At 40.2% G+C, this 52,884-nt stretch overlaps 3 protein-coding genes across 4 annotated transcripts in view; all 3 read left to right on the top strand.

The window, feature by feature from the left end:
• Window positions 1–7,184: 7,184 nt before the first annotated feature.
• Window positions 7,185–16,371, top strand: LOC103048205 (hepatic lectin-like). Its single transcript, XM_025171836.2, has 6 exons — window positions 7,185–7,282; window positions 12,134–12,235; window positions 13,570–13,644; window positions 13,925–14,076; window positions 14,352–14,464; window positions 15,085–16,371. Exons 1-6 carry the CDS (start codon window positions 7,240–7,242, stop codon window positions 15,248–15,250), a joined length of 651 nt encoding a protein of 216 aa, XP_025027604.1. The 5' UTR covers window positions 7,185–7,239; the 3' UTR covers window positions 15,251–16,371.
• A 6,196-nt stretch (window positions 16,372–22,567) lies between these two features.
• Window positions 22,568–37,768, top strand: LOC103048437 (hepatic lectin-like). Of its 2 annotated transcripts, XM_025171846.2 has the most exons (6): window positions 22,568–22,742; window positions 23,594–23,701; window positions 27,803–27,877; window positions 30,095–30,246; window positions 33,515–33,627; window positions 35,794–37,768. In XM_025171846.2, exons 1-6 carry the CDS (start codon window positions 22,700–22,702, stop codon window positions 35,933–35,935), a joined length of 633 nt encoding a protein of 210 aa, XP_025027614.1. In that variant the 5' UTR covers window positions 22,568–22,699; the 3' UTR covers window positions 35,936–37,768. The 2 variants fall into 2 exon arrangements, with proteins under 2 accessions (XP_025027614.1, XP_025027616.1); XM_025171848.2 differs by lacking the exon at window positions 23,594–23,701.
• Window positions 37,769–47,838: 10,070 nt separating this feature from the next.
• Window positions 47,839–52,884, top strand: part of LOC103048663 (hepatic lectin-like) — a 13,210-nt gene continuing 8,164 nt past the window's right edge. The window contains exons 1-2 of the mRNA XM_007421422.4: window positions 47,839–47,942; window positions 52,697–52,804. Of these exons, the coding sequence (XP_007421484.3) occupies window positions 47,855–47,942; window positions 52,697–52,804 (196 nt within the window). The 5' untranslated portion in view covers window positions 47,839–47,854. The remainder of the gene's footprint in view (window positions 47,943–52,696; window positions 52,805–52,884) is intronic.

The following is a 52,884-nucleotide window of genomic DNA, read 5'->3' as shown; positions in this document are numbered from 1 at the left end:
ACACATCCTATTTTAACCTTCCATGTTTGACTGATGAAGCTAGAACATAATTGTCCCCATTACAGAATTTCAGCTGGCAATAATTCTCTCTTCTTTAAGAAATAGTCATGTCCCTGGACCAGATACTGTAATAATAGAATTTGATGAATGGTTCTTCATTCCCCAGTACTAGGAAACAAACAAAAATTATTATAATTCCAAAATCTTATAAAAATTTGCAACCAGTGTTGTCCAATAGGCCTGTTTCCTTTTTAAATGTAGATTTTAAAATGTTTAAACCCTAACCCAAAGTCATGCAGCCAGCTTATGTACCTAAGAGAAGACTAGAACCTGGGTCTCCCCACTTATAGTGTGGCACCTTGACCACTAGCCCACACTGGCTTTCTCTTGGACATATATACTTTTAAATATGTGTGTGTGTATGTGTGTGTGTGTTTTTATGGATTTCATAAATATAAATATAGCTATATATTTATTACATATGATTTTTATAATTAAAATTATATAAATATAATATATATTATATAAAGTTAAAGCATCAAACTGTCATACATGCAGGAACAAGTGGCTAAAAGAAAAATTCTAACCTCTTTTAAACTACCTTTACCATGAGTTCTGTAATAGCATAGTGACTATAACCCTTTCCTTGAAACAGAATCTTGCTGGTTCAAAACCTGGAAAAAAAAAATTAATTACATTTTTTTTCCCCCCTCAACTTCCTATGTTTCCCTGTGCTTTTTACAAAATAAATCTAACAGTTCACTGTTTCATCATTTTCCTAGTCACTCATGAGAGATAGGTTTCATCCTCAGTTCCCAAATTACAAAACTAGGGTGAACCCTTCTATCTCAGGTGACTGAAAAAAATAGTGAAATGGTACACCACTGGACTTTCTAAAAAGCCCAAGTAAAAGTAGTAATCTCAAGGAAAGAAAAATAGCAATTAAAAAGAAAAAAACACATTTTTGCTGGGTTTCAAACCATCCACCTTCTATTTACAAGGAAAGAGTAATAGTTATTAGAGCATTCATGGTCAAGGTGGCTCTAAAATGTAGTAGAGACCATAGTCATCATTGACTCAGTTGAAGGGATGTTCCAAACTCTCCGAAGTGGTCAATGAACTGCCGGGCCAGGTTAGCCTGAAACATGCTATCAGAAGTGAGCAGAAGCACTAAAAGGCAACATAACACAAAAAAGTATATATCAGAAGTGAAGCATAAAAGCACACTATGAGGTTGCTTAGATAAGTGGGGGATTAATAGAGGGCAATGTCATCTGCTTTTGCTCTGCAGAAATGGTTGCCTGCCCATTTTGGTGACGGGGCACCAGGCAGTGCAGATAACAACAGTAAGAGAAGATGAGATGTTCCAAATATGAAATTATATCTTCTGGCATTTCAACTTAAGCATACAATGTCTTTAATAATGGAAGACCCAAATAGAGACTGGGTAAAATTAGAAAATATTAATGTAGGTTGTGTACCTTTAAGTAAAGCAGTATTTTTAATAAAATATTTGCAGTCTAAAACTGATTATTAATAGATTTACTCAACATATGTTTAAGACACGGATATACAGAAATTTTTTAAATGACTGATATAACTTCTCTCGCTCCTATACTAGTTCATCCTCTGTTTTTTAATAAAGACAGAATTAAACTGTTGGCTGAAAGAGAAAGAGGTATATCAGATCAAGAATTTTTATATAAATTCAATGTCATTATTTGAAGCTGAGATGGAAGAGAAATTATGAACTAATTAAATTGGTTGTGATAGGGACAAATTGAGTTTGTTTTTTTAAAAAAGGGACATTTTTACCCAAGGCAATAGACCATTTACAGAATTTGAGCACATGCTTAATACATACTCTATTGGTACAAAACAACATTCTTCAAATATATTTTGGTAAAAATATATTTTACCAATACCATCAGAGAGCAGAATTAAGAAGTCTTTGAAGGAGGCAAGGGAATTAGACTTTGAGAAAGAATGGAAATGGCAAACAAAAATAGAAAAACCCATTCCTAAGTGTCCCCTCAACAATTTTGCAGCAAGTGCATTAAGATTTTACACTGTTGGCATCTTAACCCAGTTAAAATTTCAGACACAATAAAAACAAGTACAAATAAATGTTGAAGGGGATGCCAGGGCAAAGGTACCTTTTTACGATGTGGTGGTCATATCCAAAAGTTACTAAATTTTGGAATATAGTGCTTCATGAAATTGTATTAATTACTATTTAAAGAGTGGAAGACATTCAAATGCCATGATGTGTCTATACATAAGAATATGAGAATAGTGCAAGCAATAGTATTCCATGTGACACTCTATGGAAGTGAAAGTATTGATGGTCTTGAACTTTGGTGTTGGAGAAGATTCCTGAGAATACCATGGACAGCCAAGAAAACAAACAAATGGGTCATCAAACAAATCAACCCAGAGTTCTCGCTCAAGGCACAAATCATCGGGCTCCAATTGTCCTACTTCAGAAACATTATGCAAAGACCTCGCTCCCTGAAGGCTCTAATGCTGGGAAAGGTGAAAGAAAAGAGAATGACCAGCAGCAAGGTGGATGGACAGTTACAGTGTGTGTGTCAGGTTCAGCCCAAGAATCACACGAGAGAGTCCAGAAATCAGCTTAGCTTCTTTATTAGCTTGCACCTAATAGACAGAATCTTGCCAGACTAACTCTAATTCTCCAACAAGAGCAACTATAACCATTAAGCCCTTAGGGAGTGGCCAGTCTCTTCCTCCTTACTTTCACACAGTCTAGCTGGGGGCTAAGGAGATGCTTGGAATGTCACTCCTCCTCCCTGTAACCTTGAAGCTCCATACCAGAATCATCCCCACTCATGCCTTCCATCATAGTGTGGTGGTAAAAGGTACCCCCCACACATATGTGAGTTGCATTCACTACCAATTCTATAAGGTACCCCCCACTCCACATGTGAACTGCTTAAAGTTCCCTTGTAATAAAACATTCACAGCAAGCTAAATTGAGTGACGACAGGGGGAGGAATCAGACAGGAACCAGTGGCCCAGTAAACCACATGTTTATAATCACTGTCCATATCATAAAGATAGTACAGGTAGTCCTTACTTACCAAGCACAATTGGGACTGGCAACTCCACCGCTAAGCAGTGTGGTCATAAAGTGAAACATCACATGACTGCACCCAACTTACGATGTCAGTTCATCGGTTCTGGCTGCGATCATTAAGCGAATCATCACTGGTCATTTAAGTGTGATATCACATGACTGCGACTTGTGACTTCCTGCCGGATTCCCCACTGACTTTGCTTTTCGGAAGCCAGCTGTGAAGGTCACAAATGGCGATCACATGACCACAGGACGCTGTGGCTGCCATAAATGCGCACCAGTTGCCAAGTGCCCAAATCGTGATCACATGACCGCAGGGATGCTGCAATGACCACAACTTCAAGGACCAGTCATAAGTCTCCTTTTTCAGCACTGTCATAACTTCAGTCGCTAAACAAGTGGTCAGTAAGCAAGGACTATCTATATAGCTAGCTTGCTGACCCAGTAGGAAGGGATAAATAATAATAAGGTCACCCAGATGGGTTTATTTATTTATTTATTTGTCACATTTATATAGCAGCCCATCTCACACAAAGCGCCTCAGCAAAAACATTCCGTCCTGTTGTAAATTCCCTATGTCTGCCTTTTTCTTTGTCTTGTCTTTGTAATATAGTAGGCCAAAGGTGGTATAAGCTGTGGTTCTGCTTTTGCTCTGCTTGGCAAGCTGCCAATGCTTTGCTGGAGTTGTTTGCATGCTTAATAAACTTATGTGGTATTTTCAAAGTGATCTGGTTGATTTAAGTGAGTCAGGTTGTGGCCACAACAGTTTGGTGCCATGACTCGGATTGGAGTCAATCACTTGCATGCATTTCTGCCACTTTTCCAGTCTTGTGGTTTCTGCCTCTTCCCTTTTCCTCTTCGATTCTGAACCTGTTTTGAAGATAAAAATTCCTTGGGAGAATTTTAATCTGGCGAGCCCAGGGCAGGTGCAGAATGGATCCAGGTATACAGAAAATTCTGCATAAGTCAGTTTGAAAATAAAGTTTGAATTTCCGCCAGCTGACTCTCTGAAAGGGTGCGAGTACAGGCAATTTCTAGTCTATGTGACTATACCTATCCAATCCATTTTCTGTTTGTAAGCATTTGTCTGTGTGTATTTGTGTTTATTTTAGAACAGCTCCGTCAAGTGTGATCTGGATAGGAACAGGCAGAAGACACAGCACTTGTGGGGGGGGGGGGTAATTCCATCTTCCCCTTTTTCTTCAGCTATGCCCTTCAGTAGTAAACAGTCAGTTGGAGGGGGAGCCTCCTTTAAGTGAGCAACAAACGGTTAGCCACTGGGAGGACACTCAGTAGGAAAGACTTCTACCTACTGAAAGCAACGGCAGACTGGAAAGCACATACAGTGGTACCTCGGTTCACGAACTTAATTCGTTCCATGATTCTGGTTGCGAACCGAATTGGTCGTGAACCGAATCAAATTTTCCCATAAGGTTCAATGTAAATACGGTTAATCTGTTCTGAACCATATGTATTTTTTTTTAAACCACAAAAATATGAAACAAAGTACAGTACAGTACAGTATGAAGAGAGAGAACGCTAACTTTGCTTGAGGCGACTTCTGGCGTGGAGGACAGGAAGGTGGGTGGGGAGGCAGTTATTGTTTGGAGGGAGAGTCCCCCTCCATGCAGGAAGCCACAACCACATGTCACAGCAGGGAAAACGGCTGTGGGTCGTGTTCGTCACCCGATGCGGAGTTCGCGAACGGAAGCAAAATTTTGCAAACGGAGCTGTTCGTGAACCGAATTGTTCGTGAACAGAAGCGTTCGTGAACCAAGGTATTACTGTATTGGCAAGGGACTTCCTGAAGGCCAAACACATAAAACTCATTTTGAAGGAAAAGTTAGTGACAACACCCTGGCCCCCAGGCCACTTGATGCCAGCAAGAGCTGTACCCTTCAATGTTTGTTAGTTGTTTGCATGCTTAATAAATGTATGTTGCATCTTCAGAGTGATTTGGTTGTTTTAAGTAAGCCAGGTTTTGGGCAGAACAAGTGGCATCTGAATATCTTTTCCAAGGCCTTCATGGCTGCTCTACCAAATGCTTGTCTGTGGTATATTTCTTGACTGTTTGTTCCAATTATCTTTATATATACAAATTAACTCTGGCCTACAGTACATTAATCATTCCTTTATTTTGTAAGATGTCAAAATGTATTTATTTGAATTTATAAAATATTTTTTGTATAGCTGTTAACATAAAATAATAAAAAAGTTAAGACAACAGTTACACCAACCGGCATGCTGAGTGAACTTAGCTGGTGATGGAGAAATGAAGGTAGAAGATAGCTTCATATTCTTGGGTTCAAAAATAAAGATGGAGAATGTGCTGTAGAAATAAAAAGAAAATTAATCCACGGAAGGAAACAATGGCAAACATAGACAACAACATGAGTGATAATTCTATTATAAGAAAGATTAGAAAAGTTGAAGCAATAGATTTTCTGGTGTTAATATATGGCGGTCAAAGCTGGAGGCTGAGGAAGAGCAAGAAAAAGAAGGCAGGCATCTTCCATTTTTGGATCTGGAGATGGTTAATAAGAGTATCATGGATTGGAAGAAGTAATCAGTTGGTCCTGGACCAAATATAGATTGATGTCTCCCTTGAAGCAATAATCAACAAGCTGAAACTCATACACCTGGACATGGGACACAAGTGGTTGACAAACTAGAAGAAAACATCTCTGCTTGATAAGGCTGAGGAAAGTAGAGGAAAAGAAAGACAATGGATAAGCTCATGAATGGGATCGAAGAAAGTATAGGACTGTCCTTCGTGGAGTTATAAGGTATTACTACAGACAGATTGAGATGGCCAGCATTTGTACATGCAGTCACCAGAAGCTGAGCAACTAACTAACTAGAATCTCCCCAGATACTACTATCAGGCTGCCTGGTTTGTGGATCTCCTTTTCCCCCCTTTAAATACAGATACAAAATTTATTCTCTTCAATGGTCTGGCCCTTCATCCATTCTCCAGGATTTCTCAATGATAAATGAACATAGGTTTGGCCACACTATCAGCAAGATCCTTCAGTCCCCTAGCTTTTCATTTGGTAATTGAAAGTTATTTAAGGTAAATTAATCTTTGCTGGCTATCTTTCCATCCAGCTCAAGCCGCTAGCCTGCTCTTTCAACCTGCTCTTCATCATTGCTACCCTCTTCTTGGAGAAGGCAAAGCCTAAACAAAATCTGAATTGCTCTACCTCTTCTTTGTTCTGTTTTAGCTTTTTGACATCTCCACTAAACAGCTTTTCTTTTTCTGTTAAACATATCTGAAAGAGTTTTCTTTGTTCTAGGCTGAATCCTTTACTAATCTCAGCTGATCCTAAGTAAACAAATTGGACCTGTTTGGCCAACTGTGGCCTTTCCTGGAAAAATATGAACTGGCTACTCATAAATATCCTAGCCACCTCTAGACCATCACTGCAAAACATGCTATGCTTCTGTTCACTCTATACTACTAAGCCATAATGTGATCTATGCTTTTTTGGTTTGGGGAAGCCCAGTCAGCTATGTTCTTTTTTTCAGTAAACCATGCGTAAGCAAACCATGACTTAGTATCTATATGTGTCTGCCTTTACAAACTATTCAGAAATTACTATAAGGCAAATTATAATAATGAGCTACTTATTGCTCTTAATAACAGTGAATACATTTGTTAGTATTACATTGACATCTACTTTGTTCCCAGAGTTCTCTCTGCTACAGTTTAAGACCAGGAAATCTGTGGGATTGTTTGCTTATTTACAGATCTTTGCAATCAGTAAGGTCTTCTTCACTGGTCCTGCTCAGATGCCTCCCTATTTCTATTATGAAGTCATAATTAGGTGGATGAGAAGAAAGAATATGCCTTTAATATAATTAAGAAGAACCTGACAGCAGTAACAGGATTCTGTTATTGCTCCCATTCATTATATATGGGGACATTGTCCACAAACCGAGCTTATCTGGGTGCAATGAGTAAAAGCCACTTTGAAAAGTGGCTATATTCCAGAAAGAGGTGGGCAGAAGGGCAAAAGAGTTAAGAATCATCCTGAGCTAATATTTAACCATTATTTATTTTTTCAATTTCAGTGGAACCACAAAGTCCCCGTTTTGGGGAAGTGTTTCCACATAACACAAAAGGCACAGAGCTTTCCAAGATGGATGAAGAAAAGTTTCCAGATGATTTCCGGACATATAAAGGTAACAACCTATCTTCACATTCAGGATGTGGTGTCTTGCTAACAGTGATATAGATCTATCCTGGAGGATCCCCTCTCTTCTTATCAACCTGGCTCCTTCTCTAAGCTTTTTGAAGCTTCTTTTCTGGATGACTCAGAGGTGTGGTAAGTGGCAACCAGGGAGTAAGACTTGTCAGTGATGGTAACCAACTGAGGTTTTTCTGGTACCTGTCCAGCTACCTTTTCAGGACTGGGCAAAGATCTTCCCACTTCCAGCTTTTAAAATACTTTTACATTCAATACTTTCTTCAGGTGGTTTCATGCTTGATATGCATCTCATATTTTACGCTCATTGTTCCTTCACTAATTTGTTTTTCCACACAATCCCATGGTTTTTGTTTTTCATTTGAAGGCAACCAATTTTCAAATCAATAAATAAACAAGTTGCTCGATGTAAGATTTCCAAAGTCTCACTTGTCTAAAGTATTTGTCTATTTGTCAGAACATCACAAATGTATGCCAGGTAGGAGCATGAATGGCTTTTTGAAGAAATGTTTAGGCACAGCAATTCCAAACTGCATTAGGACTGGGGGGGGGGGGGGGGGGAGGAGAAAGTGGACTTTAACTCTTTGCTTCTCTCAGCCTCCACCCCACCCCCACCCAATATGATTTGGTCCCCAGGTATCTTCAGGACTGCCTACTTCAGTCAATATTGGCCTGATCAATTTGGAGAGGTGCAGGGGGCTGAGGTGAGGCCGTGCTGCTTTTCTGTAGCAGTGCTGACATTGTGTGTATAGAGTAAGGAAGAGGACTTGACAGAGATATGTAGGAACCATTACCTAGGCAAAAGAGACTGAAGCATTTTTTGAGTCCCAAACTACAAGATAGCATTCAGAGGTAACTCAGGGAGACACTTCCCTAATTCACTGAACTATAAGAAGGAGGAGGAGGTGCAGCACAGTTAGACATGCAAGATTCTGTTATTCTAGCCAGTCACAATAAAAATAGTTTTAGCCTGTGGAGTCTGGTTTACCTAGTGGGGCTGACACTGAGGAACAGCCTCCCCATAGAGATCAGACTGACTCCTTCTGGTGGTGTTTCAGAAGCCCTTGAAGTCCAAAGTGTTTCAGAGAGCCTTCCCCTGTTGCCATCTCTATTTTTATTTATCTCATTTGTAGCTTATATGGTACGGTTTCAACTTAACTATTGTTTTAATAGCTGTTTTATTATTACTGCGCATGTTTTGACTTATAATTGTTCTGTTAGCTGCCAAGCATCTTTTTTTATTGCGGCAGCATAGAAATATCTTTAATAAACAAATGATAAATGATGTGGCCCCGATGCAGATCAAGGGTTCTGTGCCACATATTTACATTGACCAAAAAGACTTCATTCAGGCCTACAAAGAGTTCTTCCAGTGTAGATAACAGCCAAATACGTGATCTGGTGGAGGCAGTGGAAGTAAAGGCTAAAGCCCCATGATTAACCACCATATCCCTTGAATGGGAAAAGCATGACTATTATTTGGTTTTTAAAAGGCATTCAGGCAATTGCTAATTGTTTGAAAGACTTTGCTTGTAGATTAGTCACTCCCCACCCCCCAAAAAGTTAGCTAGCTAAACATGTACTACTGTACAGTGAAGCCCATTTCTCCCACTATGTAGATTCCAGTGGGAGAGTTAAGAAGACATTTATTCATTTCCCATTAGGACAAATGGGACTGATTAAGTTGCGGCTTTACGCACATTTCCAGATCGCTGCAAGATTCAGCAGAGCTGAATGGGAAGCTGACCTTTTGGACTGTGTCCTTTATGTTTTGTCATGGAAAGATGGCCTTCATTTTAGTTTACCTTTCAGGATGGTTTGTGTATGTGTAGGTGTGCCTTTGAGCCAGTTTTCACACTTGGCGACTGCCTGGACTAGTCCCTGCAGTTTTCTTGGCAAGTGGTTTGCCCTTGCCTGCTTCCCAGGACTGAGAGAGGGTGACTGGCCCGAGGTCCCCCAGTTGGCTTCATGCCTAAGGCAGGACCAGAACTCAGGGTCTCCCAGTTTCTAGCCTGGCACTTTAACCACTGCACCAAACTGGCTTACCTTTCAGGATAGTACTGCAAAAAGAACTTGTTATAAAGTTCTGCAGAAAGTTCTTTAAACACATAAATACATGCACATACAATCTCTCTCAGACAGACACACACTGAATATCCCTTAAGCTGTTCCTATCCTGACTTGATGCCAGCGAGACTCTAAAATGGCTTAAGAAAATGATGTCTAGATTGGGATGCTTTGTCAGCAAATTGCTAGGTATGCAAACTATAGATTACCACAGTCCCCATAGACAATTCACCTGATCCTCTGTCTTCCCAACTTTCTGTGCCAGGAAAGTAATTGCCAGCCACTTTCTTTCTGTGGGCAGATCTTACCACACCCACATAATTTTATATTTGTATGTATATAACTTAAAGTTAAAGCATCAATATGCACATTATATATGAAGACATAACAATCAGTTCTAAAATACAAATTATTTTCTTGCATTATCCTACCTTTTCCCTAATAAGATTTACTACAACTTCTGTTAAAGGTCTTTCTTCCTAATATAGTGGCTATTACAGCGACCTGATATGCAGAACTTCACTGGTTTGAAATTTGGCTATTTAAAAAAAAATAAAACTATTTTTCTTTCCCTGACCTACTCACTTTACTGCTTTAAGAAAAATACAAGTCCACCATTTGGGCTATTTGGGAGCTGGGATAAAACCTTTCTACCTCAAATGATTGAAATAACAATGAAATGGTGCACTGGTGGACTCATTTTTAAAAAAAGCACAAAGAAAAGTCGGTAGCTCAGGAAAAGAAAAACAGTAACTAAAAAAATTCTGCAAGGTTTTGAACCAGGGATATTTTGCCTGTCAAGCAAGTATTATAAGCTATAACTATTACATGATGAGAAAGACCTGTAATAGAAGCTGTGGTAAGCCTTATTGAGGGAATGCTGAGCAAATCATATAATAGAACATTCCTGCCTCTGCACTACTGTCAATCAAAGTGCAAGGGTTTGCCTAGAAGAAAGTAAGTGCAGCAGATAAACCAGACCACAGCACTTGAGCTGGCACAATTCAGAAAATACTTCTTTCAATTCAGACCAGGAAAATATGGGTTGTATTCATGATGGGCTGGAGGCAAGTAGAAGATGAAATCTATTTCTGCCTCCCAGAAAGAGTTGGTGGCTGGTACTTGTGACAGCTCAGCCTAGATGTACAGATATAGTCCACAGTTCAAGTGGGTTGATTGTTTCCATTAGTCACCTCATCTCTGGCACTCTTGGAAACTGACATGTTGCTCTTCAAGATATCTTCTGCTGATTAAACTGGCAAGGTTGTCTTCCCACTTCTTAATAGCATACAGGAGAGCTTTGCCCACTAACATTAATCTAGCTATCTCATTGAACTTGGGAGCCAAAAATAAAAATAATTTCTTGTGTGACAATACTTTATTCTCTCTGTTAAAAAGAACTTAGGCAGTTTTTCTTTCTTTTTCTTCTTTTTTCTATTTATTTGTACCAGCTCAGGTGCAGAACAATGATCATTTTAAAAAATGGAAAAAGGAGAAAAAAAGAGGAAAAATGTTACACACACACACACACACACACATTTAGCCCCTTCATTATTAATGCCACTACCACCCATCTTCTAGGCGGTGCCTCACTTGGCATCTTTCCCCTAACTTCAGTCTGTGAGAGAGAAGGTTTGCAGAACCTGCTCTTCTGGCAAATAAGAAGTATGATGAAGTAATTTCTATAATGCAATGTCCTGGTCTTGTAGCCTATACAGCATATGACTAGGGATTTTAGCCCTTCCTCCTCCCCCCGCCTACCTTAGGAGATGAATCAATCTCACAGGAGGTAAACAAAATCAAACTTTATTTTAAAATCCTCAAATGATTTAATATATGAAGCATGATTTGCAAAAATATTTTTAAATTTCCCTCTATAAATTAATGATCTTGGGGGAGGGCAGCTTTAAAATTATTTTGTATTTATTTATAATAATATTATAAATCAAAATGGCTTTTTAATTATATATCAGCTCCCAAGAAATAAATAAAGAGAAAATACCTACAAGTTCATCCTCAGCCACAGAAATTCATTGGGCAATTCTGGGGCAGTCATCTCTCTCAGCCCAACCTACTCATATGCTTGTTATTGTGGGGGGGAAATGAAAAACATTGCCTTAAGCTCCTGAAGGCAAGATAGGAGGCATTCTCTTAGAACTTTCAGATTCACACAATAGCAACTAGATGCAAATCAAAAGACAAAAAAGGAAAAAGGAAGGAAGAAGGTAATTCAGACAGAAACTTTTCTTTAAAGCAGGGTTGGGTAACACAGGCTTTTCGGATCCCTCTATGATATCCTTCTTCTTCATTTTGCTGCCAAAATGTGCTGGGAAAATGCTGTTTTAATAATGGTGGCTTTTCTGGGAAGGGTTTAAGTATAACACTTATCTTGATTGATTGATGATGATTAAAAAAATAATCAAGGACATACACATATATTAACTCACACTTATTTTCCAGTTGTTTTTTCCTGCACACTGAGGTTTGGAATTCAATTCCCAGCAAACTCTTAAAAATAAGCCTCTTGACCTAAAAAGGTTGCCCACTCTAAAAACAAGTGAGAAGACCTGAATAGAATCCAGTACCCCTACAAAAAAAGGTCTATGAATCATTTATTAATGACAGCTTCATTCCCCAAATTGCTGAAAGAAATACAAGGTGACAGAGAGCACATAGTTTTTTGCTAGGGAGCATCCACAGAACTTCCTAGCCAATAATTGGATAACATTTCTACATTTTCATTCTTTCCTTTCATGTAAAGGAGGAAGAAGCCTGATCCAGAGATCATTCTTTCCAATATACGCACTACTGGGTATCTCTTATTTGCTAATTCTCATTGGCTTTGTGGTGGCCCTCTCCAAAGGTATGTTTTCCTTTTGTATTCCAGTATTTCATCTATAAAAGAGGGAGCTTCTTAAGGGAAGCTGAAAAACTCAGAGCAAATTTTTCCTTTGCTTCCAGCTCAAATGGCCAGAAGGATATTGACTCTAAAGCAAGATGGAGGATCTTAGTAGTAAATTGTGTGTAAGTGGAGCACTGGATAAATTTGCAGCATTGAGCTAGAACAGCCTTTCCCAACACAGTACCCTCCAGCTGTGTGATATTCCCTACTCCCATCACTCCTAACCAACTCAATCTAGGTATATTGGGAATTGTAGTCCAACAGATCTCAGGAAGCCTTCTTAATAAGAGCCATCCTGGCTTAATAAGCTCTATAGGTCTCTCTGATACTGAGATGGGAATGATGACATGCTTCTTGGGGAAGCTCATACATGGAATCTACTGTTTTTGGCTAAGGTTAGATCAGTCTTCCTCAATCTAGTGCCTTCCAGTTGTGTTGGAGTTTAATTCCCAGTTGCTCTAGCCAGCACAGGCAGATTAAGAAGTCAGGGTTATATGAAAAAGTTGGTACCTAGTACATATCCACAATGTAAGTACAGCTTTAATCCTGCACATTTAGGGATGATGATGATGATGATGATGATGATGATGATGATGATGATGACGATGAAAATTCAGTTTAAGTCTCAAGACTTCAGCTATCAACTCAAAATCTGCCAAAGGCTGTTTCTTGTTTAGTTTTTTGTAGAAGTTCTTTGCATAGAATTTTATAATATGAAAACTGAGTTCCGCTGGCACAATGACACTTCCTTCTCACTCTCCAATCTCAGTCCCTCTGCTCTTTGCTAGAACATTTGCATACAGCATCTATTGCAGAATGGTAATGAGCATTGTACAACACAGTGCTGGATTCTACCCTTAGTCGCTTAGCAAATCTACTCTTATTTATTATTGTGGGTAAATGCCACCTTTCAGCAAAAAATTCATATCAGAACAGCTTATAAGACACACCAATATCATTAATAAAATCATAATAAAGTAAAACTTTGGGGATTGTTCCCAAAGAACTGTTGAGACCATTGCCCCAACCGTGTTGGGCAATCCAGCTGGAGCAAACTTTGAGGAGGGCTTTGTCTACTTGCCTTCTCCTCCTGGAATACTTCAAAGGGCCATTAGTAGCAACAATTCTGTAGTGGTCAGAAGAGAACAATCCTACAAGAGCAGCCTCTGAGATGGGCTTCATCTGCCTTCCTCTTCTTATTACAGTTCTGCTCTTAAAATGTAGAGTGAAATTGCAGATCACAGAAAGATGGAAGATTCTAATATACATTTCTTTCCCTTCCTTTATAATCCTAGTCTCAACAATTTCATCTGAACTCAACAAGCTGACACTCAATTTTTCAAAGGATCCTTTTGGCCGTGACTTCCACTGTAAGTTTCTCTATTTCCCTTTGCAGGGATTGGCTTTCTGGTCTCTATTTCATGGGCCAACTCTGCTCCAAGTTCTTTTTTGGCAATTCTGCTGCAAGTCAAGAGACAGTACTACTTTAGTACATGCTGTCTGCAGGACATGTCCAGTTTTGTCCATGCAGCTTGCTTTGTCAGCCCTAATCTTCAGAACAGTCTTCAAGCAGCACTTCTTGATCTAGCATGAACTGACAAGCCAAGCTGGTATCAGCTCTTGACTCTTTTTTTCCCTCCTGTTGATCAGTGTTCCCATGTGGAGCTGACACTAGACAATGGGAATATTTTGGTGGAAAATGTTACTTCTTCTCCCTGAAGTCAATTCCCTGGTACGAAGCCAAGGCAGACTGCGAACGCAAACAGTCACAGTTGGTCATCATTGATAGTCTTGCAAAACAGGTAAGTGGGACATCTACAGCCTTGGTGGAAAGTTGCTTCCCAGGACATAGCAAGCATGAATAAAGCCCAGATATCATTTGTCTTTTATCTTGGGCAGCTTAGCTGCCCTGGTCCAGATGGCATTCACTTCTAGAGTTTGTGAGAAGTAATTCAATCCCAATGTTTCTCCTTTTTTCTGTTTTATGGTTGCAAAGGAAACACTCTCCAGCATTTTTATCCTTACATACCGCAGTCCAAATGCCCTTATTCATATTTCTTGGATTTTTCTCTTGCAGAATTTCATACAGACTCGGACCAGGAATGAACGCTTTTGGATCGGTCTCCATGACCAACATACAGAAGGAGAATGGAAATGGGTGGATGGCAGTAATTACAGAACTGGCTTTAAGTGAGTAAATATTTTTTTTATAGCAGAGTTGGGGAACTGTTGCTGAACTTCAACTCCCAGCTGCCCAGCCAGCACTGTCTAGGTTGAGGGATATATTGGGAACTATAGTTCACCAGTAACTCAATGGCTACTGCTTGCTCACCCATCATGAAGCAGAAACTTGCCTTCAGCTCCAGATTTTCCTATGCCTTTGAAATTCGGGCAGGCAGAATAAGTCAAAGGCTGGCTTCAAACATCATACCAAGCCATAATATGATTTTATGTTGGCTTAACAGGATATATGAACTCAACCAGCAACCATTCATAGCAACATAATGTCCCTCTGATGGTAATATACTTTTGACTCTTATATCCTTTAGACCTGTAATCTTATAGTCACATGACCTAGAATAAGCCACATAAAACCATCTATTTTCAAGCAAGGATATATAGGTCTACACCATTTAGTAAATCCATTTGGCTATGAACCTGATGAGGAGTTTCCACTTTCATTTAGAAAGAGATCTGTAAAATGTTTAGGAAACAATAGCTTGATGGCTCCAGAAATAAATTTACTGAATTCTAGATTATTCTTGATTATTGGAGGTAAATACATGCACTGTCTCTTGCTTCCATCTCAGGAACTGGAAGGTAGGGGAACCCAACACTTACCAGGGTCGTGAAGAGGACTGTGCCCAAGTTTGGATTAGTGGGGAATGGAACGATTTCATCTGCACATCTGACAGCTTTTACGTCTGTGAAAAGCCCTTGCCAAGCAAATCCAAAGCTGCATCAAAGAGGACCTGAATCTTGAAGCAGAACTTCTCAAAAGCAATTTGGAAGGCAAGATTGTAGCCCTTGCACCATGACTGGCCGAGCAGCATTATACTTTTGCTAGGCAAAGATCCCATTTTAAAGCTGAATCAGTACCACATTGTTAGCTCTGGATTATCTGGCAATTCTGTAGCTAAGTCAAATTAAGCATGTAAATTTCCTAAGCAATTGTTTCCTACAATCTGGAGGAACAAAATACTAATCTACCTTCCAAGGTCTGGAGAAGTGTTCCTGAAATCATAATATATGGGAGATAATTTTAATTAGTTAGTGCTATTGCTATGTCATTATATGATTCACTGAACAATATGAAAATGCTAAACCTAAAAGCTAGCAGAAAAAAAAAATCACTAGCTACATCTCATATTCGTATAGTAGTAATTACATCCAGAGGGGAGGAGGGCGATGCTGTGTTAAAATTACCTGGGTTCAAGCAGTGTGCTAAGTCATGTTTACTAAACTGGGTTATTGAGTAAGCCACAATTGACTAGGTTTGTACAACAAGCTAAGACCTAAGCCATGATTTATAAACTATAACAGCTGGGATTACATGACACCCTGACTCAAAACCCAACACAGCACATAATGGTTTAGTGAACCTGGCTGCTTGCTGTAATTATTAAAAGCTAGTTCAGTCTCCCTCTGGACTCTCACAAGACACAGCTCTTACATTTGCAGCTGTACATTTCACAACCAACATTTCATCAGAGATATGAGGATACCCCTTTGAATACAGCAATCCTGCATTTCCATTATACAAATGGAAGTGGAGGAAACACATTGCTTCTTCGGCTGCAAAAGGTCAAGGTACGTATCAAGAATGAGTTCGCCGTTACCTTAAGGAATGGAAACCATTGATGGACTACTTGCAAAATGCAGGCGGGGCGAAGCTTACACCGGGATTTGGAGATTAGATTATAAATGTAATGGGATATGTTTTGACAAAGAATTATTCCTACTTAACGCATTAAAAACTAGCACCTATGACACTCTTATTATTCTTAAGACCAGAGATAGATTGGAAGCTTATCTATTTTTCATGTCTTTCTTCTTTTTCTTTTACTTTATCTCACGTTTTCTTTTCCTTTTCTTTATAATTTGTATTTTCAATTTTCTTTTTCATTTCTAACTTTTAACTTTGTAATTTTAAAATTTCAATAAAATATTTTTAAAAAAAAAGAATGAGTTCGCTTTTAGGTCCTGAGGATTTCATGCAGTACTAGTTGGTGGCTTTGGACGACCCATGTACCTATGCACGTCAACACTCCTTCTCTGGAATGACAGCCCACCAAAAGCAGACTTTGGTGTTGTACAGGAGTACTAAGACTGGCACCTGTGACTGGTCCCATGAGAAACTCCCCAAGATTGTTTTTCCATATGATATATGCTACGGAGGGGTGGGGGAGATCCAAACCATACATGCGGGATCCCAGCAAACATATTCACCATGCATGAAATACACAAGACATTACAACACACAAGCACCAGTCCAACCCGCCATCTCCACCCACCATTATAGTCAACAGTTTGAATACTCTTTCTTTCCCGACAAGCACAGCTTTGAATCTTAGCATGGAAAAGGATTCCTGTATGGACAGTACCCTTTTAGCTCTTAGGGCAAGATGCTAAATCAGGGGCTGCACAAACTCCCTGGATCACAGGTTCAAGACCCATCTGGGGAAGGAAACTTTTTTTTTTAACCACATGGCTGAGGGGGAGACCAGGGCACCCAAGGAGGGGAGTTGACATCTCACCAAATGTACAGTATTGGATAAGGGTTTAAAAAGGAAGGGAGGGCAATCTGAGCACTTTTAGTAGAAAAGGGAAAAGCTGTTACCTTTCACACACAAAGACACATGAATCACAGAAAGGAGGGAACTTAACTGATGTTTTTTTTCAAGGCCTCCATGTCAATTTTGCTCCAGTAATTCTGGAAGCCCCAAAAGGTTTGAGGATCACACACAGCCTACAGACAGCTTCCTTCTACACCTTCAGACAGGTGTGTGGAGAAGGAATTTGCCTTTACTGAGCCACACTCTGATCCATCCGTACAGTATTGTCAATTCTAAGGCTACTCAGCTTCAGAAAGGATTGTTTGGGAGCATTTAGCTGGCCTTAGCTAATGTAGAAAAACTAAGGAAAGTATTTGGATGAGAGGCCACAGGAAATTCCAGGACTGTAGAGTCTCTTAAACACAGAGATTCATTTAACTAAGACTAGACCAGGGGAGAAATAGACACAAGAGAAGTGGATGAAAACTCTTCCCCTTACCTATCTCTCATTATTTGTCTTGGTGGCTGAAACAGCTCATAGGTACAAAGAGAGGAGAGAATCTGCAGTAATTCTCAGGGAGACCAGGAGGAGATGAGGTCACACTGAACTGAGTTCTATTGGAACTCTCTATATATGTAAGGGCTGGTTGTTTGGATCTGTGGTGTTTGGAGTGGGATCCTGCAAGGGAAAAAGGCTCATAAGTGTTTGGCTGGCAGTGGCTGGAATGATAAGGGTGCCCTTTCACAACAAAGAGCTTTCCTGCTTAAGAGAGATCAGTGCCTCTCCACATGGAACATATGCTCCTGTCACTGGAACAAGGCAGGAGGTAGAAATATAATAGAGCACACAGTTGGCCCTGAGTCATTCAACCACCTTTCATGACCAAAGGAGGACTAGAAGTCAGTGTCTCTTGGTTTCTAGCCCAGCACCTTAGCCAAAATGACCAAGGAGTTCCAGGAAGACAAGTACAACAGCAGAAGCACCCTCCTAAAATGCTTAATCTTATCTCCCATCACACCAAACATGACAAGGGAACATGGAAGTTGTAGTCCAAATAAATACAAGAGAAAAGGTTGCTGATTTCTGAGTTGATTTCTGCTGACATATTACCAGTCAGTCTAAATTTCCTCAGTCTGGATATACTGAGGAAAACTGAACTCTTCCACTGAAAACTTGTAATATTTTAGTTTTAATATATTCCCCACTTTCCTAACATTATTGGAGGCATCTTATAATTAGGAAAAAAAATAAAATCTGAGCAAAACAATGTACCAATAAAAGCAACCACAATCAATACTACAGTTCTTGGTTTCATCTGCTGCCAAGATTAGGAGGCATAATATTTATTTTTTATATAATTTTATTGAAACTTTTAGACAAGATAAAAACTAACACAAACTAATATAAAGTAAGGAAAAAAGAAAAAGAAAGAAATCAAAGAAAAAGCAAAAAGTGCAAGAAAAGAAAAAAGTTGAAGAAAAATAGAAAAAAAAGATATAAAGAAGTGGCTTATGATATTCTTCACGGCAGTTATAAGTACAAATATATGTTAACCTTTCTCTCTAAAGTTACATCATATTACTCTTCTTTCTATAATCTATCCTATCTAATCATCAAAACCATAAATCAGTTCATTTTTATGCAAAAAGTCCATAAGAGGTTTCCAGTCATCAGTAAATGTAGATAATGTCTTTTCTCTAATCAAAGAAGTCAATTTATACATTTCAGCAAAATCTGTCAACTTCACCAACCATTCCTCCATAATGGGTACTGTGCATATAGTGATCTTGCTTCAATAATCATATATTGAAATGATTTTCCATGGGTTTTTTTTCTAACTGTTTATCCATTAGTCCAGGAGACATAATATTTACAAGGTGCCTAAACCAACATGAACTATTGATTCTGACTCGGCTCACCTTCCAGTAGTGATCTTTGCCTACTGCTGGATGTCTGAAAAACAGGAAGCTCCTCCTCCTGCTATTCCAAGTAATTTAATAATAACTGTGCCTTACCCTTATACCTAAGGGTTATATCCATTCCGGGTGAGATAATTCTTGCAATGAAGTAATGAATCATTTGGGAGGAAATGCAGACTTTCCCTGTGCTCTATCACAATGGCTGGCCTTCTGAGGTTATAGTAAGCACTGCTGAAATGTTTCTGAAGCCTCAAGCTCTCCTTTTGCTTGGATCTAACTCTTTCGAGCCTTTTACTTTCCACCATTCCATACATCCCTCCTAGATTCCTAGGTTCCTAGTGGAAGGGGAAAGACATTCCCAAGGCCCTATTCCTTTCCTTAAGCCATAAAGTGTAAGTCGTCCTCAGAAGGTCTGCTGGGAAAGTCCAAAATCCCTTCCTTCCACTGGTCTGGAAACCTGTCTTAAGAACCAGATGAGAACTAAGAAGGGAAAGTGGCTCAAAGGGACAGAAGAGCTAACTCAAGGGGCAAGAAGGAAGTGAATAGGCAGCTGAGTAAGATACAAGCTTCTCACCTGTTATTAGGAGAAACAGAGCAATCAATGGGGAGAGGCGCTTTCACTCCCTGCTGTTACTAGGCAACCTTAAAATATATTTTCTTGAAAAGTATGATCAGTGGTTGTAGTAACATCTTGCTGTCCTACCTATGGAGCATTCCTTTCAGAATTACGATGAGCTCCCAAGCACAGTTTTTTAAAAAGGCAGATAAAAACCTATCTTAAACTAGCCTTGTGAGTTACTTTTTAATGGTTTTACTGTTTAGCTGATAAGGATTTTTTCAAAATGTGTTTATGGTATTAGTGTTTATATACAATTATTGTATATCACATTGGATCCTTGACAACAAGATGGTATAAAAAGTATAAATAAAGGCAAAGATGGATCTGATCTTGAAAGTATCAAAGTTTTGAAAGTATCATCTCTATTGTATGGCAGATGTTGGGTGTTCCTTCAGGGACATCTTTTGGAGACGTCAAAAAAGCATTGCAGCCTTGCCCTTTTCATGTAAAAAAGGGGAGAGTTTTGATCACACAGTTGTGGTTCCCATCTTGACTTCTTTTTTTTTTAAACACCTCACCCCCCCCCCCATAGATACCCTTGTGCTCCCTTTTCTTTGTGAGACCTAATACATAAAAGTGATGTGAGGTGGAAATAAGGTGCTTTGTTTCATTAATTATGCAGCATTATTTAAAAAGTTAAATGGACATGACTAACCTTATATTCATGTAGGCTTAACATTATCTGGCCCCATCAGACTTTGGAGCTTTTGTGGGACACTACAATGACAGATTAAAAGCGTTATCAGCCAAACATGGCAGCTTCTTCTAAGAGTGCAGGTATGGCAAAGGAGTGAACATGTGCCTGTCTGTGGTACTAAATAAGCAGTGCATAATAATAGTGTTAGAATGATGTAGTTTCATTGCCCAATGGATTAGTCCTGCAGAAAAATAGGGTATTAAGGAAAATGCTTTAAAAAGAACTGCACTCGTCACTGATAAGAGATTTCAGATTTCCATTATTCTGGGTTGTTCCATTTCTAACCCATATGCCAACTTAACTTCCAAGAACTTGACAACCCAATGAGTTAATCTGGCCTTGCCTTCAATGTCATCAAAATCCAAGTCACACTAGGGCCTTGGTCAACAACTGAGGTCAGCCAGGAAGCATGGGGGGCGGGGGGGGAGCCAGCAGTCAGGACTGAAGGGGCCATTTTGGATGCAGGAACAAGGAGCATGCTAAAAGCATCTGGATCAGCAATTGCCAACTTTTCCAGGTTTTGGATGCGAAACAATATCATTTAGATACTCCTACCATGTGAACCAGCTAAAATCTTCTATGAGATCACTGAACTTTCATAAGATTTCTGCCAATTCAACCATGCTTAATAAGTTTAATTTAACTGGGAGGGGAGTGCATAACATTTTAAATGGGATGATATACAATAACCAGACATGCAAGCATACTTCTGAGCTCAGGAAGAACTTGTTACTCCAGAAAAACTTAAATGAAACAGGAAGCCCTCTTATATTCTTTCAGTTATGATCTCCCTGTTGTCACTCGTGGTCAATTCAGCTTGCTGTGAATGTTTTATACATGTATTTTTGGGGAGGTGGGAGGGAGAGATATCATATAGGGTTGGTAGTGAATGCAGCTCATATACTGTATGTGTGTTGTGGGGGGAGGTAACTTACACCATCACGCATCAGAGAAGCATGGCCAGTCTGTGTACTGTAGTAGATCCACTTCTAAAACATTCTTCACAATGAAGGCTGACCCTTACAGTTCACCAAATAGGACAGCTGCAGGCAGATGAAACAATGATAGATATCTCTATCATCTGTCTCACACTATGAGAAACCGGAAACCTGGTTTTTCCTGGGTTTGATCAGATAGATAGGGTAGAGCTGGAGGTGATAGAAATAATTGATGCTGGAATAGAGCAACAAGACCTATTACAGTACGGGCCACTGTAGAGTTCAGTGTCATTCAGCTTCAGTTTTATGATTAAGGGTCTTTTCCCACAACTCAGCTGAAGTGCTACTCACCCATCCTTGGCAGAAAACTACACTGGCATGGCATTGCTGATCTCTATTTTGAGTCATTGCAGTCACCTGACTTCCCTCCAAGGTAATATATGGCAGCAGATTTTACACGCCTTGAGGCTGCCCTTGGATGGTGATAAAATAAGGGGGAAAACACAACTTTAATGTCAGTAGAGTTTAGGACAGCTTAAGGCAACATCAAATGGATATGCAAGACCCCATCTCTCCACCCCATCTTTGATCATGCTGGGAGAAGCAGCTGGCTCTCTCTCATTTTGGGGAGATCAGGGGGGCCTAAGCTTGGAGGCACTGTTTTTCTGTAATGGGGCCAGCCCTCTGGAATAGGCTCCCACAGAAGTTTCAATTGGCTCCAATGCTATCCATCTTACAGAAAAAGCTGAAGATGGAGATTTTCTGGAGGACGTTTGGGTGTCGATGCCAAGTACTATTTGGGATCTGTATGTAGTATATCTTTTATTGTTTGTGATTCAGCTATCATCTTTTTTTGCGAACCACCAAATGATAGTGGCAGGATATAAATTTGATAATTAAGTAAATAAATAAATTGCCAACAGGCCAGGTTTAGGCTTTGCTTAGCCCAACATGGGCAAAGAGGTGATCCTTCAAATATCATGCACCCATGCCTTTTAGAGTTTGGGCTATACATGCCAAACAACAACTTAAAAAGACACACACCCATCACTACTTAAGCTACTGGTTTCCAACTGAGACAATGAGAAGGTCTTTTTTCCTCCAATTAAAATATTGTGAAAAAAATAAAACAGGACAATTTTCAATACTGCTCCCCTGGAAAGCAGCTGCTGCATGCAAGGAAGTGAAGCCATTGATTTCTGGCCAAGAACATTTTGAACAGGGGGAAAAAATCATTAGCAAATTGCCCAAGAGCTGTCTTTGGAATACTGTAGAGTTCAATCAATCAGGTTGGAGGAGGTGGCCATATTAAAAAAAAAAGAAAAGAAAAAACTTGTGGCCAGAGGGCACCAGAGCTAGGACGTAAACTGTTCTGCCACTAGCAGTTATAGCCTGAGCTCTCAGTAGAATTGACAAGGTGACCTGCAGTGTCCTTCTTTTAGAAAATCAAAATCTGCAAAGAAAGACCTCAACCAAATGGAGGATGAAACATTTCAAGATGATCTTCAGACTTATAAAAGTAAAGTTTTTTCTTCCTTCTTAGCAATCAGTAATCAGCAGATAAAGAGTCAGTCTTCATCTGAAATTGGGATTTAAAATTTATATTTTCAATTTGTAATAATAGAGTTAGTGTAATTAAGTAGGGATTAGCAGCATAGCTATGTATCATATTTTTCGGAGGTAGACCTCTCTTTGAAAAGATCCCAGGGGAAAATCCTTCTTGCAGCTCTTCTTTCATTTTCTTTCATAATGTACAAATGGCCAAAACTAAAGATTTAGAGAATAAATCTGTTTTAGAATGTTTCTGATTATGCATGTTGAGCTCCAATGCAGCTCAACCAACTGGGTAAGGTTGTCCTAAGGGGCTTCTAAGCCATCACCGCCCTGATTTGGTTGCTCTGAAGGCACATTTTCATTTGTCGGATGTTCTGTTGATGTACCGAGTGGGTCAATGGGCATTCCTTATTTTCATTGGGCTGATGGTGAATGCCTTAGCTACTACCCCAAACTGGCTCTCCTCGCAATTCTTTGGTCATCCTATAATACCATTTACAGATAATGGCAGTCCTCACCTTACCAATCTATAAAGTTCAAGGAAATAATATGCAACCACAGTTAGTATCTCCAGAAAATGAACCATAAATATTTCATGACATCATGCAAGCTTCAAGAGGTGACGAAGTTTTTCTGTGTTACATACAATATCATATTGGCTATCTCTGTTCAGTTCATACTACGGGCATCCAGCAAGAATAAGAATCCATATGTGATTTCACAAGAAGATAACTCTCTTTCTGGATTCCCAATAGCAATGGAACAAATTTCCTGCTATTTCTTTCACCTTTATCTCTCTCTCTCTCTCTTTTAAAGAAAGAAATTGCCTTTCCTACACCCAGAGATCCAACTTCCATATCTATGTTCTGCTGGCAGTCTCTTTTCTCCTAACAGTTATTTTCTACATTGTAGTTCTTTCCAAAGGTATGTGTTTCATAATGTTGTTCTTTATTGAGTAATCCTTGACTTGGGCTCTTTCAGCTGGGTGGAGGGGTACATGTGTTATTATTTACAGAGCAATCTTAAACTTTACTGAAGCATTCCCAAGTCAAAGTCCTCAGACATGCCACAAAGCTTTGTACACTATAAGCAGCATTTGCTGCTCCTTCCCGGTATCATCGTCATCATCTTTGAGCTGATGTGGCAGAAAGCCAAAAGAGCTGAGCGTCCATTAGGGATCCTACCTATTCCCCATCATGTTCCTTTTTTGGGCTTTCCGAGAGGGAAACCCTTGGGATCCTGAAGCAAAACAGTTCCTTTGAGAAAGTAGATGAGAATAAGTCTCGATTCCCAAGTCCTGACAAAACTGCCAGATCCTGCACAAAAAGAGCTTTGTGAGGGAGGCTTCACCAAAGAAAGATGTGAGGCTGCAAAGTTCCTAGACAACCAATGTCCATGCAGGCTGAGGCTGACATTAGAGTTGGCTTGTCTGGAGGACAAGCAGATAGGAGAAGGGTGCTGTACGCTGACTGGCCAAACCACAGAACTTTGAGAAGGAGCTTCTTCCAGACATTTAGTCAGAGACCGTGCTCTGCCTCTATGGTTCCTTCCACTCAACACCATCACTGGGTAAACTGCAATTAATTTGTGAGCAGACCGAAAGCACCAGAGGAACTGAAAGCATCAGAGCTGGCATGGCTGGGTGGCATATACTGCCAAACTTTCTCTGAGACGAGTCTCTTGAGAACTTAGATGCAGTGTTTATCTTTAAATCATTCCCTCTGAGGCAAAAGCCATTTTCCTTCATTTTACTGAAGCAAAATTCTATTACAGATTAAAATAGGTAAAAATAGTACCAAAAGATTACAGAGTTAGTGTAGCATGGCCCAGCTTTCACACAATCAGGTAACAAGGACATTTCTGTATCAAGGTTTGTAAAGATTGCTTAACATCTATTTGAACCTTGCCCGACTAAGAAGAATCTGAGCTGCCTATTTCAGATAGCTTCAACATGAGTTTCCCTTTTCCTAAATGTATATTTACTGAACTGTTCATCTGACTGTTTATAAGCAGATACCTATGATAACACCATCTTCTTTCCCAAACACAGAATAAGCCTTGTGTAAAACCTCTTGATCAGTGTATATTTTTCTGAGAGATATTCGTCAGTAGAATCATGCTCCCAAATATCTGTGCAGCGTCTTCTTCGAAATAATTTTTCTGTCACTTTGCAGAGGTCTGCCTATTTTAATAAGGAATGTATGACCCTAACACCCCCTATTTTAATAGTATTTCCTGGCTCTAAGCTCCACTGATAACAGTCCCATTAGATACCAAAGTCAGAGTTAGGACATGAGATGTAAAGATCTCTTCTATCCCACGAGCTCATACTTCTTCCTCTCAGAATTATTTTTGTTTCATTGGCTCAAAAATGCTTTTTTTGGGGGGTGGGAGGGGAATTGTCTATCTTTTCATTCATTAATATTCTCATCTAAAATAAATAGTGCAGGTGATGTCACAAAGCCAAACTCAAGTTATTATGAGAGTTGCATGAGGACTAGTTCATTAGCTCCAGGGTTGCAGTGTGGAAGCCTTTTCATATATTGATACAAATGTCTCAAGGGAGTCAAAAATGAAGAAAACAGCATATCACAATATGCCATTAAATATAAATGTATTAAATGAAAAAAAATTATTGCAAAACAGCTATTTTTGAATCAGGCCCACAAAACAGCCATTTCACTTAGCTGGCAGCATTTTTCATTAAGCCAATATTTTGTTTGATTACTGAGTGGTAACTCTTGAAGTCTTATGTAAACAAGTTTATTCAAGACTTAAACTATTTCGCTTGACGCTAATGTGAGGACTGTGGCCATTTGAATGTCTTCCATTCCATGGTAGCCACCATCACACATTCACATAAGTAAGAACAGGAAAGGTTCACCAGCTACTTTAGCCTCATGTATGCAGTCTTTTTTTAAAAGACAGCAGGGAAAGGAAGTTAATATGTTCAAGAGGAAGAAGTGAAGTGAAAGTGAATGGTTAGCATGCCACAAATTTATACCCTTCTCTCTGGTGGAGTGGTGAGATAGGCAAGTCATATCCAGTGACTACTGAATTTGTGAAGTGCAGAGAAGAAAAAGAAAGAGTAGAGAGAGTGCCCAATGAATGGAAAAAAGCCAAGAGAGCAGAAGGCTACTGTGGCTGGAACCAAGTTTGGGACATGAGAACAAAGAAGCTTTGGGAAAAGAGATTGGCTGGAAGCTCAGCTAAGACAACGTGTTTCATACCTGACAGTAGAGCCATGGCAGGGCAAGGCAGTAAGGGCAATAGAAGTGGTACCAGATATTCACTCCAAATTCCATCTGATTTCTGTAGCTGCTGTGGACAGTCGTATCTTCAAGAGCAGTCATCAGAGGAAATATGATCTTGGAGAGGAAATCATGGTGGAATGACAGCTGCCATTAGAGCAGCTCATTGTGAATAAGCACCCACTAAATAAGGTCTAGCAGGCAGAGGATTGGGAAGTATCCAGCAATCTTTGTGTTAAGTCCAGAACACTTTAGGAAAGATTTCAGCCAATGTTTTGAAGCCAGACTGGAAAAACAGAAATGTATGTGGAGATGGTAGAACATAGGTTTGCTGGAACAGTGTGTGGGACAGTAGAAGTACATGATGGGGCCTTTCTCTGGGTGAGAGGCAGAGATTTACTGCAGAACAGCTTTCTCTGGATTAAGAGCCCAGGGGTTATCCCCCAGAACTTAGATGAGAGCATGATCCAGGGGAGAAGATTGGCGGATCACTGTGGGGACTGGGAGTGGTGAGTAGAGTGGAAGTGGGGTGACGGCTGAGTAGTCAGAAAATAGCCATCAAAAGGGGTATGTGTGGTGGGTTTTAATGCAGATCAAATGGAGGACTGCTAGTGAGGATCCCATTAGGTGCCTGGAAGGAGTTGGAGTCAAAGAAGGGAGAAGGAAGGATCATAGTAGTGACAGGCAGAAGAAGGTGTGGTGGGAGCTAAGGCATGAACCATCTTTGAAGGAGTAGGACTGGAAATCTAAAGCCAATGCCCACTTCTGACCCTTTGGCCTTACCTCAGAGCCAGTTTACTGCTGCTTTTGATTGCCTGCAATATCTCTTTCCTCATCCAGGCCTTGATGGTGGGTGAGAGGTCAGACCTGGTTTGTAACATAGAAAACTGGAGAGGGGAAATGGGAGTAAGTGCCTGTCTCGCAAATATGCCCATCTGGGAATCATGCCTGGCATCAGTTGTGTTCCCAGGGTAGGGAGAAGAAGGGGTGGCAATTATTGCTCAGGAGGCTCTGCAAGTTGCCAGAACCAGAGATGAAGCCTTGTTTTTGAGGCTGGGCAGTCTTATGCACTGGAGGGAAATTCTCTTGATGCCCGTCTCTGGGGTTTATTTCCCTCTGTGGATGTCTAAGAGTCTGGGCACATTCTGCTTATGTGTATTACTTTGATGCCATAATTTCTAGGATCAGTTACTTGCTGACTGACTCACCTTTGAATACCTTTCACCCCTCCAGCCGGGAAGGTTATGCCATCGATTAGATCATTGGGCCGCATCAGTCCTGGCTGCTGGCTATCTGCCTGGTTCTGAGCCCAACCAAGCAGGCCCTGCTGTTGCCAGGAGGCCCATTGCATTGGGCTGGAGTGAGCTGTCAATCTGCCACTGCCAGGCTGCTCCTTTTCCTGGAATGCTTCCCATAAGCCAGCCTGTGCATCTATGCAGAACTCAGCACGGTGGTCTTGCTGGGCAGTATCCTCAATTCTTACAAAGTTAATGGTTGAAAGCCATAGAAAATGACCCAGGGACCCTCATAAGTCCTACAGACCATCTTGGCTTGTTGAATGAGTCAGTGTGGAGTGGGTCCACTCATCATACTAAGACATGCATCATCGTTTCCAGATCCCAATAGCTGAGATCTTACACTGCATTGAACCATAACAAGCCGAACAAATGAACCCAGCTGGCAGAAGCTAATGCTTTATTATCTGTTTTAAAATGTGAAATGTTAATCTGATTCTAAAATGCTGATATTCCCTCCCTTTGTTGTATTTTTTCAGCCACAATTCTTTCATCAGAAGTGAACAAAATAAATATGGAATTTCCAGTACTAATGGCTGACCATGATAAGAAATGTAAGTCTTGATGGTAACCCTTCCTAGTTATCTTCCTAGAGTTTCCAGCTATAAAATGACAGCATGTATTCAGTAAGCTTTCAGACCTCTAAATAATCACAGCTGTAAGATTCTTTTCTCCTGCTTTCTGTATTTATTACCCCTGCTAGCTTATTAATACTATTTCACAGAAAGAAAAAGAGAATATACTGGTGAATATTGGAAGGGCCATGGCTAAATCCTAGAACTAGGTGGTGGGAATCTTCTTTCCTTACAGTTTTTCTCTCTTACAAGCAATGGTAGAAAGCTGAGAAGCAGACTGGTCTTCTGAAAGTTTAGGCCAAACCACTGAGACCTTGTCATCATAGTTACTCATCTGCATTGGGTATTTTCTCTCTCCCTACTTTATAGGAAAGGAATAGAGTTAGAGCTACAACTTTAAAAAAAGAAAACACATATTTTCCCCATTAGCCAAGGACTGCATTGGGGACAGTGATGATATAGTGATGTCTTCAGAGGAAGGGGAAACTCAAGGGAAGCATTTGTTTTTCTAGGTGTGTTAAAACTTTGATGCTTAACACATCACCTTTTCTTTTTGAAACCCACTGGAAAACTACACCTCCATTTTCCAGCCATTTGTTACTAAATTTTGGTGACACAGTCTTGCAGGGAGGGTAACTCTCTGTCCTCTTCCATTTCAATAGTTATACAGTGACTTTCTTACTGAAGTATTAATGAGCCTCTAGATATCTCATATAAATCCCCTAGTGGCTCTTTTCATGTAATGGGCATAAGAAGGTAAGAACATAAGAAGAGCCCTGTTAGAACAGGTCAAGGCCCATCTTAGTCCAGCATTCTGCTTCTCCCAATGGCCAACCGGTTGCCCCAGCTGGGATGTTCAAGAGTAGGAGGTGGTGACGTACTTCTCTCCCACCATGGTTCCCCTGCAGCTGGTATTTTGGAGGCATGCTGACTCCAATGCAGAGGTATCACAGACTTTTCAAGACAATAATCTTTTTTTTTTTTATAAATCTTTTATTTTTTTTACAACAAACACAAACAAACAATAGCATAAAAAACATAAAAACCATCTTCCATTTTTAAACCATTTTAAAATTAAAGACCAATAATCTTTAATAGACCTGTCTTCCATGAGTCTGTTGTTCATTTCTAAAAGCCACTCATTCACAGACCACCCAGTGCAGATCAACAAATGGAGAATGAGCAGCAATCTGGACTTTAATTCTTGGGAGCCAAATTGCACACCTTGATTACTATGATTTGCAGGAAAAGGCACCTTAGGCCCAGATCTAGATCCTGTGTTGTTTTCTGCCCAAATCCTGACCCACAAAGTCAATCCCTCAAGATGCCAAAATGTCAGGGACAGGGTAGATTTTCCATAGAGAAGGATTTTTCATAGGAAACTGGCGTTCAGTCCAAGATCTGAGACAAAGGCATAATCCTGGTCTGTTTTGTTTTTTGTGTTTTTCCCCCTTAGAAAAGAAATTAGTCAGATGAAGTATGTTTAAAATGTACATTTAATATGAAATGGGTTTGGCCATCAGCCACAAGGACCTTGGGTAGTCATCAGCAACTTATCATCTTTCCCATCCATTCCATACCTATAAGATTGAACCATTGGTGATAGTAATTAAAAATAAAAGAACCATTCCTGAAGGAGGATGTAAGATTTTGTGGATTACTTGTAAAGGGATTTTCTCACATTCTGTAGAAAGATTTTATGAAATTAACCAATGTTTTCTTTCAATGCGGTGCCAGTCAGCCACCTAGTGGATTAAACAAACTCGGCTCGTTTCTAATCGGTCAGCAGTTTGCGATTTCAGCTTGTGGTGTGTTAGGAATTTATTTTGCCATGACTCTCAGAAACTGGCAGCCTAATTAGAAACCTAACAAGTCTGATGTCTCCAGGTCTTTCATCGCTTGGCAAGATCCCCCAAGCTCTGCTTCCTTCATTTTTTCCTTCGTTTTATAGATATCCTGCCCTTCTGCCCCAAAAGTTTCAAACTAGTTCTGGCATTAAGTGCTTGGTTGGTTAGATCTGCCCAATGAAAACCTGGAATTCTGACTCGAAAATGGAGAGGGGAAGGATTCTGACAACAACTTTAGTTTATAGAAATTGCAGTTAATTTAACCAAAAGTCATGGGAATCATATGTTAAACAAATCAGAGAACTAACTTTCCAATTTGGGCTAACATCATCTCTTTTCATTTAACCAGTGTTCCCGTGTGGCCCTAACCACACACAGTGGGAGTACTTTAATGAGAAGTGTTATTACTTCTCTCTGAAGAAGGGTACCTGGAGATGGGCCAATGATCAATGTAGGGATAATCGTGCACAACTGGTTGTCATCAATAATATGGCTGAACAGGTAAAAAGAGGGGAGGGTGGTTGCTTTCTTAGAGAGCAGACAGGGCTCATAACTATGAGGTAGGGAGAATATGAAAGGTTGAGAAGTTTATTGTGCAAATCCAGACAATGACCCTAACCCTGGATTTGCACAATAAACTTACTAATAAGCTATGGTTTATGGCTGGACTCACATGGCAGGCTAAGCCAAACCAAATAAACCACATCCTGTCTAACACTGTACATGAATCCAATCAATGTTTTCTACAGTTCATGTCCACACCATACCATTTCCACTCCCCAGTGTCTCATTAACTGGTTTAAAATTGACATGCTGTACCTTCACTTCTCCAACTTCAAAACACAGAGAACAGGGACTGAACACCATTGGTCTCTCTCAGATTGACCAATCAGGGATACAAAAAAATATCATTCAATCCATGCCCTGTCACAAGCTACTGCACATCCTGGAGTATTAAAATCCCTTCACACCACCCCCATCCCATGCAACAAAGTAAATAAAATGTTAGCACATCTTCTTCATCCAGCTTTTTAGAATATGATGCATGCATTTCCTTGGGGAAAAAACTGAGCAGTTACTATAAGGGGTAACTGCAAAGATGCCTAGCACCGTTCCTCTGCCGTACTTAAAAGCCTCTTACTAGCTGTGATGGTGAAAAAATAAGATGCGGGCAATTTTACATTGGGGAACTTTCTCGAGTAGCTATAAACATGGCTACATGATGAAATTAGGATTAAGATCAGCATTAGCATTAGGGAAAGGGGGAATTACGTTCTAAACAATGCCTATAGGAAAGCACAAGAAAAAAGATACTTTATCGAGAGGGAGTAAAAAGAGTACTGAGGCACCAACAAGCACCTTGGCACTTTATACACCAAGATCTCCTTCTTCAGACTTCATGCAGATATGGCTGGATTCATGTGTCTTCAGGCACCCTACCACCATCTCCGCACACCCTCTCGGTAACCAGATAACAGCAGGACCCTCAAAGACTTGGTGTGGTTTATTGCAAACTGGAAGTTATAAATAGCAGCATCCACAGGAAGGGTGGGAGGGGGACAAATAACAAAAGCAGTGTTGGGCTGACATGATGCAAACTTCATCCCTTTTTTATGTGGTGTACAAAAGGGGAAGGACTTGCACTGCAATGGTACTATGTGACTTTTGTCATTGAATGAAAGTGATGGATCCTGTGGACACCTCTGGTCACATCCATACCAGAGATCAGCAACTACAGAATAAGGAATCCAGCCCCCCTCCCCATATATATGAATGTGTCAGGTACAAGATTTAAATCCTGGTTTGCTTTCTCCTACCGTTCCGTGGGATTGGTCTGTTTGCTGCTCTTTTTCCAAACTGGGATGCACCCTGTTTGGTCTGATCTGTGGCTCTTTCCTTCCTGCCTTGGCCCCTTCAGCTCTCTTCCCCTGCCTAAAAGCAGGAGGAAATAAAATGCTTGCCAAGTTCACCCCTGCTTGCTTCACCTAGAGAACAATTCCAAGGCTGGGCAAATAGTCGGTAGAGATCAATCCCAGCTGCATTTTAAAGTGGAGTTGGCAGCGTTATGCGTTCATTCATATGCAAGAGAGAGAGAGAGAGAATTTGCTGGGGAGTGAAACCCTCCAGCTATTTTTTCTCTTTAAGGCAGTGTTGTTCAACCTTGGCAACTTGAAGATGTGTGGACTTCAATTCCCAGAATTTCTGATTTCACTGCAGCTGGGTCAGAAATCAGCTTAGCTAAGAATGGTGTAAAAACAGCCCCCCCACCCCCAAATTTGATTCTGAAGTGTGCAAAAACCCTGTGTAGACGTATCCTCCGTGAGAAAAGATGATCTGTATATGTTTGTTATTAATCCCAAATCACATATGTAGGAAGTTATACATGGTATAGTATCAGCTGATTGGAGTGTATTTCAAGCCCTGTAAGTAAGTAAATAAATTATAAAATATGGATGGACTTTCTTGAAAGTCTGTCCTTTACCATTACCCATGATTCCCTTTATACAGATACCTCCTAGACTGATCTTAGAAATTACAGTCCTAAAAGCTCATCACATTTGCAACTGCCTCTTACTGCCTTTGAGCTTGATGATGAATTCATTTTAGGAAATTAATCCTAATGGCACAACATGGACTATTACAACCTAGCATCTTCTATCCAAAGCTCTGTATTCTACCCATGCTGGTCTAAGCTAGGCTCACCTATGCATTTCATGAAGTGAACTGCAGCCTTTCGTCAGAAAAGGTGCTACCAGATTCCTGATTTTTTGCCACCATAGATTGTAACACAGCTCTCCTCCTATGTCAACAAATTCCCTAGGTACTTTCAGCATGAATGTTTGCTGTAACCAATCACTGTCTTATCTGTGCTCTCAGGAGGTGATCACCTCACCTGAGTGCTAGGAACCAGAGAGACTTACAGGTAGTCCTTGTTTAACAACTGCCTCGTTTAACGACCGTTCACAGTTACAACAGTGATGAAAAAGTAACTTTACAACCAATCCTCACATTTACGACCTTCGCAGGTCTGTAAAGCAAAGGAAAGCTGAAGTAAGATCATAAGCATAGCCACAGTTTCATTTAGCGACCACTTCGCTTAATGACTGAGTTGCCAGTCCCAATTGTGGTCGCTAAACAAGGACTAGCTGTACTCTATACTCCACCTTTTCACCTGCAGATTCCCACTCTGGCTCCCTTTGCTTTATCTGTTCTCATCAAAGCAGCAGCTTATGCAGCAGCCAAGGTAGTCAGACAATGTTTAAGCAAGAGTGGGGAATTTGTGGTCAACCCATTGTTGCCGAACTATGATTCCCACCATCTCTGACTATTGACAACCTGCCTGGGACTGTTCAGCAATGCAAATCAAGCCAGTTTCCCTAGCCCTATTTTGTTCTATGAAGTGCTGCATCCTCTCCCAGGATGCACCATTCCATTCTCCTTCTCCCCATCCTCCACCAGTCAGCTTGTATTCCTAGGCCTCTAAGGTTATTTACTTTTCATTGGGCTACTTTGGAAATTCTTGTTCTCCAGGCCCCCATTTTCCCCTTCTCAAATTCTGTGTACATGTGTGTACTTGCGCAAAATGTGGATTCCCCCAAAGACTGCTGATACCTAACTCATGTCTGTGGACAGGGCCATTTTGATTACAAACAAATTCATGTTCAAGCATCCCTGATAACAAAATAGTAGTGGCCCAAGACACAGGTTCCACATTACCTCAACCTTCACACGTTTTGCTCTATTTCTCTGCCCTTTTTTTTTTTTGCAGAATTTCCTTCAGACACGAGCCAGGAATGAACGTCATTGGATAGGGCTTACAGACATAGATGTAGAAGGAGAATGGAAATGGGTGGATGGTAGCAATTACAGAAATGGATTCAGGTAAGCACTGAACTATGCTGAATTTCATTCTGCCTATCTTCAGATCCTAACTGGCAATCAGAATGTTTTCCCTAATATCATCTCTCAAAAGCTTCTTCTAAAGCAGGAATATACCTTTTCCATGTCAAAAGCCACACATTGCTTTGAATGGCCTGTTAGTAGATTGGGTTAGGTAAGACAGGCTTCTCATTCTGATAATGTGACTAGTAACCATTACAGAAACAAACCCCAGGTGCAAATGTCTTGAGAAGATCTGCTTGTTACACCAAAACACAGGAAGAAAGGCAGAATCTAATGTTTTGAACTGCCTATATATAGGTTCCACATTTCAAAGCAAAGTTACTTGCTGAAATTCTTGTGTTCTCACTTCAACCTTTATCCTAAGAAATGTTATTAATCTGAACTCAGAATTGTTCCTTGCCTGTTCTCCAGTTCTGTTTATTTTATTTTATTTATTTATTTGTTTGTTTGTTTAAGCAATTTATATGGCTGCCCAGCTCACTCATGGTGACTCCAGGCAGCTTACAGAAATAAAACCCCAAATACAAACCTACTACACCTCCACCCCCCTGGCGACAACAATACATTCAAACAAACCTGGGCTCCATATCAACCTGGGATCCCCAGGCCCGCTGGCAAAACCATGTCTTCAGGGCCTTTCAGAAGAGTATCAAGGTGGGGGCCAGGCTTATCTCCAAGGGATGATGTTACACAGGAAGGAAGCCACCATGGAGAAGGTCCTTCTTCTTGGTCCCACTAGATGGACCTCCTTAATGGTGGGGGGACCCATAATATACCCTGCCTCCCCGATCTGGTGAGTCAGATAGATGAAACTGGGAAAAGACGGTCCTGCAAATAACCTGGCCCTAGGCCATGTAGGGCTTTAAAGGTGATAACCAGCACCTTGAATTAGACCCGGAAGCAAATCAGTAACCAATGCAGCTCCTGCAAGAGAGGTGACACATGTGCAAATCTAGACTTGCACAAAACCATGCAGGCTGCCACATTTTGAACCAACTGAAGCTTCCAGATCCTTTTCAAGGGCAGCCTCATGTAGAGCACATTACAGTAGTCAAGATGGGAGATGACTAGGGCATGGGTGACTGTGAGCAGGGACTGTTAGTCCAGGAAAGGGTGTAACTGGTGCACAACCCACAGTTGCACAAAAGCCCTCCCAGCCATGACTGCCGCTTGCTCCTCGAGCAGGAGTCTCAGGTCCAGGAGAACCTCCAGATTACGCACCGCATCCGTCTGGGGCAGTGCAACCCCATCCAAGTCCAGAGGTGGCAATTCTCCATGAACCAAAGAACCCCAAGCCCAGAGCCATTCGGTCTTGCCAGGGTTCAGTTTCAACCCATTGCTCCCCATCCAGACCTTAGGATGTTGCTAGGGAGAGCAGATAAGGCAGGGAAAAAAACTTACATTTGATTTGATTTCATTTACGTTTTGTTAAAAGAAAATATTGCTAAGATGATTGTTGTCAATTCATGTGTTTAATGATTCTCCCTTTCTTTCAAATTAACAATTACAATTTAGTGATAATTTCTAGAGGTCTCTGGGACTGTACCAAAACCTTTCGGAAGATGGGACATGCAGCTCTGGAGCTTCAGATTATGTTCCTCTGTTGTAAAAGATCAAATTCTATATTATTATAAATATATATCTGAAACATTCCATTAAAAAAAGAATCAAAACAGCAATTGGTACACCAATCCAGACAGGATCCACATAAGAAATGACCTCTTCTTTCTCTGTCCTTGTCTGGCTGAACATTTCCTGCAGAGGTGCTAATAGCACATAAGAGAAGAAATTTCCAGCAGGAAAACAAGACAAGACATAGGTGAATTTATTTTCCCCTGCACTGCTCTCCTGATCAAACAGGGACTAAACAATATAATTCTGCCTCTGCAACAAGGAAGGGAGCAGATGGAGGAAAAGGCTATTCGACACACACTTCTTCCACCAAAGTCTTAGTCTGCATCTCCATTTCCACATCTGTTTAGCTGCTTTTTAACCACACAAAGGTTGTTAGGAGTTGTCTGATCATACTTCCAAAAGTGCAAAATAATCTTCTGGCACATTAAAGACTAAAAAATTCATTACTGTTCAAGCTTTTGTAGACTTTTATGGACTATTGTTTAAAACACTATTTTATTTTAATCTCAGGTATTGGAAGCGAGGGGAACCTAATAATGACGGCAGGAATGAGGACTGTGCGCATCTCTGGGGCAATGGAGAATGGAATGATGTTTACTGCACATTCTTATGCTACTACATCTGTGAAAAATCCTTGCCAAGAGTCTTCTAAACATCCTCACAGCACAGGGGAACTGAGGGCCTAATTGCCAAATAGTGCAGATTTTACCAAGGAGATGTCTTATATCTCACTTTTAAAGACATTATTGTTGTTTTCATTGTTATACTTTTATAAATCCCAAATGATTTTCTTACTATTACTGCCAATTGCCAGCATTTAGTTATTTTGTAATTCTGCAGCTGAATCAATGAATTTCATAGTCTGGCTTCTTATATACTTGGATGCCTCATGGGACATCTACGTTCAAACATCCCAGACTTCATCTTCATGTTTTAAACAATGTAACTGATCCAGAGATCCACCAGTGCAGTCATCTTGCAAAATCCCATCTCTTATACTTTGCATTCCAACAGTTTTCTTTGTTTGCTTTTTTAATGTAAAAACTTGGAGAAAACATGCAAAACAGACCCTCCTTTCCTTCCTTCCTTCCTTCCTTCCTTCCTTCCTTCCTTCCTTCCTTCCTTCCTTCCTTCCTTCCTTCCTTCCTTCCTTCCTTCAAAAAGACTTGGTGTACTGATAGTAGTACAGCCTTGTGATTGTATGACATTCACTAAGAACATAAGGGCACAACCATATGCCTTAGTCAGAAAATCCATCCATGGCTGGGGGAAACAGCGATTAGCCATCAGTGGACACATAGAGATAAACCATGGTAGGATAACACTACCATACATCAAAAACATCTTAGAAACAACCAACAGTAGCCCCCCCCCCCAAAAAAAACAGGAGTCACCTACAACATACTATAACAGCCACTATGTAGGACAGACAGGCAGAAGACCAGCAGACCGCATCCATGAACACCAACTAGCAGTCAGAAGACACAATGAAAATTCCTTAATCTCGCAACACATGGACAGACTCAACCACAGTGTCAACCGGGAAATTGAGCATCCCAGACTAAGCTAAATCCAAAACTGCTAGGGAATTCCTGGAAGTTTGACATTCAGATAAATCAGCCATCAACAGACACATAGAAGTAAACCAGAATTACGCACCATTCAAAAGAGACAATAAAAAACCTAAGAACGAAACAAAAAGACCAGAACACATCCTCTCCTGCAGCCAACACTCAGATAAGCAGGGATTTACACCAGACAAACAATCAAGCAGAAAACGATACCTTAATCAAGGAACTCCCAAGGAGAAAACCACACCCCCACTAACGCTGGCAGGGCAAGCTAATGTACATAAACAGGGAGCAATCCCCACGCTTACTTCCACTGATATTACCTAGTTGGGTAATGAAATGTCTGCAAACAAACCACCAAGTTCAGAGAGCACCAAGGACTCTACTGTATATAATCTACATGTCCAGGAAATGTATGACAGATACACTCACAACTCCCACATTTTCAACTATGTCTTTTATACTGCATGGCAATGTTTCTGAACTGCATTCTAGTTAGAAGTTGCTTTGTTTTCACAGTTTTTGAAAGTGTTTTTCACATTTCCAGTCACCGATATCTGCTTATTTTCTGAATTAAAAATAGACGCCCAAACAGCTTTACTTTTAAAATGCATAAAGAAAAAAAAAATGACCCGCCATGCTCTCGGTTTTTACATGCCACCTGAGTCAAGCCCCAGCCAATGATTCAGGCAGAGATATGAAAAGCAGCATTTAAATATAAATACCGTTTTTAAAAAATAAGACCATCCATGGTGACTCAGGCGGGGACACAATAAGTGAGCTCTTCTGCTGTATTTCTGGGCCTTTTCCCATTTCTGAGTTTAAGTGTTGTCCACCCATTTTTGCATTAGAGGTGTACTGTCAGTCTTGCAAGATTCTGTTACTGTAACCTTACAATAAATGCAGTGTTAGTACTCATGTTTGGTGCTTCTTGTCTGGACTATCTCGAAGGGCTGACATCAGCAGGGAAAATTTAATCAGATCGCTGAAACAGGAATGGGGTGAACCTGGTTTGGGGAATCTACGTATCTTCTCTAGCTTGGTTTATTGCTCTCTTCCACCACCATCACCACCTGCCTGCCAGCCCATTCTGAGATCTCCCGAGTTAAAATAATATAAAATAAAGAAAGGAATGACTGTAAGGCAGAAACCGTCCCAAAAAGAAAGGAAAGAAACCCTGCAGTGATACTGCAACTAGCTAGGTTGCAGAAGCAAAAGAACTTAAATGGATTCCTAGTTTTAAGGTAAGGTGTACTTTAACTCTCCATCTGGCCAATAGGGTCATCCCAGATTTCGATTTGCCCTTTTTTCTTTAGGTTATTCTGGCATAAGCAGTGTGAGGAAGAAAACAGGGCTAAGTCATAACTGCTGGTTCAACTATATGGACTTCCTCTTATTGTGCATCCTTAAGAGAAAAATTGAGCAAAGTTGCAATGGGCTGAACCACAAGTCAAAAGCAAGCAATCATTTCACAAGGCTTTTCTGTGAAAAGATCACTTCTGCAGAAAGTCTGGCTTTCACCTTAATTTCAAACTGGCTTGCTTTTAGAATGTGAATTCTTTTAAGAGTAAAAAAGTCAAAGAAAGCCAGTTTGGTGTAGTGGTGAAGGCACCAGGGTAGAGACTATGAGTTCTTGTCCCGCCTTAGGCACGAAGCCAGCTGGGGGACCTTGGACCAGTCACTCTCTCTCAACCCTGGAAAGGAAGCAAGGGCAAACCACTTCGGAAATCTTGCCAAGAAAACTGCAGGGACTTGTCCAGGAGTCAAGACTGGCTCGAAGGCATGCAGAGACACACACACACAAAGAGTTACACATCTCATTTTCTGAGATTCACATAAGCAATCTTATATGCAAGTCTTAAATAAAATGCATTAATATAAAGCATCATAATACTTCCAGTTAGAATTGCCAGCTTTTGAGCCAATTCCTCTAGTTTTCTCTAGAATGGTTATTAGATTCCTAATCATTTGTTTAGGGATGGGCAACTTTTTTGCTCACTGAAGAGCCTGCTTACATTTTTGAGGGAACAAGGAGAACAAAATGGATAGGGTCTTGTTGCACCCACGGGCAGGACCAGGTTTTCAAATGCCACAAGGTTAAAACCAGGACTGTTGGCTCTGTGTGGAGTTGCCTTCTGTGGTCAGCAACAGAACTGAACCAAATAACTTTGAGGGGACGTCTTCACTTCTCCCACCAAAGTCTCACCAGGCATGAAGGGTGACACAATTCCCAGAATTCCTGGCATGCATGGAGTAACCTGATTGGGAGTATCTCTCTACAGCTCTTGGCTGATTCTTGGATCCCATTGGGACAAAGACTAGGGAAATTGGTCTTTGTGGTTCTGCCTAGAGAACATCAGTTTTACTGGTTTTGTCAACACTGTTTTCATACAATGGATGAAATCATTTAAAATTCCCATTAGACAGCAGAGGCAGATAATATTTGCTTTCCCATGTTAGGATTTCTCTTCCTTCTGTTTGTTGTCCATACCATATATACTGGTACGGGCAGAGTAGGGGGGGTTACCACACTCATTCTCCTTGATCTTTTAGTGGCTTTCAATATCATCAAACATGGTATCCTTTTGGACCACCTATGGGGAGGTGGCCATGTTGGAAGCACCATGTTGCTGTGGTTGTAATGGCCAGATGTGGCTCTGAGGAGTCTGAAGAGGAGGACGTTGTGGAACACCAGCCTGCCTCAGAGCATCAGGGAGACACCTGAGACTGATCTGGCTGCAGACCCTATGGAGCCGCTGGGAGCAGCAGGGGCTGAGGGATCAGTTCCACGACCTCCTCCCAGCCCTAAAGCACCTAGTGGTGAGCAAAGGGCTGAACAGAGGAGGTCTGCATGGCTCCTTGCAAGGCAAGGGCATTCCCACCAGTGATTGCCTGCACCTGCTAGGGCTCTATTTCAGAGCCACCACAAGCAGGCAAACCTTTGTTGGGAATAACTGCTCCACTTGCTCAATTCTCTGCCCTTTGAGCCTGGAACTCTCACCTCTGAAAACCCTGTGCCTTGAACCCATATTGGCTGTCCATCTACAACAGTTCTACAATCTCTGGACTGTGCCCGGACTGTGCTTCTGCCTGCTCCTTGGAACTTTGTTTATTGGGACTGAGTCTGTAAGTTTCTTGAGGGATTTGGGACTGCTTAAAATTCAGTGTGTGTGTGTATCTCCATCCACGCTCTGCCTGCTGTTGCTGTATGTCTTTATAAAAGTAAACCCTTGGGCTGTTCTCCTTGTGTGTGTGTCAGGCCTGGGACAGGACAGTGGTTCTCCTCTTTTCTTAGCAGATGGTTTCAGACAGCGTTGATGGTGGGGAAAGATCAAGCCCAAGCCCAAGGACCCTCACTTGTGGGATGACAAGGCTCTTATAGATTTTGCACTATAAGTTCATTTAAATATCTAATTGGCCTGATTACTGTAAAATTAACTTCCTCAAAATACATCTCTTGGAAGTCAGAGTTGATCTAATTGTCATTCCATGTCCACAACCTGTTGTCTTCATACTAATTAACTTAGCCTGATCAAAGCCTATCACTAGTAAAGTCTATGCCTCTCTCTTCTCCCACATTCAGCTTAAAACCATCTTAAAAGGTTTTGGAATTCCCTTTCCAAATATATGTTGCCTTCTCCTGGTGAGGTGCAGCACGTTTGCCAAGAAGTCCATCATGATAGTGTTGTAGATCATGCTTTAGGAATCCAAACCTTATAAATAATTTCTTCTTGGGCAATTTTTCACTTCCAGGATACTGTTTTTGTTTCTTGACCATCATCTAGTAAGATGGATGAATGGAAATGCTGTTGGCTTAATATGGCCTTTCTCAACATCCTAATCTCCATTTGAATTAGACCTCAGCTCCTAGCACTCTGGCTGGGACAATGGGAGCTGCAGACTCACGCAAGTTAGAAAAATTGCTGATGGAGTAGCACCATATTTCCTGGAAACACAGATGAGTGATTATTTGTTATTCATTTGCACTGAAAACATACTGGTTCAATTCTGAATAATTTGTTACACAATTTTAAGGAGGAAGTAAGCATAAACCTTGGATGTCTTTGGGGCGGTATCTACAATTGCTTGGAATTTAAACACCAAACTTGATATGACATCCCTGTAGTACTTGGGATGAGCATAGTTGATTTTTCTTTCATGAGGAACTGAAGGAGGGAGACCCCAGAGTAGGTCCATGGAAAAGGGGGAGTTAATTTTCTGCCTTTGCTGGTAGCCAGACCAAGATTTGTCTGGCCTTTAGAAAGGCCATCATGACCTTGCTCTTTCCCCAGGCCTTTGTGTTGGAGCCCCGATTGGATGAGGATGTCATTTCTGTTTGGATCGCTATTTTATTATCAGTTTATGTGTTGTAGTTTTGTATTTTTAAGTTTGGTTGAATTTTCTGTAAGCCACTGAAAATAATTTTGGTTGCATCGGGCAGCCATACAAAGTTTATAAAATAAGATTCTCCTTTTACGGGCCTGCTATTTGCAGAAGAGCATAATCTTGTGTTTACTATCCAAAGTGTGAGAAATTAAATTGAAAGCATTTTAATAACATGTTTTGGGGGGGGGTTCAGCAGAGGTCCCTAGGCACCAAGACAAACCTCTCATATAAAGCCCCCTTCCCAAGCCCTACCCCAGACTGGAGCAATTGAAGATGGGGAAGAGATGAATCCTCTGAGCCCTGAACAGACCTCCCTTACCTCCTCAGTCATTCAAAGTATCCCTTCTCCTCTGCTTGACTGTTGGGCTCAGAGAGGATCCCCTCCCCCGCTTCCATTCAGAATATAGGCAATCATGTGCACAGTACTCATGTCTCCTCCCATCAGAAGTCCCTCCCACACTCTGCGGCCTGAAAGTCTGTCTTTCTGAAATTCATATCTGGGCTTTAATCATCCAGAGGATGATTAGATGGCAGCAACTCATTTTTGATCTAACTAATGGTAGTCTGAACCTCACAGCCTAACACTGGAAGCCATCTGGCATATGATCTGGTCTGCTGCAGGCATGGGGCCCGTCAAATGGGCCCCCAAATTGTTGGAGGAGAATTGGTAAGAGACCTTATACCTCTTCTCCCTTCTCAACTTCTAGCCAGCAGCAAGATTCATGTCATCTACTCAGTCAAGACACACATAAACACACAGTCTCCAAAGTTTATTAAAGAGCCTACTGAGCCTGCTTACCTACAGACATATTAAGTAACCCTCCAAGGGCAAGACCCTGAAAACACACATGAGCAAACTTTTATAGTCATTTTCATATAAAAAATTATAGTCACATTGGGCAATACATGAACTATTCTATATTTGGTCATCTTCTAACTACTGTAATGTCAAGGTTCCCTGCTTATAATTTGTTGTGTGCATTAGTAACAAAGTAATGCCATGGCAACAGCCAATGGGTAACAATGGTAATTTCCAGGCATCTCAAATTTTTGGACTAGTGAAACCAGTGGTTTTCTAAGAGGGAGAACTTTTCCTGGATAAGGGGAACTTGAGGTTAACAAGATCCTTATCCTACTATATGTAACTTTTAGGCTTATCTGTTCCTTTGTGGTTGCCCTGGTTTCAGAACAGTTGTTTTAAGCAAATCTTGCATATGCTACCTACCAGGATTGAGCACAGTAGTAGCATGACAGCTCCTTTATTCCATACATGGCTTACTGTACTCAGAGCAATTGATTGATTGATTATGTGCCATTGAGTCATTGTCAACTCTTAGTGACCACGTAGAGAGATTTTCTCCATGATGATCTATCCCCAACCTGGTCTTTCAGATCTTCCAATGGTGCACTCATCACCACTATAACTGGATACCTTGCTGTTGGTCATCCGCTTCTCTTTCCTTCTACCTTTCCCAGAATTAGAGCCTTTTCCAGAGAGTGAGGTCTTCACATAATGTGTCCAAAGTAGGTTAATTTCAGCCTGCCCATTTGTGTCTCAAGCAAGAACTTTAGCTTGATTTATTTGATGATCCACTGGTTTGTTTTCTTGGCTGTCCACAGTATTGTCAGGAGTCTTCTCCAATACCAAATTTCAAAGCTGCCAATACTCTTCTTCAAAGTCCAACTTTTGCTTCCATAGAGTGTCACAAGGAGCAAGGCCAGCTGTAGGCTAAAGTCAAGTAGGCACCAGCCTAGGGGTGCCAAATTTTAGGGGGCACCAAAAGTTTTTTGTAATTTATTTATATTTATTAAGAATTTTTTCATAGAACAAAAGACAAATCAAAAGAAAAAAAGGTAGAAAGAAATAAATAAGAAATGAAAAAGTGCAAGAAATGAAAAAGAGAAAAAATTAAAACTAAAATTAAGAAATATATGAGTGACTTCTGACTTTTTCAACAGATAATTACAATCTTATTGTCTCTCCTCCCTCTTAGATGTTGCACAAGTCCCTTCAGCCCCTCATTTAATCCACATCTTCATTTTCAAGGGGGTGACAAAATTGAAAAGACATCTGAAAAACACAATTAAAAAGCGAAAAGCAGTGACGATGCTTGGGGCTTAAATATCATTTTGCGAATTTTATAAATAGGGCAAAAATGGCAATGAAAAGAAAAAAAATTGTCCGGGGCTAAGAATAATTAACATAAAGCTCAAAACCTTGAAGTAAAAAAGAAACAAGAGGGTGCCTTTTTGAAATTCCTAACAAAATCAGAAAATGAGCCAAGCCACTGGGGGCATCAGGAAGGGTATCTTTGTTTTTAACTATGCTTTATACAGTAGATTGTTGAGAGCCACCTAGAGTCATTGTATGAGATATGACCATATAAGTCCAATAAATAAGTTAATAAATAAAAAAAGACTGCCCAGGGTGCCAAAATGTCTAGAGCTGGCCCCGATAAGCAATATCATGACTTATACAATTCTGATCTTTGCAGGTATAGTGACATCATGGCATCTGAATATCTTTCCCACGGCTTCATGGCTGCTCTACCAAGTGCTAGTCTGCAGCGTATTTCTTGATTGCTTGTTCCTTTACTGTCGATGGTTGATCCTAAAAGACAGAAGCTATCCATCATTTTGATATCTTCATTGTCACTTCTAAGGCTGGTTGTTCTATCTGTTGTCATTAAGCTGAAGAAATGAAAGTGCTTTGGTTATATTTTATCAGTAGTTTGAATAAGGGACAAAAAACTGGAATTGTTTTGTGCTGCCTCTTTCAATAAAATCCTTTGAACCTTTAAATGTACCCCATGATATCCCCTCTACCACTTTTTGCATTTTCTTTTTTAAAATACATAAAATGCCATTCTTACAATTACTAAGGTCCTGAATGATGTCTCATTTAGACTGATTTCCATAGTATTAGCATGTAAGAATGAATCATTTTACTTCAGAAACTTAAAGTTGTGCCTCAGCTATCAACAGCTTATGATCTGTGTATGATCTGTACCAGTTGCACGGATGGCTACCTAGTTCACATTTTTGAGGGATCCTCTTTTTGCAAGGGCAGAAAGGGGAGATATTCTGTAATACAATGTTATAGTTCAGCCATACCTGGTGAGCACTAGATTCCTCACTTTTTCTTACTAGAATTTCTCCTCTGTTAGCTTCTTTACATGTTTGCACTTCTCTTTCTGACCTGCAGGGATAGGCCTTACATATGTTGCTTTTAAAGAGGAGAATTGTATGGTGAAATTTTCCTGGCTAGAATGCAGCGTTCTGGCAGTTTCCTAAGGATCTATCCATTTGCATCACTCTAGATCAGCTCTGTGTCCAAGTGTAATGGTATGTTGGAAAGACCTTGGGAGATGGGGCAAAGAAATGCTGCCTAGGGAATGGTCAGATAAGAGACAGCATAGCCCACAGCTACATAATGGACGGGGCAAGAGCCTCAGAAGGGACCCTCCCTAGTTTCTCAGGCTATAAAGGAGTTTCAGACTTAAAGCTGTTAATGGGAAGTTAAATTATATACCCAAATTGAGAATTTATCTATTTAGGAAGAGTTTTGGATATTTGTACTTGGACTGTTGGGAAAAAAATGTAATTATATATTCTTGGAGGGACACCAGACTCTAAAGTTTGGCTTAATGAAATCTTAGTCCCTGAACTGCCTCATTATCAGCAGAGAAGCGAGACTGGGAATATGATCCCATATAGTCTAGGTTAAATTTGCTGTTTAAGAATGTATTTATAGTGATTATGATCGTAGTATTCTTACTATTACAGAAAAGTAGAAGAATGTTATATTACTGTAGCTTTTTATGTTCCTGTTGTTGTTGTTGTTCTTTAATCTTTTTCTGATGTTTTTCAATTATACTTTTCGTTGTATTATTTAGTGGATTTAAAGTAAATAATTTTAAATGAAAATTTGGGATGAAATTAATAACATTTGTTTTTAATTCCTACTATTTGTCCCCTTTATAAAATTCAATAAAGATTATATTTAAAATATAATTTTTTGTGTGTCCTATTTTTCAGTATATAATTATTTCTCTGATGGACTGAAGCTTCTCACACTTCAGTTGAAGCCCAGGAGAAGACAGTGTGGGATAATTCTTCCCACTAGGCCTATTAGGTCAGAAACTCCAAGCAGCTGATATTCTAAGAGGACTTCCAGATAATCATTTTATCTATAGGGAATTGTACTGGTTATCTTAATGTTGCCAATATTGTCTAATATGACGCCCAATATTTGTGTGTGTTTTTCCTTCTGTATTTCTGTGCTACAGAAAATCTGATTTTCCTCAGAAACCAGCTTTATTTCTGGCATTATTTAGATATCTGGGCATTTTTAACACTTCTCCTTTCTTTCTGTGATGTTTGTGATCAAGGATGTCATTTCAGTGCTTAATTTCTTTCTTTCTACTAGCACATTTCCGCCAACAGAAGTCATGCTGCTAACTCCCAAAGTCTTATATTCTGATTACAATAGACAAATTGATGGACAGTGTGTGTGTATGTGTGTTTCAGTGTGTGTGTGAGAGAGAAACATGCTTGCAAGTACTTTTCTTTTTCTCTAAAGAGAAGAGTTTATCAGGATACACCCAGTCACGTTCAGATGAAGCAGGGAACTAAAAGGGTTGATCAGCTTGCTCAGCAAATATTGCAGCATTTCCCACCCTTATGTGGGTGAAAGATTAAAATAGTGATAGGAATGCCAGTTGAGCAACAAAAACACAGTTATTCCAGTTCAATACAGTTTCATTTTATATCACGTTAACCAAAACTGGATATCAGCATGAACTGGTCGTCTGGAAATGCTCCAAAGTACTCTGAGATGACTGTATAAAAATGGAAGCCACTTCCATGGAAAAAGAAAAATTTGGAAATTGAAGGAGATGTTTCAAAACAGCAGAAAATGTCCATATACTTTGCATTGCATCAGACTGCAATTCAAATTTAAACACAGAAAATCAGAGGTCAGGGATTGGGGAAATTGGCTGACATCTTGGAAAATCCTTGCCTCCCAAATATAGGAAGTGATCATCTTCTTAAGGTGCAATTCTAAGAACCTTTCCTCATTACTGAATTAAAATGCTATTCACCTATCCTTGAGTTTGCAAAAAGTATCACTTGCTGTCTCCGTTGCCAGCGGCTATCCTGCTTCCACTGCAGCTCTTCCAGTTCATTGAGGAATGAAGTTATTTTTGTGCTGGTCATTTTTGAAAGACAAAGCAATTAGTTTGTTTCTCTGGTGTTGCTGCCTGCCCTCTTCAGACCATCACCATTAGGTGGGGGGTGGGGTGGGGAGGAAACCACCAATTATGGCTTTGCAGAAGAAATGGGGAAGGATCTGACCAAATTGGGCTGTTCTGCCTGGGCTTCTCTATGTTGCTTTGTGTGCCCCTCACAAATTAGATGAAATGTTTATGAGGAGGGAAAAAGGGGTCACTAAAATAAGTAGCTGTGATTTTGGGGAGATTTGATTGGTTGATTATGTGCCATCAAGTCATTTTCAGCTCCTAGTGACCACAAAGATAGAGTTCCTCCATGACAATTTATCCCTAATCTGTTCTTTCAGGTCTCCCAACAGTGCACTCACTGCCACGGTAACTGAGTCCATCCACCTTGCTGCTGGTCATCCTCTTCTCTTTCCTTCCACCTTTTCCAGCATTAGAGCCTTCTCTATGGAGCTCGGTCTTTGCATAATGTGTTCAAAGCAGGATAATTTAAGCCTGGTCATTTGTGTCTCAAATGAGAACTCTGGGTTGATTTGTTCTAGCATCCATCAGTTCGTTTTTGGCTAAGAGTTGACACTAACTTGATGGCACATAATCAATCAATCAATCAATCATGGCCTAGGGACAAGGTAAGGGCAATATCATGGGAATAAGGCAGAAAAATTGTATTGGTAGGGCATGATTGTGTCAGGTCCTCAAAAAAGATTAAAAGCTTGTTCTGATGAAGCTTAAATCCTGAAGCCCTTTAGGTAGTGTTGTGGGTAGATTTATTTATTTGTCAAATTTAGAAGGCAGCCCAACTCCCCAAATGCTCTGGGTGACATAAACATTAAAACCAGCAAGAACAATAAAATAAGGAGGAACAATATATGTCCACAAGAGATACAGTCAAACTAACATAAAATTCTCTAAGGGAAAATTGAAGACTAGAAGAAAGTTATCCAGGACTGTTGGATCCAGTGATATCCTCCTGAGGAGGGGCACACCACTGCTTCCTTTAAGGCCAGTATAACCCCCCCCCTCCCTCAAGATAGCTAACACCAAACATGGACCTAACCCCACGTCATCTCCTAAATAGCCCTACTAAGTCAGGAGAGGCATGGATCTAATAAAGTGACTAGGTTTGCAGTCCAAACAACCTTCTCCACATCTTTGTGAGTTAGAGGCACAAACTCATCCCAGCTAAACCCTCAAGATCATGCTTCAGGCTCCTCAACAGGACTTGCCTAGTCAGAGCCCAATTCCAAACAAATTTCCCTTGACAGTTCAAAAAAAACAGCAATAAAAGAACCGAAGCTTACATATTATATTTAAGTTCCCCAATTTGCAGGTCAAGCTATAAAAACCCATCATGAACATCAGCTCCATTGCACAATGAGTTCCATCAATGACTGCGAACAGCAATTCAAAGACGAAGAATATTTAACAGAAACTGCAACAAGCATGCCAGTGAGAGCAATTGGTAAATACTTGCTATAGATTCAGCTCAATGGCAGGGGGAAGACTAAGTAATTTGTTTAGAATAGCAGATTTGCTCCATATTAGCTGTGTTTGCCTGGGTTAAGAGGAGGTATCATGTCATGTTTTCTGTAAACGTCAATCAGCACTAGGGTTAGAGCAGGCTTGATTTAACTGAAACAGTCCCAAGATCATTTGGAGTGAACTAAAGTTTAGGTTAGCCTCCCCCAGTTCTGCAGTGGCTTCATCCTTCATTTGGTACCAGGTGGTTTTTCTGAATGGCAAGACATTCTGAGAAGATAGATTCTCTTGACTGGATTAATGTGTTCCTGGTTGCCTGCCTTCAGCTCACAAGGGTCTATACAGTTAGGATGTCGGTAGTCCTTAGTCTTTTAATCTCAAAACATCTTTCTCTCCCAGAGTAAGAGGCTCTGGGGGAAAAGAGTCTTGTCTTGCATTTCTTTCTATTATAAGTTCATTAACTTTGAAGTTATATTGAGTGACATTATTACTACTCTTATATGTATCTAGCACTTTTTCTTCTGTTAATTAGTTGATCATAATAACATTCATTTAAAAAGTGATGTTTCCAAGACCCCTTCCCTTTTCCCCAATCCATAAAGCAGATTTGCATTTTTAGTAGTTCCTGCAAGTAAATTAGTTTAAATTGACAAGCCAAGAAATGAACAAGTAAAAGAACAGGTAAAGTGTTTCATACATCACTTTTTTTAAAAAAAGTGGATAGAACTTTTGAAAGCCTGAGAGGAAAGGACCAAGACTTCCAGGAAAAATATTTTTTCTTGGGAGAGGCAGATGTTAATCTAAACAAAAGCCTATACACTTAACACTGTTTTCCACTAGAAAATAGTGTAGTATGTTGTCCCTTTAATGGACCTCAGTTTACCATGATTTAGCAGATTTGCTCAGTATGTATTGCTGGGGCTAGGGCTCCCATCTTCCTTTGCTTCTTGCCCTCCTACCTCTCTTTCTTTAATAAAGTCTTCTTTACAAGACTTGGTATGTGCCATGCCTTGCTCCAGATAGACATGACCTGGTGTCACAAGCTGGACCTTCTGCTCATCTACTGGAAATTCAATATTGGGTTTGGGAGTATGGATTTCCTTAGGCCTCCCACTCTACTGATGTTACAGGCAAATTTGTCTCAGAACTGGAAGCAGTGGGGACGGAGTTTTCTGCAGTTGGGGCAGAAGAAATGACAAGTTGCTATTTGGCAAGATGGGGGGGGAGGAAACCTTAGCTGTCTATAATACTTTGGCTTCTTAGACGTTGCAAGACCAGAAGATATCGAAGAAATTCTTTCAAAGTTTAGGATACACTGCACTCACCATCAAAAGGTTGTGTCTGAACATTATTCCTTTTGGAATTATTCCCAAATTTAGGGGAAATTTTGTTATGAAACTTAAATTAAAAGCCAGCAGCTATGAGTTTGGTTCTATGACTAATGATGGGGTGAGAGATAAAGCTGTATTTAGTGAACCACTTAAGTGAATAAAGGACAGACTTTTAAGACAGCCTGATCTTACTTTGGAATAGACTGTTGAGATATGGGGTGCTAAAGCACAACTGCAAACTGCAGCAGGTATTTCAACATCTACTAAGGACTTATATACAGTATATGCTGCCAAAAAAAAAGATGTGATAAAGCTCCAGAAAAGGTATCTGAAATTGAGAATTTAAGATTTAAAAATAAATTGTGCCCTTATTATGGATCAGTACATCAGCTCTGGCATGAACTTGCATTTGAGACGATTTGTCACAAAGGTGCCATGACAGTTTGTTACTTGGGGAATTGGTGCAACGAAACCCTTGTTATACTATAGGACAGGAGGCGGGATGGTATGTTCATGTGATTATAAAAGAGCTGCAGTTGAAGTTTAAATTAGATACTGGGATGCAAGTCAATGTCATGCTGTTACAATAATGTTTTGTGAATTTCCAGGCATGAATATATTAGTAAAGAGCAATGAATCTCTGGTAGCATCTGAGGAAACTCCTACGCAATGTTTAGGAACCATAGATTTGGAATGTCAAGCCATAAGGAAAATACTGTAGCTAAATTGCTGTTTCATGTAACAAATATTTCCTCATTTCCAATATTGGGACAGGCAGCATGAGAATGTTTACAATTGGTTCAGAGGGCTGATATGAGAAGTACAGTTGAACCTTTAACTTAGGACCAATTGATTGCTGTTAATTCTGCTGTTTTTGAAGGTTTCGAGATAGCATGTGCTAAAAATATTAAGTTTAATCAAAAATAAAAGCCAATTTAAGGTAGATTCTATTCAATATATGGGCCATGTAGAGACTGCTGAGGAGATGAGAGCTGAAAAGGCTAAAGTTAAAGCTATAAGGGGCATGATACCCCCTCAAGATAGACAATGTGTCCTTAGATTTCTTGGGTTGGTTCAATACCCATCCTGATATATTCCTATGAAGGCAGAATTAATTGCATTCTTACAGGGTCCGTTGAAGAGAAATACACTATTTCAATGGCTTCCAGAGCATCGAGAGGTTTTTGATGCAGTTGTGTCAGGCACCAGTTCTTCGATTCTTTGACACAAACAAATCAGTCACAGTGCAAGCTGATGCATCCAAGAGTAGTCTTGGAGCCTATTTACTCCAAGAGAATAGGCCAGTATTTTATGCATCAAGATCATGGGATACATCAGTGCAGAGGGATGGACAGACTGGAAAAGAACTGCTTGCAGTTCTTTATGCTATGAGCATGCTTGACCAATATGATTTTAGTAAAACTATTTTGGTGCAGACTGACTGTAGGCCCTTGGAAGCAATTTTTCAGAAGCTCATTGGCAGTGCTCCCGCTTGCCTGCAGTGTTACTCCAGTTCCAAAAGTATGGTTCTAATGTGGTATATATTCCAGGTAAATTAATGTATCTTGCTGATAGTTTGTCCAGGGCATCTGTGGATCCCCCCAGAAGTAAAGAAGATTTGGGTGAAGGGGAGAGGGTGATTTATGCTTTGGGTACGCTGGCCATGGATTCAGCGGGCAAGGCCACCATACTAGAAGCTATGAAGCAAGATATTCAGTTATAGTCAGTTATGGTATATATAGGCTACAGATGGCCACAGTATTTGAAAGATGTGGCCCCCGGGGCAAAAGCTCTTTGGTTTGTAAGAGATTTTCTATATTCTAGTGATGGCATTCTCTATACGAGGGATAGAGTTATTATTCTAGAGGCTTAAAGAAAAAGGATGTTTTTCCAATTTCACAAAGTTGAAAGTCACCACTCCCTTTCATAGGATTTGAGCTAGGACAAAGGAAATCATGTCTTCGCTAGCGACATTGAAAAGATGGTTGTTAATTGTTCTGATTGTGCCAGGTATGCCCCTAGAAATCAAAAGGAGACACGAATACCATATGAGATATTTTACAGTATACTGTTTTGATATTTATTTCGGCACACATGTGTAATTTCTTTTAATTGTATCTATGCGATGGAATGGTTTGGTGAAGGCCATGCTTGGGGAGATAAGCATTTCCTTAGCCCCCAGAATGAGCATGGGAAGGTGAAGAGGATGAGACTGGCACCACCCTAAGGAATTCGCAGTGTTTGCTTACTGGCTTGGGAAGTTTAGATTCAGTCTGGCAAGATTCTGTCTTGTAGGTGGAAGCTAATAAATGCTCTAGAACTATATCTGTACTATCTCGTGGAGTTCTTTGGGCTGAACCTGACAATCGAAGAGAGTTGTAATGTATTGTCCCTTTAATGGAGCTTAGGGTACTATAATTCAGCATATTTGCTAAGTATGTGTGTGAGTGTGTGCACACATGCACACGTATTGCTGTGGCTGGGTCTTCCACTTCCATCTTTGCTACCAACCCATTACATTGTGGATATCCTGCATCAGAGGTTTCATGAACATTGTATTTTAATGAAAAGTTCTTATGAAAATCCAAAGTAGCTTAATTGCAGTCCATCATCCGTCGACACATCTGAAGCTATATCACATTTGCAAAACAATTAATTTCATTCTTATTTATTGCTACTGAATTTTTTAATATTGGAAGCTCTGGAAATTTTAACAACCAGTGCATTTAAATTTAAAAGATTAACAAACAATCGTGAAACCAGAGTTATTCTGTCTATATTAAATTCTCCTATGCCTATGATTTCATTACTTTTTTTACACATAACAATTGGTGTTAAAATATGGCATCTGTGATATTTTTGACATGTTTTCTCTTTGTTTTTATTCATTTGTAGCAAGGTGTGTAAATCTACCTCTGATTTGGATTAGCTTTCTGAGCCAGAGAAAAATTATAAGATCATAATGTACACGTTGTATGTGAGATTAGTAACATGATTCCCATGAGTCAAACTTTTCAGCCGGAAAATATTACTTTGGTGACATCACTGCTCAGCACAGAGCTATACCTGATTTTTTAAAAGAAAAACACAGCTCTAAAGAAATACTGATGTTTTCTCTCATTATTGTTGGGTTATTTATATCTCATAGCAATCTATATACAAGACTACATTATTGGCTCTTATTACTATGGGAAAAACACTGAGACTACATAGTCAGGTGTGCACATGTTCCTAACATTAAAGAAATACTACTAGAACACTGTACAAAGCACACTGTACAAAGAATTGTCTATACAATGGCTTTATTGTGTAAGCCAGTTTTCAAAACACAAATACTGGAGAGAATTTCCATGCAGGATTCTAACGTCTCCTTTTTCTTTCTCTCTCTCTCTCTCTATTTTGAAAGACAGATATATCCCATGGTGGAGAAGGATGTCCTCTTCTGTGGTTTATGTGCTTCTGGCCCTCTCCTACCTGCTGATCATCATATTGTTTGGACTTGTGGTGGCCCAGGGTAAATTAGTTATTTTGAGTTCTGAAATACTTTGTGGGCTTCAAGACAAAATGTTGTAGAAAGTGGTTTTAGAACTCTCT

The sequence above is a fragment of the Python bivittatus genome, unplaced genomic scaffold (genome assembly GCF_059951505.1).
Source record: "Python bivittatus isolate LINGU-HERP-01145 unplaced genomic scaffold, Pbiv_v1 ctg000220_np1212, whole genome shotgun sequence".
Lineage (NCBI taxonomy): Eukaryota > Metazoa > Chordata > Lepidosauria > Squamata > Pythonidae > Python > Python bivittatus.
The sequence above is the reverse complement of the archived record's forward strand: the minus strand, read 5'-3'. Positions and strand labels throughout refer to the sequence as shown.

What these genes read in the sequence shown, in the direction of transcription:
- LOC103048205 (XM_025171836.2), top strand. Translation starts at nt 7,240, where the DNA reads ATGGATGAAGAAAAGTTTCCAGATGATTTCCGGACATATAAAG. An exon ending in TGTGGTGGCCCTCTCCAAAG is followed by an intron (nt 12,236 to 13,569) that starts GTATGTTTTCCT and finishes TTATAATCCTAG; the next exon opens with TCTCAACAATTTCATCTGAA. An exon ending in TTGATAGTCTTGCAAAACAG is followed by an intron (nt 14,077 to 14,351) that starts GTAAGTGGGACA and finishes TTTCTCTTGCAG; the next exon opens with AATTTCATACAGACTCGGAC.
- LOC103048437 (XM_025171846.2), top strand. Translation starts at nt 22,700, where the DNA reads ATGGAGGATGAAACATTTCAAGATGATCTTCAGACTTATAAAA. An exon ending in TCAATAATATGGCTGAACAG is followed by an intron (nt 30,247 to 33,514) that starts GTAAAAAGAGGG and finishes TTTTTTTTGCAG; the next exon opens with AATTTCCTTCAGACACGAGC. An exon ending in AATTACAGAAATGGATTCAG is followed by an intron (nt 33,628 to 35,793) that starts GTAAGCACTGAA and finishes TTTTAATCTCAG; the next exon opens with GTATTGGAAGCGAGGGGAAC.